The sequence below is a fragment of the Adiantum capillus-veneris genome, chromosome 15, assembly GCF_014529385.1.
Source record: "Adiantum capillus-veneris isolate H3 chromosome 15, ASM1452938v2, whole genome shotgun sequence".
In the NCBI taxonomy this organism is placed as follows: Eukaryota; Viridiplantae; Streptophyta; class Polypodiopsida; order Polypodiales; family Pteridaceae; genus Adiantum; species Adiantum capillus-veneris.
Genome location: NC_140945.1, coordinates 96,748,890 through 96,820,978, shown reverse-complemented (window position 1 = coordinate 96,820,978; position 72,089 = coordinate 96,748,890). Strand labels below are relative to the sequence as shown.

Below are 72,089 nucleotides of genomic sequence, written 5' to 3'. Positions count from 1 at the left end.
CTAGGGCTATCTATCTTTTCTACTGCACACTAAGTAACACACTCTCTATTGTGTGCTTTGAGATTCCTTTGTCTTCTCCAAGCTTTTGGTACCCTGACTCCTTGTATGCTACTTGTAGCATTTACTTGTTGATAGGATGGAGAAGATTGATTACTTTGTGGTTTGCTCTGCTGGTAACTTCCTTTCCATTCCTCCTTGCTTGGTGCAATTGGAACAATGGGTTGTCCACCTTTAGGTGATAGCTTGAGCTGATTGGTATCCCAATCAGGTACTACTTTGTACTTCCGCATCTATGAGATTCCAAGAATCATTGTCTCATTCATGTGTTCATCTGGTAAGCATACAAATTGATGAGGACATGAAAATCCATGTACTATCACATTTAAGTTGACTACTCCCAATGTTGGTGTTGGGTTCTTCTTGCATCCTTTGATAGTCACTATTCCTGCTGTCAATGACTAACTTGTTGCTTTCTTGTATGTGGAATAACTGTCTACATTTACTCAAGCTCCTGTATCGACCAATGCATTTTGTGCTATGGTTGTCGAGCTACACTTTGATGCAAAGGTCCATTCCATCTAACCATTCCTCATCCGTTGACATTGAATCTTTCTGCAATTCCCATTGTCGGTCATCTATTTTTATAGTGTTGATGGGAATTGGTATTTGTTGATTCTTGAGAGAAACTTTCCTTTTGAGTACCCAAAGCCGAGCTTCTTCCTGGGCTTCATCAATAACTTGCTGTCGTTTTATCTTTCTTTGCTTAGCTGCATGCATTCTTTCTAGCAATTTATTGGTTAGTGGTAAATTGTACTTCTTTAAACAACATCCACTAATCCAATTAGCCATTGGTTCACCATCTAGGGTGGACAACTTAACTGCTCCACTTGGAGATACATCTTCAATGATAAACGGTCCGTTTTCCTTTTTCTTAAACTTGGGAATGTGTTGCTTAAGGGAATAGACTAAAACTAAGTCCCCTTTTTTTTGAAGATTTTTGTAATTAAATGGAAATAAAAAATTCTGACAATTCATGTCCAATCCACTCAAGATCTGTAGCTACCCTTAGTGTCGGCAATAGAAACTCTATTGGCAATATGGCATCAAGATCATAAACAAGGTTAAAGGGTGTAGCATTTAAAGTTGTTTTGAATGAAACTCGATAGGCCCATAGAGCTGCATGGAGATTTATTTCCCAGTCTGCCCTTCCTGAACTAACCACTTTTGTCAATAACGAGCTAAGAATTTTATTCGTATGCTCAACTTGTCCGTTTGCTTGTGGGTGATAGGGGCTGATTTGTTATGGATGACCATAAATTCATTAAGCAGATACTCAATTACCTCATTGAGGAAATGAGTTCCCCTATCACTGACTATTTTTATTGGCAGTTCATATTTTGTGAACACATACTCATATAAGAATGCGACAGTGGTTCTGACATCATTCTTTTGAGTTGCTTTAGCCTCAATCCACTTGGTCAAATAATCCGTAGCTACAATGATATATTGAGCTTGGGTTCTATAAGCAGGTGTCTGTATTGGCCCAACAAAATCTATACCCCATTTTGTGAAAGATCAGGTCCCCATCATTGGTCTTAAGGGCATGCTATCTACACGTGTTGGCATTTTTTCTCGTTGACAAGCATCACACCTTCGAACATATTCTTTGACATCTGCAAAAAGTGTTGGCCACCATATGCCTGCCATTAAGATTTCTCTTGTAGTGGTCTCACTAGAAAAGTGACCTCCAGCTAATCCAGCATGTGCTTGTTCTATAATTGGAATATACTGGTTTTCATTTGCACAAAGATGCAAATGTTGGTCTTTACCTCTCCGTTACAATTGGTTTCGTATAAGAGAATAATGTCTTGCTTCAATTTCAATTGCTCTTTGATGGTGTTTACTCATATCCTCGGGAAATGTTTGGCTTGATAAGTAAGTAAATAAATAGTTACTCCACTTAGGAAAATGTGACATTTGGAACAATGTTACATGAGGTATGGGTGTTTGTTTTTTACATTGAAAACAATCCTTTACAAAAGAGAGAACGTCACTCCTCATAGTTGGCAAAAATACTCCAAGTCTCAAAATTCGTCGCATAGTTTAATCTTTCGCAAAGTGAAGTCCTACTATGGTAACGTTTTCTTGACTTAGGTATTGGGTTTTCTCTTTAGGATTAATGCATAAGAGAAATATTTCATCTTGGTTTCTTTTGTATAGTCTCCCAGCTAGCAATTGATACATAGCCGATTGCTCAATTAATCTAATTGTTATAGGAAGTGGTATTTGCGAATTCACTTGAGCTATGGTCATCAATGATACCATATTTTTTGACCATCAAGGTATCATTTCCATGGAGAACATATATGCATCTGGTTAGATCATCGTCTACTCCTTTAGGTGGTTCCCCTGAAACAATCCTAGATAAATGATCTACTCTTTGATGAGTGATGCCCTTTTTCACAACTACAGTAAAATCAAATTCCAAAAGAACGATGAACCATCTTACTATTCTTCCTGTGCTGCATGGCTTGTTGATCAAGTATAAGAAGGCTTGGTGGTCCACAAAGAACACAAATTTGTTTACTAATAGGTAATGTCTATACTTTTTTACAGCATAGATCATTCCTAATCCTTCCCTTTCGGTAGTGGTATAATTCTTTTCGGCCATATTCAACTGTCGGCTAGCATAAGAAATAGGAAAATCAATTTTTTCGTCTCCTAGTTGAGCTAGTATACACCTGATGGAAAAATTGGAAGCATCTACATGTATGTAAAATATCTTATTCCAATATGGTGCTTTCAATATTGGAGCTGAAGTGAGAGCTTGCTTAAGCTTCCTAAAGGATTCTTCACATGCCTCATTCCACTTAAAGTGTGTAATCAAGCTATACATGGGTTTTGCAATTATAAAGGACATGTAAATGAACCATCTGTAATATCCACAATGTCCCATGAAGGCTTGAATCCCCTGGACTGTTGTCGGTCTAGGAAAATCAGCAACAATAACATGAGCTTTATCCATATCAGTAGCTATGCCATTTTTAGACACTATATGTCCAAGAATTTTTCCTTGTCTACCCATGAATGTGCACTTTTTAGGATTTAAGCAAATCCTATAAAGTCTATATTTTTCAAATACATTTTTGAGGTGTTCAAAATGATCAGTCCGGATTGATGAATGTAGGCATAGATCATCCATTTCAACTTCCAAGAAATTCCTAAGATATTATTTAAAAGCATGTCTCATCAATCTTTGAAAGGTGACAGGATCATTAAAAAACCCAAAAGGCATGACCCGATAGGCAAAAATACCCCATTCCGTTGCAAAGGCAGTTTTATGCTAATCTTTTGGGTCAGCCAAAAGTTGATTGTATCCCAAAAAGCCATCTAAAAAACTGCGAATCATTCTAAAACATGTTTAGTGATTGGAAGAGGAAAGTTGTCTCTAATGGTAGCTGCATTCACTTTCTTAAGGTTGACACACACTTGTAATTTTTTATTTTTCTTGGGTACTATCACAATTGGAGATACCCAATCTGTGTGCTCAATTTCATAAATGAATTTGGCCTCCTTTAGCTTTTCAATCTCTTCTTTGATCTTTCTGACAAATGTCTCATTATATGTGTATGGCCTTTGTCTACTTGGTTTTGCATCATCTCTCATACGTATGGTATGTTGACAGATTTCTGGATCAACACCCTTGAGATCCTTGTAAGACCAAGCAAAGATATCTTGGTATTCTTTCAGCAAGCTTAACAAAATCCCTTCTTCTTCTTTCGTAAGGACTTTGCAATGTAGGCTGGTCTAGGCTCTTCTCCTGGTTCAACCAAATCTATCTTTTTTGTGTTTTTAGGTCCTTCGTAGGACTCACCCTATTTTTGTAGTTCTCTAACAGTTGTTCGACTATGATTTTCCGATTTTGGAGAGTATATTTCTTGTAATGGGATGGAACACTCATTACATCTTTACGATCCTCTTCTATGGTTTCCATTTCAGTTGTATATATCTCCTTTAGAGATTTTTTAAACTCTTGATACTTCTTTTTCCGCTCAACTCGTGTCATGGTTGACTCCTTGTCCTGTTTTTTTGGCTTTGCTTGAGTTTCCTTTCTCGTTTTTCTTGACGTTTTTGACACTTCTGGACTTTCATTTGAAGGATATCTGCCAGTGATTTTGTCCTTGACACAATCATGTGCATATATCTGCATCAGGAACTGTGTTCTACTAGAGATTGATGGAACTGTGTTCTACTAGAGATTGATGGCACTGTGTTCTACTAGAGATTGATGGCATAAGTCTAGCCTTCAAATTTCTAGTGTCTATTTTTCGTCTATACCATTTTTGTCTTCTCGGTTTCTGGTTAGGAAAGTCCAAAAACTTTTCATCCCCTCCTTTCATGAGTAGTTTTACTCTCACATGTTCTTTTTCCAACCCTGAATCTGCTGAGGTAGCTGAGTGTTCTTCTAACTCATCTGTTGCATCATAGTAGAGGTTTGAAAAGACTTGTTGAGCTTTCATCAAGTCCTTGGGTTCTTGAATTTTATATTCAATGTGGAGGGTTGAGATCATTTGGATGAGAATTATGTCATAGCCATCCTCATTGCAAAATTGAGTAGACATAGACATAATTATACATACATCCATTGTCGCTAAAATTTGAGTTCACTCAAATGACTCAAGCAAATGCTCTGGAAAGGGCTCAGGTACATAGGCTTCGTCTTTGCAATCCCTTTCTAAGATACATTCTTCTCGTTTTAAGCTCCCGTTTTCTGAAGCTCCGCACATCCAAATAGGAGTATCTTTGTTTAACCAAGATGGAAGCTTAGTTTCAGCCGAAGAGATTGAATCGAACTCTTGTATGGGTGTTCTCATGACATCTCTATATTAACCCTTGTTATTGATCCTACTTACTTCAAGTACAAATAAATGTTTTCCCAATCTTGGATGCGCTGTACGTGTCGCATGAAAGGTCTTCCCAATATGATTTTGTAATTGAGTTTCTTCTCAAAGTCTACTATGGCAAAAGTGTGCTAATATTCAATCCACAGGAATTAACTATCACTTTTTCAAGCAGTTCTAATGGTCTTTCAATGTGTCCATCAACCAATTGCAATTTCAGTCGAGTTTGTCTAATGGCTGGTTGTCCCCAGGATTCCCATAATGTTTTGTGGCTATGGCTATACCTACTTCACTATCCAGTATTGCCATGGTTTCTATGTCATTATGTTTCATTGGAAGGGTTGTGTTTCCTTCTTCCCCTTTGTAGTATTCTCCAATTTTGTTCATTGACACAGATTGAATCTCTTTGTTGTCCATTTTGTGTTTCAATTTTTCCAAATTTTTTGCGATTAGCCCCGTTACCACCTTCTCTACGGTTTTTTGTAGAGCGTTCCATAGGTATGGAATGATTTTCAACAGTTCTCCTAAGGTAAGAGTGCATTGGATGGGTGTATACATGATTGAATGAATGTTGTCTACTTCTAGGGATTGTTCCGCTCTTTTTACTTGAGTGGTCTTACACACTATGGATTCATCTTTATTATCTCCCAAGTAAGAGGGTAATGTTTTCAAGGTCAATGGTTTAGACATTCCTGAAGCTTCAGATTCGCAATCCCCATACAAGGATTGTACATCCATGTCCATATCAGGAGGTAGATTGTCTAACCAAACTTCCTCTAAAGTAGCTGACTTTAGAGTTGGTCTCCCATCATTGATCTCTCTTACTTTTTTCCATAAGTGTCCTGGCCAATCTTCTTCTACGAATGGAATTCCGTCTAAGGCATCTTTGCTGTCTGGCCCTATAAGTTCTGGCTCTTTTGTTTCAAGGTGGGGTTCTACCACCACTTTGGATTTTTCTGTATTGTCTCTTGCCACAAGCTCCTCAGGTTTTGTCATACTTTCGAGCTTGGGTTTTTGTTTTTCCAGCATCTCTTGCGTGGTTCTTACCTAATTTTTATAAGCTTTAAGCTTAGCTGCTTCCATGTCTGGAGAAGGATAGTTTTTCCATTTGTTTCCATGTTTTGGACTGCTTTAAGTTTCGCTTGGTAGGCTTCCAAGGCTGCATTACTAGGCTCAAAAATTTTATCAACCAAAATTGATCCTCCAAATTTCACGGTGGTTTCCTTAATTTTGCTTCCAGTTTCTTTCACCTTTTCCTGGAATAGTTTCTTAGCTTTGTCCTCGATTTTAGCCCGTTGTTTTTGTTTTCTCATCTCATACCTTTTGCTTCTGCTTTTTTCGGTCTTTTGAGAGGTAATTTTTTTATTCTTCGAATCATCAAAGGAGTTATGTTTCTTTTTCTTAGCCTGGGATCTGGTGATTACATTGATTGGAACAATCGGTTCACTTTCAGATGAGCTACTAGGTATCACTTGGACTACGTTCACTACTGTTTTACCCTTGTTTAAAGGATTTTAAGGACAATCTTCTGGGAAATGTCCCTTTTTGCAACATTGTATACAATAAGCTTCAACTGGCTTGAGGTTTTTGTCAGGCTCTTGGCATTCATTTTTTCAATGATCATTTGCACCACAATTATGACAGTTTTTGGTTCTAGGCTTAATCATGGGTCTTACCGTAGGACGTCTAACACCTTGATTAGCTACATAGTACATTGGTGCAAGCTCTAGTGGAGTATAAGTCACAGGTTCTTCCATTGGTGGTGGATGTGAATTATACCAATCTCCCTCTACCATTACTGTAGATGGACTAGGCTCAGCATAGGGTGTAACAGGCACTAGTACTTGTTCATCTATGACTCCCTCTAGATGCATGTACTTTACAGGCACTACATTATGTCCTGGATATGGAGGTTGTTGACCCAACACGGTTTGAGTCTTTCCATACCCATCAGTGGTATTTGAACTGGGGCCATGTTAGGATGATATCTGTACATGGGTTGTCCTTGTGGCCTCATAGGCACGTACTGAACAATCCCATCATACTTTGGTTGGTAATAACACTCATTGGTCTCATGGTTAGTCCATTTATCCTCGATTGCCTACCATTTTTGTGGCCTAATTGGTTCTCCCTATTGAGATATACCTTGTCTTGGTCCTCTCATAGGTGCTTTTTCATCATGTCATTCATCCTTTTGAGCATGTCTTATATGGCTCAAAGTGGTGCTGCATAGCAGCTATCCCCACTTGAGCTGGTTTGGTGGATGTTTTTTCCTCACTTTGGTTATCTTTAGGGACATCTTCTTCGTTGAAAACATCACAATTGTCTCCTAAATCAATCACATCTGACACACACTCTTCCAGGGTTGTATGCTTCGTGCTATACAGTATAGCATGAAGTTCTTTGTTTAACAGTCTCTCTAGAATCAATGATACTAGTCGTTCTTTTGCAGGTATCTCTAGATCTGGGAATTTGACAATATATTGTTTAATTTGAGTTGCACCATCCCTAACAGACTCACCTTGTTTCTATTTAAAGATGTAGATTTGAGCAAGTATTGTGTTTGATTCCCATTTTGGAACAAGCAGCTACAAATCCTTGAGCTAACGTGTTCAAGTCCATTATTGACCCTGGTGGAATGTTTTGGAACCATGTCAATGCTTTTCCTTCTAATGTCATTCCAAACCCCTCGAATTGAGTATGGAAATTGAATATGCGTTCTGCTCTTAGCACTTGCTTAAAGCTTGCTGAGTGATCGTATGAATCTCCAGATCCACTGTATTTTCTAACCCATTTTTGAAATCAGATGGTTTCACGTCTATTTGGTTCAACTCCCGATCTCCTGGCAGTTGGTCTTGTTCCGAGTCCTTCAAATCAGTCTGTTGAAAATAGTGACTCATGTAGCCCTGGATTGGCTTTAGTGTCACCCTGTTTTCTTCATAATGAGGTGGTTTCTAGTTTCTTAACATTAGAATATGTCTCACGGTGTTCATCTCTTGGAATAGTTTCTGGTCCTTGGCCCAATATCCAATCCCTTATGGAATACCCTTGGTATTTGGTTTGTTCCACCTCCTTAGGAGTCATCATAACGAAGTTGTTGTTATAACAATCCCTAAACATGTAGGTTGGTAGATCTGCCGATCCCTTATCTTTGATCTTGAAGATATAGATGATCTTCATGGGTGTTAATTGTCCTGATTTGGCATGCAAAGTCCATAGAAGATCTTTTACATTTCTATCCTCCCACCAATAGACTCCGATCCTAGGGTTGTATTTACTAAGCCGTTTCAAAGGCTTCAAATCAACTTGATAGTATCCCTTGAATTCTAAAGTTCGTGGCCCTTCTTTTGCTGCCATATTTGGAATTATACTGTTTACTTCTAACCCCCATTTGTCTATCATGTAAGGGTTTTTGACTTGTAAATATTGAGTTCTGTTTCTATCCATGTATATTTTTCCTTGTTTGTTTGCCGTGATCTCCTCTTAGAACTCAATACTATGGTCATCAATGCAAATAGCATACTCTTCGTTAGGATCTAGGTAAACCTGAGCTCCATGGCGATTAGTCTTATTAAATGAGAGTATATGATTGTAGTGCACTGTCGTTCCGGTTTTCGAGTGAGTTAAATAGGACGACATTTCAGATGTTGAATCTGAAAAAGTGTCTGAGACTTCTTCAAGAATAGTGTGCAAGGGATTGCCTTGATTCACAGTTTCTTCGCTGGATACTCTACTGGAGGTTTCTCCAAATATGCCTTGATTTCCTAGTACAGACCAGATCTAAGGTTCATAAAGACTCATGAAGCTCTGGATAGAGTACTTGCCTTTGGATTGACTTGTTGTCAATTTCTTCCACTTGACTTGATTGCAACTTCTATCAAGCTACCAATTCCTTGTCTGCAACCTGATTCCTGTATCAATTTTGATCAAGTTAGCTATTCTTTCACAAAGACTATGTAGGTTTTGCTAGCTATTGTGATTGGTCTATGTGGATCACTTCAAATCGAGCCAATTGAGTCAGTAGTTGAAACTTTCAGATTCGACTTTGGCAAAAAAGCAAAGGACTAATATGCAACCTGAAAACTGAGTGAACATGTACCAATTTGGATCCGATTGAGCCCAAAATTTCCCGGTGGCCTTGTATTATGTTGGTCTAACACTGTACAATTTCAAAAGTCAAAATTGGTGCCTCTATGTAGCAGTAGTAAATAATCGCAATTATTTACTTTTGTTAGTTTTTTGCACTTTTTGGCTTGTTTTGCCAGGTATAAAACCTGTTAAGGTCCTTGGACAAGTTTCACTATTTGGACAAAATCTGTTCAAGTTTACTAACTGTTCCCTGTCCGCAGACTTTGATTTCAAGAATCTAGCTTAAGTCTCACTTCTGTACTCCAACTTTCACCAAAATTGATTTGTGTGTTCTACTTGATATGCTTGATCTTGTGGTATACTCAAATGTGCAAGATTTTGTCAATTTTTGAAGCAGATATAAATAATTACGATTATTTACTTCAGCTAAATTTTTGCAAGTTTTTGTTCCAACCTTGACACAGATCTGTTAAGCACTTCAACTTAAGGTCTCTAGCCAAGTTTCATCAAGTTTGGATAATTTTTGGTCAAATGGTCATCAGTTTTTTATCTGCTAAGACTGACTTTGCAAATTTGGTCACAATTTTCAATCCAATGATCCAAATCTTACCAAATTTTGTTTGTGGGCTTATTACAACATGGTAAAACTAGTGGTATGCTAATTTAGTCAAAAAAGCTGAAAAATGGGGTAAATATAAATAATCATGATTATTTACTTTTGACAAACTTTTGCATCTTTTTGGTCAAGTGAGAATGTACACATGTCTATCACATCAATATAAGCCTATGAATCAAATTTCATTGAGTTTGGATGAATTTTTTTCCAATTTACACTCAAGTTTCCGAAAGTTAGTACAAACTTTAATTTTTTTCCAGTTTTTTACAAGTTTGGTGATCCAAATCCTATGGACCTTTACAAAATTTGTTTGTACACATGCAATGAATCACTGGTATCAACCTTGGTCAGTTTTGAGCTGAAAGTAAATAATCACGATTATTTACTTTATGCCCAAAATGAACACTTTTTTGCACTTTTTCAATTGGACAGTCTTTTCATGAGTTATTTTAAGCCTATGAATCAAGTCAAAACTTAATTTGGCCTAAAATGTCAAGAAAAAGTAAATAATTTGAGTTTTTGCAAACTCTTGAAATTTTTACCTCAATGTGTCCTTGAGATTACCCACTGGTTCATACAACTTCTAGGCATAGTCTCCAGTCGGATTGAGTGGTTTGGAGTCTTTTCGTAGTATTTATAGCCGTACACCTAAAATTCTGCAACTTTAAATATAACAAGTCACAATGGTTCCTTCAGAGAGAGAAATGTTTTGAAATCCACCTCGGATCCTACTTACCCTACTCCTAGGTTCTCATGCAATGGGGTTGTGGAAAGTGTCCACAAACACTTATTTTCTTGTTTTTTAATGGTTTTTTGAGCATTGATCTTAAGACTTATCTCGTCTATCAATCATTCTCAAAATCCTAATCTAGTTCTATAATCCTACAATCCTAAAGACACTCAACAAGTACAATTACTTCCAAGCTACCTCTACACGGAAAAGATGACAATCTTAAGCTATGCGGTTCTAAAAAAAAGTCTTGACTCTAGGAGATCCTAGAGGAAGCTAAAGGATAACTTCACAAGACACTCCTATTTTTTCTTAGTTTAGGTCTCTTTGATCCCCGACAACGGCGCCAAATGTGGGACGGATGTCTAACCTCACTCCTATTTTATTGCAGATTTAGCGAGAACCACGATTAAATTGTCAATCCATGGGACGGAGATGACTCAACTAGTGCATAGAGGCTACAAGAGGTTGTCAATCTCTCGGAAAACAACTCGCATCTAACTCAAGCTACACTCAAGTGGTTGAAATCACCAAAGGCCAATCGCTCATCAAATCACATCCGTTACAACATCAAATGACATCCAAACGTAACAAAACTTCTAGGATAAGTTTATAAGACCTAAGCACACATGCTTATGTTCTCAAATCCCACTTTAGGTCTAATGCAAAAATCACGTTAATTAACAGCACTGGATTTTTGACCTTGTCGTTTTCGACCCAGAATGCATCTAAATGCTTAGCAATGATGCTCCAATACCCCGCCTATACTTAGTTTTTGATTTTGAAGTGTAAATTCTTACTTATGATGAAATTAGGCCGCGGGTCAGTGATGCCAAAAGCTACGAAATACTATGAAATGCTTACGTCAATGCCTAGAGCTCTTACCTGCGGTTGTAATGCAACAAACACAACTGCAATGTGACAACCGAGGAGGGAGTAGGAAGCGCGAGAAGGAGAGAAGTGAGCGCCATTAGCACATGCTGTGTATTTCATTATCCAAAACTTGAAAATAACTTACAAAAATTGGCTTTTATATCTTAGCCAAGGTTTTTGGTGGTCAAAACTAATAATCTGGGAGCTCTAACTAAATATGGGTAAAGACAGGTTGATACAATCTAAAAGCTTGTAGCCGTGGTTCATCAATAACAAAGTTTATCCGGAAAACAAGAGTTACAATATTCTCAATTGATCAAAATAATAAGTGTTTTTACAATGAGAGCTACGAAAAATGGTATTCGAGTTAGCTTGCTGCTAACAATGGGTTTACATGTCACGTGACACATCTAATCCTATGTGTACGTGGACAAGCTACTTCATGACATGGGTTCAATTCAGTTAGATTAGGAAGTGTTTTGGCACTTTTGTGAGTCTGTTCACAGACCGTGCATGTCCAGACACTTAGATTAGATGCATATCCTCTGGTTGCACACAACATGATCATCAGATTTCCATCAAAACCCATCAGGAGCATTTTTACAGTGCATAGACCTATTTTTGACATTTTTCACTTATTATTTTTAAGTGACTTTTGTTGAGAACTAGGTAGGGAAAATTTACTAAGTTAATATATATAGAAACCTAGTGCTAGCACTCTCTGGCAGAAGAGGCAGCAGGAGCACTTGCTCAACAGGCACCTTCTCTGCAATACCAACCCCCGCGAAACTGACCTAGCGTTTTGAATCCAACTGAGAAGCTAGCGTTTTTGCAAGACAGATCAGCCCTGGAATTTTGTACAGCAAATCATCCCCAGTAACCCCAAAAGACAACAGATTCCCAACGTTAGTAGATTTCCACCGCAAGAAGCAGAATTCAACCTAGCGTTTTTGGATTGTCGTTCAACCCTTAACGTTTTACATTTCCATTGCAACAAGATCAACAAGTAGACCAATGTTTTCAGTTTTCAGAGCGTCGTTGTCGCATCATCGCCATTGACATAGAATCCAAATTTAGCAGATAAAGATTTGCAAATTTCAGCCCTTAGCATTTTCAAATTTCAGCCTATCCTGTCGTCGTCCTCATCGTCGTCGACATCGTCGGCAAGTCCAAGCATTGTAGAGATTTGTCCAATCAATAGTAGACCGCTCTCGCCATAGAAAGCGGGGCCTTCAAAAGAGGGTTTGACAACATTATGGTGTCGTATTCTTCTCTCTCTATCTCTGAGTCTCATGCACCTTCATTCACAGTGTTCATCACTTTGATTGTGTCCATTGCACTCTCTCACTAAAGGAATGGAAGGCTCTCCCTTCCGTAAGTAAAAGGAACCCTTGAGCACAGTTCGGAGCACTCATCTTGAGCAAAGTTCAACATTCAGTTCCGCTGCACCTTACATTACAAGAAGAAGATTGACAATTACAAAGCTCGTTTAGTGGCCAAAGGTTTCAAGCAAGAATATGGTGCTGATTTCCAAGAAATCTTTCCTCCAGTGGTGAAGATGACCACAGTGAGAATGTTGCTTGCTTTGGTTTCCACTGAATGGATTTCATTACAACTTTCTTACATGGTGATATCGAGGAAGAGATTTATATGCAGCAACCTGAAGGTTTTGTGCTAAAGGGCAAGGAACATTTGGTCTGTAAGCTTCTAAAAAGTCTCTATAGCTTGAAGGAATCATCTAGACAATGGTATCAAAAGTTTGATGCATTATAAGTGCACTAATGAGGACTTGCATCACAAAGCCAAGAGTTATTGGTGTAGGCCTCCCTTCTCACAAGCTTGGAGTAGATGAAGAGTTTTCCATTAAAGATTGAGAAGGAGAGAGAGTCTTCTTTACTTCAAACATGAGCTTGTATGAGTGTGTAAGTGATAATGCCTTGCAAAAATTAGCCCCCTCTCTCTCTTGGTCAACCCCTCTTGCTAATTGCACCTACTGGCATCCCATTGGTCCTTGTAAAGCTTAGCAAATGACAATTAAGAAGCATAAGTGATAGCCTTGTGACATGTGTCCCCTTTCCCCTTTTGTGAGAGCTTTAGGTATGCTTTAGGTATTTAAATAATGCAATTAAACTCTCATTGGACCCCTTAGTCTTCTGGCCAATAGGAATCAGGCAAGACTAATTTCTATTGGTTCTTTTATCAAGTGTTTTTAAATGAATTGAACTAAATTTAATCTAGCCTAATTCTCATTGGTCCACCACTATGGCCATGCAATAGGATTCGAATGCACCTTGGGGGCAATTGGGGCTGGGGAGCTGACATGTGTCCATTATACCCTTTGTGTAAAGGGAGCTTGCAAGAGTGTGTGTGTGTGTGTGTGTGTGTGTGTGTGTGTGTGTTTCTCTTTCATCCCCTACTAAAAGGGATCTCCCCCTCAAGGATAGGGATGTGCGAAGACTTTTGAGTCTTCCCACAAGCATCCAATATTTCCTAGGTTTTGACCATTGGACATAGCCTTTGAATTTTGGAACCTTAGCATTTTGGAAGTCTTAATGGACTGAACCTTAGGGTCTTTGAATCCCATTGGTGCACATTGCTCTTTTGGAGATGGCTCCCCCTTTGGATCCCTATTTTCCCTCCTTTGGATCCTTACTGTGTGACCGGTCTGCCAACTTAACCAATATTCTAGCTTTTTCTCCCCTGGTACATCCCCATATTAAATGATCAATTTAACATGAGAAAATCATTTAGGAGAATTAGATATTAGTTATTATGACATTACCTCTCTCTTGAAATCATAGTTGTCCTCGACTATGGGGTAGAGAAGATAAAGCCAAGTCATTAGTCTTTTTTCTAGCGGGTAGAGGATCCCTATCTTACCCTACACATTTTTCTAGAATGGATGACTAATCCATTTGGTGCTTGAGAGCCTAAGATGCCGCAAGCATGTCTGCACATTAGTCCTATCAATCTTCCATAGTAGAGTGACAAGCTCTACTTGGTGTTTGGAAGACGTTGTGTCCGCAAACTTGATCCTAAGCATGCATACTTCTTAAAATTTGTGCACAATAAAGAAAAAGAGAGTCTTATAAGACAAAAAAAACTTTGATCATTTTAAACATTTTTACATTTGCTTACTCTAGGGAAGTGTTGTAAGCATTGACAAGGTTTAGGTTATCCTTTAGTTGTATGCATTGCATCTATCTAGCATCTTCAAAAGGATAGTTATTAAACTTAATAAAATACCATTGGATAATCTTACCACCTCTCAATACCTTGTCTTCATGTCGCAGGATAGAGTCGATTGTAACACCTCTTCTTGGTCCTCGATCTCTGGTGGGTCTTCAATAGTTGATTCTTGAGGTGGCTCTCCTTTGTAAGGCTTTAGTAGGCTTTGTGTATGAGCCAATGACTGGGAAACTTGAGTTGATAGGCCATCTCATTGATTGGTCTAAGAATCTAGAAGGGACTATAGTACCTTTTTGCTAACTTAGTATAGTACTTTTGGTGTCCCGTAGGATTCTTTCCCGTCGTGTGCCTTAAGCGAGCCTTGGGAAATTTAAGCAAGACCCAATCATTTTCTTTACAGGCTTGGGCTCTTTTATGCTTATCAACAACAACCTTTTGCCTTTGCTGTGAGATATAGATAGCATCCTTAATCTTTTGGAAACATTCATATTGGTCTCGGCTATACTCATCTGCAACAAAGATCTTCCCGTGTACCTTAAGTAGCAGGGGACTTTTGGATCTTCCCTCAATTACTTCGAAAGGTGATTTTCTCCTGGAGGTATGCACAGTGTTATTGTAGTCATACTCCACTAAGGGTAAGTACTTCTCCCATTGGGACCTTTGATCTACTTCCGTTACATAGGCTTTTAGTAGATTGAGAACTGTTAGGTTAACTATTTCACTTTGGCTATCCGTTTGCAGGTGATAGGCCAAAGAGAAGTTTAGCCTTGTCCCTAAATTCTTAAAGAGACCATTCCAAAAATTAATGGTCATTCTAGGATCTCTATCCGACACTATGGACATCGGCAAGCCATGGTACTTGAAGATTTGTGATATGAAGAGGGTTTCCATTTGATGGGCTTTGATAGTCTTTTTGAAAGGTATAAAATGAGCTTGTTTGTTGAAACTGTCTACTATCGTCTATATTCCTGTAATCCCATGGATAGACTTAGGCAATCCAAAGATAAAATCCATGATATGCTCTCCCATGGTGAATTAGGGATTGGCAAAGGTTGAATCAATCCAGGTTGCTTCCCTCTATCAAACTTCGTCTTTTGGCATACCACACATTTAAAAACATACTCTTGTATGTTTGCTTTCATGGCAGGCCAATAGAAATATGTTTCTACCATTTTTAGGGTAGACTGAATCCCTCTATGCCTGGCATAAGGAGGAGCATTAGATTGATGCATTATTTTCTCACGTAGTGAGTTAGTAACGCATAGTCTATTTCCATAGAGAAGATAACCATCTTGTAAGGTAAATGGTTCCTCTTTCTTCCCTAGTGCAAGGGCTAACATCACATCTCTAAAATCGGGATCGCTAGCGCAATCATCTATCATAGAATATAGATCATTGTGAGTTGCTATGGAACCCGCATTCACTCTCGGCCATCTTGAGAGTGCATCCGCTACTTGATTATGCTTGCCAGCAATGTGAGCAATATGAAAATGAAATTGCAAAAGGAGATTTCCCACCTCATTTGTTTGTCAGAGAGCTTGTTTTGCGTCATGGAGTACTTAAGGCTTTGGTGATCCATCTGTAGAATGAAATGAGTCCCCAATAAATAGTGCTTCCACGAGTCTAAGGCATGTAGAACTGCGAGGAGTTCCTTTTTGTATATGCCTAGAGCTTGCTCAACAGGGTCGAGACTTCGACTTTCATAAGCTATGTCATGCCCTTCTTGGAGCAAAACAGCTCCAAGGCAGTCACCACAAGCGTCACATTGGACCTCAAATGGCTTTGAGAGATCCGGCAGTGTAAGAACAGGTTGAGAGATAAGATTTTCTTTAATCTTTTCAAAAGTATTGTTCTCCTTGGCAGACCATTTATACCTAATGTTTTTCTTTGTTAGGTCATGTAATGGTCCTGCAATTTGTGAGAACTTTTCTATGAAGCGTCTATAGTATGCACACATACCTATAAAGCTTCTTAGTTCATGAAGATTCCTTGGTTTAGGCCATCCTTTTATTACCTCTAACTTTGATGGATCCATTTGGATGCCATCTTGAGAGATAATGTGACCTAAATACTGAATCTCTTGTAAGAAAAAACTCACTTTTCTTTCGATTAATATAAAGTTTATTCTCTTGTAAGAATTGAAATATTACCTGGAGATGTTGCTCATGTTCGTGTAGTGAATTAGAGTAGATAATTATAACATCAAAGAACACTCCACTAAAGGTTTGGTGAGGCTTGGATAGCTTCTCCATTAAGCGGTTAAATGTGGTTGTTGCATTGGTCAAGCCAAAAGGCATGACAATGTATTCGTAAAGACCAAACGTAGTGGAAAATGTGGTGTTTACAATGTCTTGATCAACTACCCTTATTTGATGGTAGCCACTTTTTAGGTCAATTTTACTGAAGTAGGTCAACACTTGTAGCTTATCAAATAGGTTTTCTACCCATGCAATGGGAAACCTATTCTTGATAGTGATCCTATTTAGTGCTCTATAGCTGATACACATACGATATGTGCTGTCTTTCTTTTGTACTAATAATACGGGTGAACAAAATGGAGATGAGCCAGGCCTAGCCATGCCCTTCTCAACTAACTCATGCACTTGCCGCATAATCTTCCCTTTTTGAGCTTGAGAAACTCTATAAGGAGGTTTATTAGGCAGTGAAATAATGTAGAGCTTGAAGTGTTGAACAAGATAGTCCAGACGGCTCATCAAACGGAGCCATGGAGTGCAAGATATGGCAGTTTAAAGTTGGAATCCATTGCAAATCTGAGATGAAAACAGGGCAAATAGAGACATGTGGTCAAAGATGGTTTCAACGTATGGATGTAGAGAGCTCATGATGTGGAGCATGTCGATTTTTTCAGATCATCATTTGGAGTTACGGTTGCCAAGTTATTGCCACTCGAAGTTCCATCGGAGACCAGTTCTATGCCGATTTGGTCGCCTCAATCGGCATGCCATCTAGAAGTTTTTGAAGCTCAACCAGCTTTTGGAGGGTAGTGGGTGATAAATGGAGATGAAAAAAAGTGACGGCATGTCAACCGGAGTCCGAACCATGGAGATATTGTGAAGGGTGCAGTTGGCAGGAATGCATTGCCATATGGTTTTCTAGTTTTTGGGGGCATTGGTTGGGCGGTCTGAGAGGATCAAAATGAGGCAAGAATTTTGTGAACAGGAGCTGAGAATTGAGGTTCTCACACAGATTTGGGAGCTTGGCAGTTGGATTACTATGCAGTAAATGATAGCGCTCTAAAACTTAGATAAAAAACTAATGATTTTTTTGGGGTTCATGAGGTTTCTAAAGCTGTACAAAGGGTATATAGGCTGAGCGTGTGCACTCCATTGGGAATCTAAGTGGGAAAAGAGAGTTCTATTGCTCACAAGCTATGGCAACGCGCTATGAGCGCTGCCTTGGTGGTGCAGTTTCCACCAGCAATGTGCGATGTTTTTGGGTGGAGGCAACCGATCGACGACGCTTGAGATGATGATGACATGGCAATTTCTAGTAGCCAGTTCATACGCCCATGTAGACCAATATTTTTGAGAGAGAGGCGGTGAGCACCAACGCTGTCGTTGGTGCCCCACCTAAGGGGTGGATCATGTGGAATCTTGGGTCTCAAGCTAAGGGCCAAATATAGTGGGCCTTTGCGTGTAAGAAAAGAGCCAAAAATAAAAAAAGGGTTTGGCCGAGAATAGAGCGGTGGCTCACACGTCCTAAGGGGGTCCATCTTTTTTTCATTTGGGGGGAGCGGTTTTTTTTGCTGAGGAGAGAGCAAAAAGAGGAGCTCATCTTGTAGAGAGGAGAAGCTCTCGGAGAAGTTCTTGGAGAAGGAGGTCAAAGGTAATGAGAGCACCGACATATAGGGGTTTTTTTCTTGCTGCTCTCAATGAGGGGAGCCACATGGAGGTGAAGCCGGAGATTGCCCAAAATTTTTTGCACTCATCGGGTTGTTGCCAATGGAGCTGATGGTAGTGAGTCACCTGCTATTGTTGTAGATGATGTTTTTATCAAAATTGAAGCAAATCATACCAGATTCATGTGCGGTTTCTTCCCTTCTTTTCCCCTTCTTGTCTGTTCTCTCCAACTGTTTGATGCCGGCATGTGAGATGTATGTACCTCCCCGGGCCTCTCTATGTGTGAGATAGACAGAGAGAGTGGTGTGTGCAATGTGAAGATTGCAAACAGGCAAATCAATGTGGTGAATTTTCAATCAATTGTGCGAAGCGTGCACTACTAGTGGTAGGAACATCACCAGTAGACTGAGTTGGTTTTCCCAAATTTGTGGAGGCTACATGCTCAAATATGATTTTTGATATTTGGCCTCTTTAACAAGTTGTCTATGCATTTTAGACTCATTGAATATCGCTTGTGAGGTGCAAATAACCTTTCTAGATTTTGGATGCCAGAGACGATACCTCATCTCTCCATCTAGACTATAACCAATGAAGATGCACTTGTGTGACTTGGGATCTAACTTCCTGCAAAGTTCTTTGGGAATGTATGAGAATGCTTTGCACCCAAACACATGTAATCTATCATAATGTGGCTTCTTGCCATCCCACATCTCTTGCAGAATCTTAAATTCAATGGAGTACTAGGTGATCTATTGATGTTGTGCACAACTGTCATAATAGCCTCTCCACAAAACTCAGAAGGTAAATTCACCATAGATAACATGGTTGTGACCTCAGGGGGGTCACTTAATAATTATGTGACTTTCACGTGAGTGCAATAGAAGGGGTTATTTATTTTCAGTTTTTTCACATTTTTACATACAGAAGGATGCCAAAAAATGAAATTGGGAAAAAAATTACATATTGACTAGGAAAAGGGTGTATTTTATTTGTTGAAAACTCACAAATAAGGAGTTTTAAAAATAGTCCTTGAACGCACGTGATATACAAAATTTATATATAGTGACACATCTCCCCCCCTAGTTTGTGACTCTTTCTTGAATTGTGCAATTCATACGCTCAACAATGTCATTTTGAACAGGTGTGCATGGTGTAGTAAACTATCATCGAATCACCAAATCCCTCATTTGCTATAGAAATTATTGAACTCTGTGGAGACATACTCTCCACCATTGTTAGTTCAAAAAGCTATTAGCTTTCTACCAGATTGACTCTCAACCATTGCTAAGAATTTCTGGAATGTAGCAAATACTTCGTCTTTCCCCTTCAAGAGGTAGACCCACATCTTCCAAGTAGAGTCTTATATGAATGTTAAGAAATATATATTGCCCCCTCTAGAGATTTTTGTGGAATAAGCCCACATAAATCACCATGAACCAAATCTAGAGGGTTTTCCAACTCTCAATGTAACGGTGAGGAAGTTTTCCTAGTTTGCTTTCCATAGATGCAATGCTCACATAAATTGAAACAGTAGCCAAAACATTGAAGAATTTTCATTCCTTTCTGGATCATATGGCCTAGCTGGCTATGCCACAACTCAGCAGAAGGCTGCTCGATTACATAAATAGAATACTCTTTGGCTAAAGAGACATATAAAGAGTACAATGAAGCAGATTTGACCTTTTATGACAACGAACTTTGCTTTATGTACCATCTACGAACCACTACCCAAAACCATGGTATAGCCTAGAGAATCAAACTGATCAACTGGCACCAAAATCTTAGTCAATTTAGGAACATGACTAACTTCTTGAAGCATAAATTCAGTGCCATTCGTCATGCATAGCTTGACATCTCCCATACTGTATATATCAAGCTGATAGGAATCTCCAAGCTTGATTGAACCATGCATAGCAGTATATGTGGTGAACCATTCCCTATGGGGAGTAACATGGAAACTGGCACCTAAATCAATGATCCAATTTTGCACATAAACCTCATCAAGATTCAATAACACATTTGAACTCAAATTGGCAGTGAAAAAAAGTACATCTTACAACATCAAGAACAACCTCTCAAGGTGGAGAATCAACCACATTGATCTCTTCTATCTTTACACTGCTCTTGGGAGCGTTTGACTTCACAATAGCTTTGCCCTTTCCACGCTAAAAAGCACGACAATCTTTCTTTTAATGGCCTTTCTTATCGCAATGATAGACTCTACATTTCTCAAGTCATGGCCTTGATTCTTGCTACGATTATACGACAATCCTTACGATCCTGTGATTGATTGCGGATGCGACTACATACACCTCTTTGCTTATGGTGATTATGCCCCACTTGACATACATGCATCTCCATGACTATCGCTATCAAGAGACTGATGTTGGTGCAACCAAAGTTGGTCGAAGCTAGAAGGTGGTGCCAAGTAGTGTTATAGAGGTACACAAGGGCATGTTAAAGTGCTAAAGCATGTATAAAGGCCTTGGCCAGGCAAAGGGAAATAGAAATGTATGCCTGATGCAATTTTTAGGCCAAGAAGACTCTAGAAAGGGCCAAGTATGAAGGTAGGTCTAGGTGTTCAAAGCATGGAAATAGTGCTCAAGAATGTAGTAAGTTTGGGATGCTCTAGAAGATGGTTCATAAGGCTCCTCAAATGGAGCCACGGTGTGCAAGATACGATTGTCTAAAGATGGAATGTATTGCAAATCCCTGATGGATAGGGCATGTATGGACATGTGGTAGGAGCTGATGTCAGGGATAGGATTGAAGTTCTCAAGTTGGGGAGCATGCCCGTCTTCCCAGATTGTCAATCGGAGCTCTAGAGTGCAAGTTATGGTCAGTGGAAGATTTGTCGCGGGTCGAGTATGTGCCAAGTTGATTGCACTGGTAGATGTGCCATTTGCTGTTAGTTTGGCTTTGACCAAGTTCAAGAAGGTGGTGGGCACTATGTGGGTTTGACCAAATTTGACGGCTCGATGATCAAGTTCTCTAGTAGTAGGATATTGCCAAATAGAAGTTTGATACAGTGGTGGGTGATGAGAAGATGCTACGTGTTTTTATCTATTTTAGGAAGCATTGGTTTGTGGGCTTGAAAGGTATGGAATGTGGCATGGTTTGTGGAGTTTGAAGTTGCCAATAGAAGCTATTGGCGAGTTTTTCCAGTTTGGGCATTGGATGCATGAGCACCAAACAACACATCTCTGAATTGGGGGGAGGGGGGGGGGGGAGGGGGAGTTTGGGTTTTTTTAAAATAAGTTTTCATGATATCTTATGACCTTGGAGGGCCAATTCCATGGGTGAATGCCACGTGGTAGGGATTTATCCCGTAGGTGGATCTTTTGGGCAAGGAGGCGGTATATGTAGCTTGAGTGCCCATACACTATGGACATCACATGAGGACATGTGCCTCTAACAACGTAGGCTATGAAGAGCTCCTATTGGGCAATGTGTGAATGCAGTAGGGAAGTGCGTGGCAGTGCATAGTAGTGAGCTGACATTGACAGGCTACGGCGAGCACCATTGGTGCTCTCCGATGGTGGTCATTGGTGATGATGTGGTAGCCCCATGATTGGCGAGTTCACACGGCCCTCCGCGCCCCCAAATGTTTGAAGACAAAGTGCCACAAACAACGAGCTGACACAAAAAAAAGTCTCAAAGGCTTCCCTCTTGGTTTTTTTGGACCGCGGACAGTTCAAAACTACAAAGAACCAAATGGGTTAAAAGTGGGGTTTTCTAGAGGGGACCCACCCTTTCTATTACCTTGAGCCTCATTGGACCATTTTGATGCTTTATTTGACACCTTTTGCAAGGCTTGAAATCACTCAGACAATTTCCTTCTCACACTCTCTCATTCTCACACTTAAATTATCGAGGATGAGGAGGCACTACGCTATGCGTGAGTTGAATCTTTTGAAGGTGTTTAAGAGAGGATAGGGGTGTTGTGAATAACCTGGGCTATAGAGAGGCATCTTTTTTGTGTTTTAGATGTGTTCCTCATTCTACCCTCTACATCTTTTGGTGCCCCAACTGAGGAGTACACTGATTTCTCCCAGGTAGATGAGAAGACATAGGTTTTTGTATTGGTGGACATGGCATCTCAAAGTTATGGTCCAAATTTTAGAGGTGAAGAGAGTCCAGACGAATGGATGCATATTTTGAGTTGTATATGCTATCACTGTGTATGCTAAATGAGGATCGCAAGATGCAGACATTTTCGTTGATGATGTGGAGTAAATCGAAAGTGTGGTATCAAGCATTGGAAGGTGAGATGAGGCATGCTTGGCCAACTCTACGGGCGTGTTTTTTGCACGACTTTTGCAAGGAGGTGTCCTCAGCCAAGATGGATTCCAAATTGAAGGTGCTCAAATAGGATGTAAGTGAAGAATTTAGTTTGGGTTTGGATCATTTTGAAGCATGTTGGATAGAATTAGTGGCAACCATGTAGCTAGCTAATGGAAACTACTTTAAGCTGAATAAATTTATGGTGTCCTACATCTTAAAGTGAGGGAAAAGGTGGACTTTGAAATATTGGAGAAATACAATGGTGCAGTGGCGATTGCAAAGGCAAAGTGCAGGAGGATCAAAAAGAAAATTGAGCAGGGCAGGTTGGGCTATGAAGTGGTGGTTCCTGCCTTGCTATTTATGAGGAGAGTCATGGGAATTGAGGTGTAGCAGTGGTTCCATAGATTTGGGTCTGTAGTACTCTACAAGATTTTTTCCAGAAAATGTAGGAATTGAGGCTAAGCATGATGGATAGAGGTGTAAAGAATGAGGATGCAAGAGAGCTACACAAGACAAGCAAAAAGCACACAGAGATGGAAAGCTTCTTCTTCTTCTTCACAGAAAAGAGAGTACAAAATGACTAAGTGCTAAAGCTGAAAAGTAGCACATATGTACATGCGGTCACTAAGTGTGAACTCGCTAGAAGCGTACTAGGCTGGCACTATAAGTGTAGTCCAGCTGTAGAATCACTGGCAGAGATCCTCCGTGTCGGTCACCTAATGCGCCAGTGAGTAAATGCCGTAAGCGGCCAAGACCCGTAGTGGATGCCAGCTCAAGGTGTAGAGCTCGACATCTCAACACTCCCCCTCGAGATCTGCATGTCGCAGAGTCCAAGCATAGTCCGGAAACGTCGAAGCTTCTCAGCTCCGAAGGCCTTGGTAAAGATATCCTCTATCTGCTCCTCTGTGCTGACGTAGACCAAGTCGATGTCGCCCGCCAACACTCGCTCTCGAACGTACTGGTAATGGACCTCTATGTGTTTGGTCCTGGCATGGAACACTGGGTTCCTAGCCAATTGCATGCTGCTGAGGTTGTCACAATGGATGAAAATTTGTTGGTCCACCTGCACTCCCAAGTCCTCAAGTAATGTGCGTAGCCAAGCTACCTCGCACGCCGCAACTGCTGCACCTCTGTACTCGGCCTCTGTGCTCGATAAAGCAACCGTAGGCTGCTTTTTGCTGCTCCAAGTAACAACAGCACTCCCAAAAGAGAACATGAAGCCACTTGTAGATCTCCTATCAACAATGCTACCTGCCCAATCTGCATATGTATACTCATACAATGCTAATGGTGCATCTGCTGCATAGAACAATGCGTAGTCAAGAGTCCCTTGCACATACCTAAGTGTGCGTCGTACTCCATCCAAATGTGGCTTCCTCGGAAGCTGTATGAACTGACTCTCCAAGCCTACTGTGTAGGTCAAGTCTGGCCTCATGATAGTCAAGTAGATTAGACTACCCACAATCTTCCTGTACATGTTGACATCCTCAACAACATCACCCTTCTCTGCACTCAGCTTTGCATTCACATCCAAGGGAATAGAAATCGGCTTACAATCAGCCATACCATACTTTGACAAGATGTCCAAATCATACTGTCTCTGTGATAGCCATACACCCTCTGGAGTCCTGATCACCTCAATGCCAAGAAAGTAGCGCAACTCGCCTAAATCTTTCATTTCAAACTCCTGTTTGAGAAGACCCTTCTCATGGTCAATCTCCATAGCATTGTCACCAACAATAATAAGGTCATCTACATATATGGTAATGACCACAATCCCCACATCACTCTCACGTACATAGAGTGAATGATCAACATGAGCTCTCCTAAAACCAATACTGACAAGATACTTGGCAATCCTGTCATACCATGCTCTAGAGCCCTGCTTCAAACCATACAAAGCTTTGAGAAGTCTGCATACATAATCTGGGTAACCTGGATCGACATAACCAGGTGGCTTATCCATATACACTTCCTCTTGCAACTCACCCTTCAAGAAGGCATTCTTTACATCCATTTGATGCATAATCCATCCTCTAGATGCAGCCACTGCTATGACAGCTCTCACAGTCGTCATCATTGCCACTGGAGCAAAGGTCTCCTCATAGTCTATGCCATACGTTGTGAGCGGGATGAAAACACACACAGCGCCTCTATAACAACCCGACACACACTCTTGGGAAGATACACACACACACACTATGGGGCACCCCTCGGCTTACACAACACACCTGGCCGAGACAGGGAACACACCTCTGGAGTGAGAGGAAAGAGACTATCCACTTGCCCACTCCACACAGACACACACACACACACACACACACACACACACACACACACACACACACACACACACACACACACACACACACCCCCCCAAAAAACTCAGCTCAAAAGAGGAGAATTTCTGATGTTTAGATACAAATGAGCTTGGGCCAACACCAATGGGGCAAATAGCTCACACAATATGGGTAAAATAAGCCAGATACAATCACAAACTGGAGCAGAAACTTCGCTCATAAGAGAAACTTACACAGAAAAACAGCAGGAAAAGAGTGAGGAATTTGACAAAATGGACAGCGCCATCGCGTCCGGAACGGCCCAAAACCCCAGCCTACAATGTCAAAGTGCTCAAATCCGACCTCGGATGAGCAGTTTACGGCCAAAACAGGCTCCAAAAACACCAAAAACACACCTGCGGCTGTTCCTCCTCTCTTCTCCACGTTTTTTCTGGTCTTCTCTCTATTTTTTCAGTTCCCACACTTAGATTTTTGAGTTGGGCACCCTTGGCCTTTTAGATGACCTCAAACGGACCCCGAACAGGCCAAAAACTGACCTCGCAGTGCATAGTTGTCACCTTTTTGCATCATTCGCACACCTGGCACTCAGCTTTTTTCCAATAATGCATCTCGCCACCACGTGAAGTGGCCCCAAAAAAAAATCCTCATGATGACCTTTCTGCATAATTCTCACAAGCAAACACCCACGTTGTGTTCGTCCTCATCCGCGTGCAAATATTGACCTCGTTCGCCCTCCTGACGCCACTAGATGCCATCTGACGCACCTGCTGACCTCACGTCGTCGGCGCGCGGATAGCTTCCTTGAGAAGTTTTACGCGCTACCAACTCCTCCTTATTGTAGAAAAACACAATGGTACTAGTAACGATGAAAATAGATGCACTATGTACATGGTGTCCTACGTGTACACATGTGGGCCCCACATAACCACCTGGCTAAGGAAAATGGGAAATCCTTTATTTGATGCACCATGCATGTATATGTACATATGCGCAATCCCTTGCTCCAAAAAACTCCTGACATAATTTGCCCATCCCCTAGCCTGCTAGATCATTCATGATCAGCAGCAGCAAAGAGAGATATGAGACTCGCCGCATCACAGGTCTCCTCATCCCTCACCAACACTGCTTGATCCACAGACATCTCATCTTGCTCCACCATCATCAATCTAGCATGATACAATTTATGACGCAACCCATTTACCCTTGACTTATGTAGAACACCATCCAGGTTAGCCAGCTGATATGTGCCATTTGGAAAACACTCCACTACCTTGAAAGGGCCTTCCCACTTAATTTGAAACTTCTTTTGGAAGGTGTTGTCCAGCTTACTATTGTAGCGCAAAACCAAGTCATGTTTCTTGATACCCTTACTTTTAACCTTTTCATTTATCTTTGCCAAAGCCTTATCCTGTATCTGCCCATAATGCTCCAATGCGCTCATCCTATCCAACTGGACCTCTTGTAACTGCAAGAGCCTCTCTTTGAATGCATCACTAGGCGACCCAAGCAACTTCTCTAACATCTTGACCGCATGCAACTCTACCTCCACAGGCAATAGTGCTTCCTTTCCATACACCAAATGAAATGGAGTAAATCCTGTCCCTGTCTTCACCGAAGTACGGTAAGCCCATAATGCACTAGGCAATTCCAAATCCCAATTCTTTCCTTGGTGCTCTGTCACCTTAGAAAGAATTTGTACCAACTCACCATTGAATCTTTCATTTAAGCCATTACACTGCGGTTAATAAGGAGTGGTATGCTGGTGCCTAATCTTCATCTTTGTGCATAAGAAGTCTAGCAGTTTAGCTCTAAATCCTGGCCCCTTATCTGAAAGTAGCTCTAATGGCACCCCAAACTTGCAACATAGTTCATCATACACAAATTTTTCCACATCCTTTGCAGTGATCTGTTTTACTGCTATAGCCTCTGCCCATCTAGAAAGATAGTCCATTGCCGTCAAGATATAGCTTTTGCCCCTGCTTGTGATAGGTAACGGGCCTATTGCATCAATCCCCCACTTTTCAAACACATCAAACACCATAATGGTTTTTCGTAGCTCTGGCTTCAACACTCTCTTCCCAAATGCTTGACATCTATTGCAAGACCTACACCAATGGTGAACATCCTTGTGCAAACTAGGCCATACATACCCCTCTTGCAAAATCTTATGCAAGGTGATCTTTAGAGCAAAATGGCCACCACATGCGCCTTCATGATTCTCTTCCAACACTCTGTAAAGCTCCTCCCGCCAAGGTACACGTCTCAACACGAGATCAGCCCCTTTCATGTATAAGACATCACCAATCAATTTGTACCTGTATGCTCTATGCACAAAGCCAGACTTCTTAGACTTCTGAATCTCCTTTGGAATGATTCCTGTTAGCAAAAATTCCTCTTCTTGAGCCAAAGTTTCCCGGCCATGATAAAGAGGTAAATTGGTCCTCAATACGAATAGCTCCCCAATCATGCCTTGAGCTGCTTCATGTGCCTCTCCATTTAGAGCACGTTCAATGTGTCTGATGCTCCATGCTTCGAACTTTTTTAACAGGCCTTTAATTCTGAAGCACATTTCCTTCAATGAGGTGTTCTTGCTCTTCCACACACCCAGCACTTGCTTCACCACTAACAAGGCATCACCTTTTATGCTCAACCTTCGAACCCCATGCTTCAAACAAATGTGTAATCCGGCTTCCAATGTAGCATATTCAGCCTCATTGTTACTATGCGCATCCAATTTGAACCCTCTCTTGCATACTAGCTTCCCCTCTCGATCATAAAGTGCTATACCCCCTGAAGCTGCATCATGGCTCTTTCTGTATGAACCATCAAAGAACAACACATGTGCATTGCTGATCTGTGGCACTTCTTCAACTACCTTTCTCACCACCTCTTCCTTAACAATAAGGGGATTCTCCTTGTAGGTCAACAAATCAGCTAGGGTAGCCCTTGTACTATCTTCCACTAGAAAAGAGAACTCAAACTCTTGCAGCTCAATTACCCATTTCTTCACCACATTTGACATGTTAGTACCATTAATTAACTGTGGCAAAAAGTCATAACTCGTCAAGAAAACAAAAGGCCGTGGTAGCAAGTAATGACGAAATCGTCGACAAGAAAATATTACACTGGCCATCACTAGCTCTACTTTCGATAACTTTCTCTCCGCTACCAACTTCACTCGGCTTGCACAATACACTGGTCTCATATAATGGCTGCCCTTCCCCTTTTGCAATAGCATGGCTCCAATGGCATCATCCCCTACTGATGGATTTACATAAAAAACTTTCTCCCAATCAGGAGCCTGCATGGCTGACAACCCCCCTAACACCTCTTTCACCTTTTGAAACACTTCTTCACACTTGTCATCCCATTGCAATGGATCATGCTTTGCCACTTGCTGTAATGGATAAAGAAGCTGCGAAGACAATGGAATAAACCGTGCCATGTACTTCACTTTGTGTATAAATGTTGCCAATTACTTCGTACTCATAGGTGATGGAAGAAGAATAATAGACTTCACCTTATCTGGATCAGCCTCAATGCCATTTTCTGACACCATATGGCCCAATAACTTCACCCTTGGCTGTGCTAGATGACATTTCTTTGGATTTAGTTGTCCTCCACATTCATCATATCGAGCCAATACCATCTGCAGCTTCTCATGGTGATCAGCCCTACTGCTATAGACACAGAAGTCATCCATAAAAGCTTTAACACAACTACCAATGAATGGTTCCAACACCCAATTTGCTCTCTCTTGATAGAAGGAAGGTCCATTTGACAACCCAAACGGCAACACTGTGTAGCAATAGCAGCCCCATGGCGTAATAAAAGTTGTCTTTGTGCGGTCTTTAAGAGCAATCTTCAATTGAAAATAGCCTGAAAAACCATCACACACACTGTACCTCTCATAACCTGCCACTGAATCCAAGATCTGATCAATGAATGGAAGAGGATATGGGTTCTTCTTAGTGGCTGCGTTTAAGGGTTTAAAATCCACACAAATCCTCCACTTCCCATCCTTCTTTGGACTGACTACTACTGGACTCACCCATTCTGTGGTCTCCACAGGGACTATGAACCCTGCCTTCAATAACTTGTCCACCTCTTCTCGCAAGGCTTCCATTTGCTCTTGACCCATCCTTCTTAGCCTTTGCCGCACTGGCTTAGCACCTTCTTTCAGCTCTATGTGCATCTCTTCACCCTTGAACCCTCTGATCTCTTCATATGAAGTAATGAACAAATCAGGAAAACTAGCCAGCATATGCAAAAATATATCCTTCTCCATAGCTGAGAGGTCTCCACTGATCATTTTTGTCATTAATTCCTGCTTCTTTGACAACTCAACCTTGGTTTGCATCAGCCCTTCAATCACTTCATAAGGCCCTTCACTTTCATCTTCAACTTCATTCGCAAATGCGACTAAACCACACTCCTGGATTTCTTTATCCATCAAAAGAAATGCAACATCAGCATCCTCATCACTGCTAGTAGTGCTATCACTGTCCTCATCTGTCACCGTGGAAGAGTCTTCATCACTAGACTCATCCTCATCTTCATAAAGCTCCTCTAATCGTTTCCTTGTGTCCATATTATAAAGCTTCTTGGTACCTGTCTTTCCATAGAGGCTAATCGTACCATGTCTGCCCAATATAATAGGGTATGCTCCCAACCCTGCTGGCATCACATGAAAATCAACCACTGCCTTTGCATCATATGCCTCCACTTCTAAGCTCTTTACAACACCCAAGCATTTTACTTTTTGATGGTTTGCCAATCTGATCCGAAACCCTGACACCCCAGCCACTGTGAGACCCATCTTCTCAACGCATGAGTGTGTTATGACGCATATTTGGGCTCCGCCATCCACATAACCTTGTCCCAAATTTTTCCTTTTATGCCACACATCTACTATTGGACAAATGTCTGGTAGCTCATCCATTGCCAACACCTTTACTGAACCTCTCTCTGGCTCTTTCTCCATTGGGTTAACCATCCTCTTCCACTGTCGCTTTAGCTTAGGCACCATCTCTATAAGCTGCCCAAAAGTAACATCTGCCTTCCTGCTCGTCAAATCCTCCCTCAAGTCATAGCTTAATTGCCCATCCCCTAGTGGAAAATCTGAAACATGAAACTTTCGACGAGCTCTCCTTTTCCTCTTGGCCTTGACATCCTCGCCTTCATGGTTCTTTCCTTTCTTCTTACTAGGACCTGGGGCACTTCTTCCTTCCTTATCCTCTGTGGTCCTCTTCCCAATAGGCATCACTAATGTATCCTCTAGCTTTGATGCCTTCTCCAAGGTGACTACACTTAGCACTTTTGTCTTTCCTTTTTCCTCCTGGGTCAGTCCACTGGTTCCTTCATCTCCCTTAATTTCGATGCCATAATCATTTGACCTAGTTAGCACCTGTCTTGGCAATGGATACATGTCTCCCCCCATCCTTGGTGGCTTATCACATTGCGGGCTGATGTGACCCAACTCTCCACAATTATAACATGTGGGCGTCTGCCTCCAAAACCTACCATTGCTTTGTCCAACACCATTCCTAGGCCTTTCTTCACCTCCTGGCTGATTTGCAAACCGCCCTAGACCTCGATTATTTCCCACTTGACCTAGCATGTTTAGGCTGAGATTCTTCATCAAATCTACCATTTGCCTCATGTCTTGCCTTAGGCCATCATCTTGCACTGCTGTAGTGACCACTGCTGGCATAACCTGAGTAGTAACAGGAACCACTGGTTCATGATGAACCCTTGACATGCGCCCTTGTAAAGACTCTATAGGCTGAAATTCAGACCTCATTGGCGAAGACTCCACCCCTAACTGGCTCATTTTCCTGAGCTTCCACTCTTTGTTCCTTGCTACCTCTAGTGCATCCTCATATGTCCTAGGCTTCTTTAGCTCCACTCTCCAACGTATATTCTCCCAAAGACCAGCTAAGAACCTGTCCTTCTTTATCATGTCAGGAGGGGGTACCTGTGGTGCTAAAGCCTTGCACATTCGCTCCCAGCCAATGAAAACTTACGTATGTACGCATCTACTGGCTCACCTTCCTTTTGCACCAAAGCCTGTACTTCTTGCCACACTTTGTCAGGATCTTCTATCTTCACAAACTCCACTTCCAAACCATGTCATAGATTGTCCCAACTCAATCTTATAGGTGGATCTGCTGCACGCAACTCCTCTTCAAATGCCTTGGACCAAACTCGTGCATCACTCTTCAAACAAATTTGGAGAAGGCGTAACATTTGCGTAGGGTCATGAATCTGGTTGCTAATGCAGGCAACCTCCATCTTTTCCAAAAAGTCTTCCACATCTTCATCACTTCTTCCATGAAACTCCGGATAAGAGAAAGCCATGGCTAGAGAACCCCTTCAAACACACGTGCAAGAACCCAAGACTTTTGACTACCCAATCCCCAGAAACTTCAATGGAGCTCAACTTTAGATGAGAACAAACACATGCACATCAAATGAGTTTTCATAGTTGATCATCGGAATTACAACAGGCAAAGGACATTCCAGTATCTCCCTTAATCTTCTTGGCCCGAACATGAAGACTATGCGCTGCTGGAAAAAAATCTTCCTGGACACATGAACATTTATCTGGATCCATTAAAGCCAACCAAGAAGCTCCCAAGAAGGCACACCTTACTTAACCTCTGATTTTGCCAAAATTTCAGCAGCATAACAGCATAAATGGCTCAAAAGACCAAAAAACCAGCCATCATAACTTGGAAAAATTTTGGCAGAGTTTCCCCAGAAATAGAGCAGTAGGAACCCAAAATATAGACTGTATATGTATGCATAAACTGTCAACAATAGAACCCGAGCATCAAGTAGGACTCACTAGTACATAGCCTATGGCGAGGTCACGAAAAGGGTGCTCCAGCTACCTGTATCACCGAAAGGATCTCCACATTTGAGAATCCCCCAGCTCAATAAAAACCTCACGCTATCGACCCTCACACGAAGGATAATGCAAATCGCGTATAGTCAAGTCTCAGAAATGACTATCTTCCAGACCAAGTCTCAGAAATGGCTGGGACTGACAAATACAACCAAGTATGGCTCCACAAATGCGTACAATGGCAGTTTCCACAAGTAACGTACAATCCAGCAGACAATGCGCTCAAATAGGCGCCAAGTGATGCATACCCACAACAACTGCAAGTGACATCACTGCTAGTATATCACTGTACTCCAGCTACCTGTACCTGTGTGAATCACCTGTACCTGTACCTGTACCTGTCCCTGTAACTTGTAACCTGTAACCTATAACCTGTAATCTGCAACCTGCAACCTGCAACCTGTAATCCCGAAGCTCGAAGCTCGAAGCTCGAAGTAGAAGGCACTCGAAGAAGATCCTCCGTGGGGGTGCCAAAAGAATGTGAGCGGGATGAAAACACACACAGCACCTCTATAACGACCCGACACACACTCTTGGGAAGATACACACACACACTATGGGGCACCACTCGGCTTACACAACACACCTGGCCGAGACAGGGAACACACCTCTGGAGTGAGAGAAAAGAGACTATCCACTTGCCCACTCCACATAGACACACACACACACACACACACCCCCCCCCCAAAAAAACTCAGCTCAAAAGAGGAGAATTTCTGATGTTTAGATACAAATGAGCTTGGGCCAACACCAATGGGGCAAATAGCTCACACAATATGGGTAAAATAAGCCAGATACAATCACAAACTAGAGCAGAAACTTCGCTCATAGGAGAAACTTACACAGAAAAACAGCAGGAAAAGAGTGAGGAATTTGGCAAAATGGACAGCGCCATTGTGTCCGGAACGGCCCAAAACCCCAGTCTACAATGTCAAAGTGCTCAAATCCGACCTCGGATGAGCAGTTTACGGCCAAAACAGGCTCCAAAAACACCAAAAACACACCTGCGGCTGTTCCTCCTCTCTTCTCCACGTTTTTTCTGGTCTTCTCTCTATTTTTTCAGTTCCCACACTTAGATTTTTTAGTTGGGCACCCTTGGCCTTTTAGATGACCTCAAACGGACCCCGAACAGGCCAAAAACTGACCTCGCAGTGCATAGTTGTCACCTTTTTGCATCATTCGCACACCTGGCACTCAACTTTTTTCCAATAATGCATCTCGCCACCACGTGAAGTGGCCCCAAAAAAAAATCCTCATGATGACCTTTCTGCATAATTCTCACAAGCAAACACCCACGTTGTGTCCGTCCTCATCCACGTGCAAATATTGACCTCGTTCGCCCTCCTGACGCCACTAGATGCCATCTGACGCACCTGCTGACCTCACGTTGTCGGCGCGTGGATAGCTTCCTCGAGAAGTTTTATGCGCTACCAACTCCTCCTTATTGTAGAAAAACACAATGGTACTAGTAACGATGAAAATAGATGCACTATGTACATGGTGTCCTACCTGTACACATGTGGGCCCCACATAACCACCTGGCTAAGGAAAATGGGCAATCCTTTATTTGATGCACCATGCATGTATATGTACATATGCGCAATCCCTTGCTCCAAAAAACTCCTGACAACGTCTGTGCATAACGAGAAACAAGATTCTTTGTAATGTTTGGGACATGAAGTACATCTGCTAAGTACTTTGATTTCCCACTCTTCGTATTTAGAGGTATGTCCCCTATATGAGCAATGGGGTGAGTTGTGTCATCTCCTGTCTGCACATAGTCTGACACATCTGGTTTGCGCATATCTCTAAACCACTCTCCACGAGATGTCATGTGATTAGAGGCACCTGAATCCACATACCAAACATTATCTTGGGTGGAATTTTCTGCAGTCATTGTATTCATTACATGCTGCATAACAAACATGCGCTCGTTTTTTCTGTCATCTGCATCTCTGCTAGTAGATGCATAGTTGCCTTGTTCTCTCTTTCCACTTGCTTTTCCCTTTGGACAGTCACGTGACATGTGACCTCTTTCACCACAAGTCCAACATTCTCTGCTATCTGGAGTATGTTGCTGTCTGCTTGATCCTGCACCACGACCTCTTTGACTCCCCCTGCCTTGAGACTGGTTTCCCCTGCCACCTGTATTGTTTTGATTTGATTGACCTTCCAGAAATTGGCCCCTTCAACCCCTTGGGCCTCGACCACGACCTCTACCTCTACCTCTGTTGGAGTTAGAATAGAAGGCCTGTTCAGAATTATTTCTGCCATGAGAAGAAGATGTGTCAAGGTTCTTCTCCTCAATAATAAGCATAGAAATCAAATCTTGGAACACGGGGATGTTATCTCTTGTATTCATGGAAGACCTAAAATATACATACTCATCTCCTAGACCATCCAAGCATGCACGGACAATGTCATCTTCTTCCACTGAGACTTTAATAGATCCAAGAGCCTCAATGATACTCTTGATCTTCAAGGCATAATCATTGATTGAGAGGTTGTTCCTCTTAACCTGATTTAGCTCCGACTTTATTTGAAGCTTCCTGGCCTTGGTGTTCACCTCGAACACTCTGCCTAAGTTTCTCCATGCAATGGTGGGGGTTTCAGCATCCTGTAGATAGCCCATCATGCCATCTGTGATGCTCATAGAAAGCCAATACATCACTTTGCTCTGGCCTTGTTGCCAGTCCCTCAAAGATTTCCTTTGTTCTGCTGTAGCATTTGCCTCGGGAATCTCTGGTTCCTTTTCATTGTCTCCTTCTACATAGTCCCAATAACCTTTTCCTTTTAGGAAATTTGTTATTCTGAACTTCCATGCAGGGTAGTTATTTTTCTCAAGCTTCTCAGTAACAATCTGACTGAAACCGTCAGACATCTTGAAGCACTAAGACAAAATAGCTGCAATCTGTAAAAACCTGCAAATCTGTTGAACCTGCTATCGTGGTACCTGTAACGCTTTCTACACTCAATGAGTGTCCACAATCAAGCGTACATACAACCACTGTACTTGTACAATAAATCTCTGTATACTACACTTTGGAGACCTGTTCAGAAACTTGTCGTGGATTGCGAACGAAGGGATTGTGATGCTCTTGCTCTCTTAGCCTCTCTTTCTTGCACCATGCTCTGATACCATTGAGGCGGTCTGGGGCGGGCAACAAGAAGAGTGGCCTCTAGACACCCTTCAAGGCTCCCGTGCTGCTCAATGGGGCTGGGGCACAACACAACACAAACCAAAACAACAAACCCACCGCCAAATCCCAACTACACAAGGGGCACCACCTAGTTTAAGAGCGAACTAGGACGCAAAAGAGGAGAATCGTTAGAGCAACCCACAAACAAGCAAGGAATTACACTAACCCTAACATCAATGGAATACTCTCACACACTAAAACACGAGAGAGAGAGATAGAGAGAGAAAGAGATAGAGAGAGAGAGAGAGATAGTGCTCGGGCTGCTTTGAAACGTATCGGCGATGATCAAGCAAACACAACTATATATTTAAGAAAGAGAGAGAAAGGGGGAGGGGGTGCTTGTTGCATTAATACCTTCTTACAAATCTGTCATTACAAATCAAAGTGAGATTAGTACTTGTTCAACATAGCTTGCGTAAATTTCACCACAACACATCACAAGAAAAGCCACCCCAATCACTGTCTTAAGGCCAGGGGAGTCCTCTCCACCCTGTCGCCCTCTTACAGTATGTGGGATTTATGGCTAGATTGATGACAACACCAGAGACAAGCTATCAAGAACTTTAAAAAAAACCAAGACACTTACGCATCATTGTTGTCCATTACTTCACGTTGGAAAGGGAGACAAAATATCCAAGATTAGTCCAAATCCACCCTCCTTGATTTAGCGAATGTTGGGCTTACACTAGTAGGAGAAATGATAGATTTCCTACTCTCAATTGAATGATCACTCTCTCTCTTACAATGGCATAGATTTCCCTTGCTAATCCCCTATTACAACACATGCACATGCATAAGACAATGAGCTTCCACTCAAGAGCTCCTTCTAGAGAGGTTGAGCTTGGCTTCTCAAGCTATAGCATAGTGCTCTTGCTTATGGCTTCCCCCTTTTATGCTAGCTACACCCTCCTTTTATAGCAATTTTGAAGGCTAGGGTTACTCCTCTAACCATGGTTGAGTTAGATTTTCAGCAATTTATCTAATTTCTTTTGCTTGGAATTATCAAGAAGTTGGTGGGGAAAGAGAGAGGAGAGAAATGGAGGTGATAGGACTTTTCATAGTGGGTTAGTGTTAGTAGAGTTAGTATTAATTTACAAATGGAATTGAATATTTACAATGGGAGCATCCATGTAGGATACAAATAAGGAAGAAAAACTCTTAAGAGGTAAGAAAAGGTGGATTTCTTACAAGGTTGATGCTCCAAGTGTCTTGAGTAGGGCCAATTTTGACGCTTGTTGACGGTCCACTAGCTTTGACGGTACATTTTTTCTCCACTCTTGACCTTCCTTGGGAGACAAGGTAATTGAAGTTGAGTAATCAACCACCATGATGCTGTCTTTTAAGAGAAGAGGCTGAATTTTGTGGTTTTTTGATAGATATGGGTAATTTGGAGGAGGAAAAATGAGACTAGGTGGTCAATTTTGGAATGGAATTGTGTGTGGGAGGTATGAGTTCACCATGGTTTCTCTTATTCTTCAAGGTTGAGGAGAAGGTGAGTAGTGTGCAGAGAGGAGTGGTGAGAGAGATGGGGATGATGAGTGGAGAAGTGTGTGTGAAAGAGGAAAATGATAAAGTGGAAGAGAGAGTGTGGCTGCATAGAATGGGAAAACTGGGGTCCACTAAAAAAATCATAGCTCACAGCTGGTAGCTCCAAAAATCATGAAAATATTTGGGGTGATTATTCAGAGCGTGGGCTACATTTTCTCTTTTGACCACTGCTCCAAATTCGGAGTGGAGATAGGTGCCAAAATTCTCACCAAAAAGCCTGTTTTTTATGCCTGCAAAAGTCTTTTAGTGGTCCCCTCCTTTGTTGAATTTGTACAATGCATCCAAGAGTGAGCCTCTCCTTTGTCATATTATAATACAAAGCATTCAAGTTGCCCTTGACCCATGCATGGAGGAGGATTATTGGTGAAATAAGAAATATATACATGGTGGGACTAGTGTATGGACTATTCATGGACTTTAGCTCAATGAGCACATGGTGTTAGAATAATGAGTAAAAATAATAATAAAAATATGGAGGAGTTATGGATATGGAAAGATATTGGAATCATATGATATGGTCCCTCCTTGAATTATTTTGGGTGAAAGAGAAAAATGTATGCAAGTAAATAATATAATAAAAGTAACCAATGAGTAGAAATCAATTTTTTGTTTTCACGAGGGTGAGGGTGAAAATGTGGGAGTGATTTGTATAAAGGAAAAATATGAGGTTAGAGTATGTACATATTGGCAAAAAAATATATAATTATGGTGTAAGAGGATGAAAGAAGGTGTACATAGGTTTAATAAAACACACACCTAAGTAGAAATATTTAAATAAAATACCAAAATAATTATTAAAAATCCCTATATTTAGGCCATATATACAATGAAATATTTACACACAAAGAGGCCATAATATACTTTTATTTTTTTATTTTTTTTATTTTTTTTGGCTCACCTAGCCCAGTGACTAGCTAGCTGAGGGTTTTTAAGAAGATATGGGAAAAGTCCCGTGACTCACGCACGCCTATGTACAGTGAAATGGTAGGGATAGCCACAGTGTTTGGGTGATTTTGGTAGGGTGAGGTAACTCACTGTGGCAATTACAAAGAGCCGAAAAAACGGCTATCACCATGTAAAGAATGAGGATGCAAGAGAGCTGCACAAGACAATCACAAATCACACAGAGATGGAAAGCTTCTTCTTCTTCTTCACAGAAAAGAGAGTACAAAATGACTAAGTGCTAAAGCTGAAAAGTAGCACATATGTACATGCGGTCACTAAGTGTGAACTCGCTAGAAGCGTACTAGGCTGGCACTATAAGTGTAGTCCAGCTGTAGAATCACTGGCAGAGATCCTCCGTGTCGGTCACCTAACGCGCCAGTGAGTAAATGCCGTAAGCGGCCAAGACCCATAGTGGATGCCAGCTCAAGGTGTAGAGCTCGACATCTCAACAAGAGGGACAAGGTAGGGCAAGGCCATTGCTTGTTGGCAGGTGCTACAACTATGGGGAAGAGGGACATTATGCACTAGATAGCCCTCATCCACGGAGAGAAAGAGGTGGTATCTACCAGCTGTTTGGAAGAGGAAGAGGTCAAGCACAGTTTAATGGCCAAAGAGAGCAGGCAGTCAAGAATCTAGGGCAGCTAACTCTGGCAGATGGTGGTTATTGGCAGACATGCCACAAGTAGATGCTAGCATAGCAAGAACCAAACCAACATACCAAAATGTCTGCCAAGGATGTAGCTCAACCCACATGTGCATGGAAGCAAATAGAGGATTGTCAGTCAGCTACTCGACCTTCTAAGACAATCACTAGTTGAGGAAATCAAACCTAGACATCCTATGTGCTTGTGACTGCAAAACAACCTACAACGCTCACCCTACGAAAATCAAGACTGAAAGTCCTTGAATCACCTCAAAACTCACAAAGGTTACTCTACTTACCAAGAAATCACTACCCTATGGACTTTAACCCTATATCCTGCGAGTAACCACTTGTTGCAGCAAACGTGTATGAAGACAGGCAGTCTATTATAGGTCACCAATTATCAACTTGTATGATCCTAATTTGTAGCTCTACTCACCGTGAACCTACTAGAATGAAGAACTCGTAAAATAGACACACGGTTTGCAAGGTAACTCACTCAAAAGCTTGTGGGAGCCAAAATCTCACAAGCTTGGCGTTGGTGCGCAAACCTTTTTTGCTGATGCTAACCTGTTAGTGGTGTCAGCTTCACAATGGCTGCTTTGTAGCATACGTAGAGAAGATATAAGAACTCTCTCTCTCTCTCTCTCTCTCTCTCTCTCTCTCTCTCTCTCTCTCTCACACACACACACACACACACACACACACACACACACACACACACACACACACGGCACACAGTAAACGCAAAGATTGATTAATTCAAAATTCTCCTTAGGGTTACAAAACTTTGTTGTATATATATTTTTCTTAAGTGGTGCATTCCCACCAACCATAATCTCTCAGAATTACATATTACAAAAAATGGGTGATCTTTCTCAGTGTTCCATCAATCAGCACTCCCCCCCTCTAGGTCCATGTCGTCCCTGACATGACTTGTCCATGTCTTTTTATGGTCTTCAATCCGTTCCATTTCTCAATAGAACCCCGGTGGCTTAATCATCTTCATGTATATTTATATATGATGTTGTCGAGGCTCACCGTTGGTCCAAAAATCTTGTTTTCATATGTGGAAAAACTTGTATAGAAAGCCTCTTCAAACGCTTGCATGTGGAAGCTAGGTAAAAACATCAAGGGTTGGTAGAAGTTGGTGTAGCACTTGTGGCAAGGGTTGAGTGGAGACGTTGTAAGCCAATTTGAGAAGAGTGTGTCCCATTGATAATAGACTTGAGTATGTGCGATATGAACACCTCAATGCAGGCTAGCTGTATTTTGCAGATTTTTCCAAAGAATTATGCACGTCAAATCAAGAGAGACAATGAAGAGCTTAATGGCGCATGTTAGGGGTTTCACCATATAAGTCCCACTTATTCTCTCTCCTTCTTTGGATGGTGAAAGCTTAGGGTAATTAAGCCAAGTTGGATGCTTTTCCATAAGCCTTGAGTGGCCCTTCTATGCTCTCATCCTTGGTACGAGCAGTAGGAGACATCATCTTTGACAGATTTTGGAGCATTGACCAAACATACTAGATATTTTGGGTACTTTGTGAGCCAACCTTTTTCTCCACATTGGCTATGAGTCTACTATTCTCTTGGATACTGCTTGATCTATGATGTCTTCCTGAAATAGTGGAGTAATCTCCTCTGCTTGAAATAGTTGCACACTTCATACTTGAGTAAAGGGTAAGGGAGGGATGGCTGCATCCACTCTTCTCTGATTACATTTGTATCTAGCCGTAGCACTCCCATAGAGTGAAACATCCTCTGCTCTCATTCTATTGCTACTCTGGCACCTTCTTTAGTGGATTTCTCTATCAAACTTTGGAGATGGGCCTCGTCCTCTGCTATCCAAACTTCAACCCTTCCTCTTGAATTTATGGAGGTATCTCCACCAATATAGGTTTCTTAGAGCTTTCTGGAATCTCCATTGGCTCTTATTGGGCATTGACTCCTGAGTCACTTGGACCTAGATGTGTATCTTGACCTTTGGTTCCCTCCACTTTTTGTCTTAATTTGGCTAATTGCTGTTGTATTAGCTTGTCTCTTTTGATGGCTTCCTCAACATTGTTAATTAGAAGCTCTTGTAGTGTTTCTAATTGACAGTTCATCTAGCTATTCTCTTCTTGGATCCCTTACTACTCTTTCTTGAGTCTTTCCTCAATTACCAAGGAGCCTTCCACTATCTCAACTCTTTGTCTTTGCTCTAATTTCAGCTCTTTCTGAAGTGTCATGATCTGAACTTCCAGGGCCTATATGGCCTGACTATCCACTCCTGCACTTGCTCTTGTATCCCTTGGGGTTCCTCTTAGTCTTTCTATGGTCAATTCTTGGAGATCTATTTTTTCCTGGTTTGTGTGTTTAATGCAGGTATGGATGATGAGGAGTGTCTTTCTTCTTTGTCACCCCAACAGAGACAGTGGTACGTGGAGCATCATCGCTCTACCACACCATCGCGCGTTCCTACTCCGGCCGCATCTCCCTCTGTTTCGGAGCATTCGATGTCGACGAGACAATCTTCACACTCGTCTAGGCATCGACGCTCTAGTGGTGACGACGGCGGTTGTTGTGGGGATGCCGCCGCTGATGCCTCAACACTGCCTCGTGTTCGAGGAGGCTTTTTACACTCCCCTTCTTTGCTCGCCCCAACACCAGCCACGGCATCGCCATCTACACAAGGTTTTGCATGGTTGATGGCCGTTCCTAGTAGCTACACACCACTAGATACTCCTCTAGGAGTCACTCTAGTCGACACTCCTCGCTTCGGGGCCCAGACTCCAGTGAGACACTTGACGTCCGTATCCCCGTCGACACGTCGCTAGAGACCCCTGCCAGGACACCTAGGTTCATGCGTCACCGGCGAGAGGGCTTGCCTTACTCCGTCGACTTCAGCGACGGGATCATCTTGGATGATGAAGGCAAGAAGGTGATCTTGCGCATGCGTGGTTTTTTCTCTCAAGTGTTTAGACACTACATACTAACTCTAGGAGTCACTCTAGTCGACACTCCTCGCTTCAGGGCCCAGACTCCAGTGGAGACACCTGACGCCGTACCCTCGTCGATACGCCGCTAGAGACCCCTGTCGGGACACCTAGGCTCACGCATTACCGGCGAGAGGGCTTGCCTTACTCTATCGACTTCAGCGGCGGGATCATCTTGGATGATGAAGGCAAGAAGGTGATCTTTGCTCTCAGGTGTTTAGGCACTACATACTAAACACCTGGAGTGAAGTACCAAGTGATTTAAAAGACAGAGTCATCAGCATGCTTCATGACGAGTTTCCCGTTCCAACACGGGATGACCGCTTCAATGAAGACGTGATGAAGGTTCGAATGCGCGAATACTGCAAGCATAAGCATTCCGAAGTGCAAAAAGAAATTAAGCATGGGTAGAACATACCAGATTGGCTAGCCAAAGAAGATTGAAAGAATGTGAAGAAAGCAGCATGTGAGAATCCCGACAAATGGAAGCAAGAAAAGGAGGCATCCAGAGCGCGAGTAGAGGCAGGGAGCTCGCACCACTTGGGGAGCGGCAAGTGGACATCATTTGAGGCCGATTTTGTAAGTGTTTTTGCATTGCTCTTTAGGTTTGATAGTTTAGGGTTTAAGGGTTTTTAAATTCTAACATAATGGATTCTTTGTATGTTTTGACAGTGGTCGAGGACAGTAATTTGCATATTCATGAATATTACCATATTATTCATATTGTTTTCATGATTCAAAATCTTTTATGCAACACAAATCTCCACATCATTGCCTCCTTCTAGTTCCCCTTTGTTTCCTACACTATGTTTACTTTTAGAGCCTTTTCTGCTTTAATAGTTAAACTATCTAGTGGCCTTCTTGTGCCTACTTCTATCTCTATTGGAGTGATGTGTGAGAGGGAGGTGGCCCTCTTAGTCTCCTCCAAGAATTGTAATGCCTCACTGTCTTTTGTGGCTAGCCTTGCGACATCCTCTTCGGTGGTGGTTGGCTCCTTATTTTTAAACATTTCTTGGGCTTTTGTGAGTCCTCTTAGAGTTGGGATATTTTCTTGTGATAACATTCCTCTTTTTGCATGAAACAAGATGACAATTCTAGCTTGAGTTCTAGTTCTAAGTCTTTATCTTCTTTTCCATGGTTGGATAGGCTTCATCTACTAATTGCATAAGGAGAGTAATGCAAGGTTGGTCCTCAAACAACTGAATGAGAATCTGATCTTAACGTTTATTTTTTGTCTCCACAATGACCCACTGGATATTTGAAACCTCAAGATAGATTTTTATCCATTGAGCAATTGGACTTGTGTTGAGAAATGTGGTCATTTCTTTCAGCCGCTATTTGTTCTCCTCTCTTGCTGTGGAGAGGTTCTCCATGATGTTGGCCATATTTAATAGCTTTTTTTTGTTGGCTCTCATTGTTTCTTGCAAGCCATTTGTCACATCAGTTGTTGAATTCATGATTAAATTGAAGGAATTTGCAACATCCAATCAATTTGTAGATCTTGAGCATGATATTGCTTAGCATGTTGATGATGTGGTGGTCAAAATTTTCATAATCCTCAATGCTCTGGATTGGAGCATTGAATTCTTTCTACATCTGTCCATCTTCCCATCTTTCTACATCTTCAATTCTTTGTTCATGTTAGCTTTTTTTAACTTTCTCCTCATTTAATTTTTCTTTATCTTGATTATTTGTGCTCCAAATATCTTTGCTCGTGGTTTCTCTTACTTCTTCCTCTTATCGGTGTGGAAGAGTACTTTTTGGTAAGCTGCCTTCTACAGGGTCTTTGGGAATGGGAGAGAGAACCTTGTGTTGAGTTGCAAGATCAATAGTGGTAGCGCGCAACTGTCCCCAACTCCTATGATTAATTCCCCGAAATGGTATTCTCTGGCTATGGGTCAGGTTTTGAGTATTTAAGTTTCCTCTTTGCTTCATGAGCCCTTTCACTTTCCTCTAGACCATAAAAGGAACTCCAAGTCTCCAACCTTGCTAGTGGATCGGTGGCTCCTTGTTAAAACATTGTATTTTCTATCATGAGATTTCTAGGATCTAGTTGTGAGAACTTTTCAAAAGTATCCTCATAGCCCACTTTCCGTTTCAAACTCTACTTACTTCGCAGTTGTTGCATTTTTTTCCAGAGCGAATGCTATCTTTATATCCCCGCATCATTGCACCACGGCATGCATACACATTTTTGTCATCGCCACGGTGTTGCATTTGTTTGCATCAGCATTATCGCTATCAATATTGTGATTGTTTGAGATGTCGTGCTTAATCCTGGTCGGGAAAGGTTCGTCGTTTTCCAATGCTCGAGAAACAAGAAGGATCGCAAATGATGGTCGCGACACTGATCAACATGAAATACCAAAATGATTCTTGTAGTTTACATTTTGATTTCAAGTGCTCATTCCATTTACAAAGTTATAAGGTTGGATTTTTTAGAGCAGGCATAATAACAAAATAAAATAAAATGAAGGGATGCCTTTGGGGGCTCCTGTCTGCTCGTGAGAGAGAAGAGGGAGATGGGGTTCCATTTGTGCTTTGCCGACTGCTAGGGAAGCAAGCTGTGAGCATTTCCATTTGAGAGCATACACTGTGTTTGTGTGTGTGTGTGTGTGTGTGTGCACGGGCACGTGAGCTTCATTGAGAGAGAGTGAGACCTAGAAAGAGTGAGTATTACCCTGTTGAATCAAGCCAGAGAGAGATTGTCTCTCTGCATGATTGTATTCAAAGAGAGAGAGAGAGAGAGAGAGAGAGAGAGAGAGAGAGAGAGAGAGAGAGAGAGAGAGAGAGATTGAAAGAGGGGAAGTCTCTTCGAGGCTTTGTATTCAAAGATAGAGAGAGAGAGAGATTGAAAGAGGGGAAGTCTCTCCGAGGCTTTGTATTCAAATAGAGAGAAGAGACAGAAGGGATTGGAGCCTGGTTGTGCAAGGAGGGAGAGTGGAACCTCTTTAGGGGCTGCTGGTCAATCAAAGGGAAGAGACCAGTCCAACCTTGTGGGGCTGCAAACAAACCCGGGGAGAGAGAACGAGGGGCTCGGCCCTGCTAAAAACGAAGAGAGAGAGAGAGAGAGAGAGAGAGAGAGAGAGAGAGAGAGAGAGAGAGAGAGAGAGAGAGAGAGAGAGAGAGTCTCTCTGAGTGAAGCGAGCAAGAGAGCTTGTAGGCTCTGTTGCAAGCCACCAGAAAGAGAGATTGGAAGAGAGAGAGGGCTTTGCACTGAGCACAAACGAGCGAGATGAGAGGGAGAGAGAGAGAATTTCTCTCAGTGTTGAGTCCGAGAGGAAGAGAGAGAAGTTGAGAGAGAGCGTTAAAGTGCCAAAGCGTGAGTGAGAGAGAGCGAAGTTGCATCCAAATTAAAGGGGAGAGAGTGGCTCACCGTCGAACGGTGAGAGGTGCTCTCCCACTAGTTTTTGATTTCACTCACAAATTTCAAGCATTATTACAAAGACGGCCATCGAAGCTTGGACTACCGTCAAACTGCACAAGCGACGGCGCAACGATCACCATTAAAGTGAAAACTCCTTGCCTAGCTATTTGCACACTTCACGCACTATTGTTTTCATCTAGCCACTCGTAGAAAACTTTCGTAAAAAATTTGTAATTTAGCAAAAATAGTGAACCTTTGTAAAATTTAATCCTCGAGGGTCGTGAGAATCACTTTGAGCCTCACCATCAAGTTTCGACTTTTGACGCAGCGATTTCAAAGCTAAATTTTCTCTCTCTCGCTCCATTTGATATAAAAACAAAGCAAATATTTGTAAAAGTGATTTCAGCTCAGACATCATAATATAAACACAATTTGTGTATATTCTCATTATGTTGGCTCGCAAGCATTCACTATAACATTTTGTTACAAATCATCACCATATTTGTGCCCGTGTTGTGTTTGTTATTTGCAAGTGTGTCTATACTCCACCACTCCAGCGCTCCCTGGCAGCGGACATTTAGCACATTATTTTATCTCTAAGTTCCCTCCATCTTTCTCAATGGGTTTTGGGGGTTCATATTGCACTTATCATATATCTTTGTTGGGTATCTGGGGGGGTTCTTTGGGTCTTTGTCCTCTTTGCCTTGCCCATCCAGATATTTACCAGACAGTGGCACGCTAGGTAGGGACCTTGACTTAGTCGAGGTTCCGCGACATGAACCTACTTGGAAGGGGACGTATGCATAGTGATAAAGAGTGGGGAGAACATCCTAGGGAGAGTGAGTGAGCTAAGAGATATCATAGAAGGGAAAAGGAAAAGGCATTACAAGGGCATTCTAGCCCTGCAACTCCTTCACAACAACAAACTCCAAAAGTATCAACTCCACCAGGGAAAGGTCCATCGGGTACTTCACTGTCTGTCCATGTTTCCATCATGGCCCAACCCTTTGCAATCCAGTCACCCCTAGTGTTACCAGCTAATCTCGCTCGCCTTGTGCACCACTTATCCCACTCCTGACATTTCATGGGTCACCCTTGGAAGATCCTGCTGCCCATGTAAACAATTTTAAAATTGCTTGTTTGACGTCACATATTGTCGAGGAGAGACATTGAATGACTTATTTTAGCACCACACTAAAAGGGGAAGCTTCGAATTGGTTTTCCAAGCAGCAAGCAAATTCTATTCCTAGTTTTGCCAATTTTGAGCAAAAATTCGTAGCCGCTTTTTGCAAACCTCCAAACTTTTTCTCATTTTTTGAGCAATTACGCTCCTTTAAGCAAAATTTCCGCATGAAAGCATCGAGCAAGCCGCCACCAGGTTTAGGAATTTTATCGACCATTATACTCTCACTTTTAACATTGATCCACTTACCATCATGGAATCATTTCTTAGGGGGTTGCATCCTAGTATTCAAATTTTAGTGAGGCCTCAGGCTCCACAAGATTTAAATACTGCTATCACATTTGCTGTTAATGTGGAGAGTTCCTACACGTGTGCTTATGAACCACAACTAGTTGCGACAACATCTGCATCATATTACCCATGGCTAGCACCACACTCTTTACCCATGTCCACTCCTAGTTTATCTTTACCAGCCCCATCTTATGTACCTCAATTAAAATCGACACCACCTTTGCAATTACCAGCTGTTACGCCACTCCAACTTCAAGCTACACCATCGCCTCTTTCACTCCCAGCACGCACACCTGTTATAGACACTTCCTCTTCATCCACCTCTCCACACCTCCCGGCACCGGTTTCTCATGCTCCCCAACCTTTTGTGACTTATCCTCAATCTACTTCTACCACTGCACCTTCCATGCATCACAGGGGTGGGGATGGTTATGAGAGCACTGCATCTAGTATTGCGGACTTGAAAGACATGATGACTAATTACATGAACCAGTTAAATGAAAATATGAAAGCTGTGACTCTAGATATGAACTTTTTGAAGCGCCAACAAAATTTGTTGTCCGCTCGCCGCCCTGAGCCTAATCCCACTAAGATTGTGTGTCGTGCTTGTGGCGTACCTGACCATCTTTCCAAAGATTGTCCCACAGTCATCCGCACTTATGAGAGCTGTTTGGGAAAGGCCCCATACTGAAGAAAATTGCTATATTGAGATGCTCCACATGATGAATAACAATTCTACAATACCACCGCCAGGCCCCATGAACCATTGTAACGGGAATGAGAGACCTCCAAGCCCTAGTTGGACACTTTTACTAAGAGGGTCTCCTAGTTTTCTAGACATGGCTTCTTCTAGTTTGGCACCCACAACAACCAATAATCCATCACTTCATATGATTGATTCTGTTGGATTGCCTGTGCATGCTATTACACGAAAGGAAAAAGAGAAAATTGTTGAGGAGGAGAGAGACCCTACACCCGATGTTGCTACCCACCCACCCCCCCGCGTTGTTGTTCTCATTCTCGACCCTTTGCCCCAACCTCGTTATGTTCATATTCACCCTACCCCAAATGATGTTGATGAGTCTTCTCTTTGGTCTCTCTACTTTGATGGAGCTTGCCGCGGTGAAGAGAAGGTTGGAAGTTGTGGTATCGTCATATACCCACCCGAGGGGGATGCTATGCACCAACGTCTGATTAGACGACGTCAGTTTATCCATAGCTAGATAGCATTAGTTTCTTTTTGACATAGATTATGTATCATGAGACGACTTTTATACGTCTTTTTGAAAACCATGTATATTTTTTAAATAGTGACAATGGTTTGTAACTATTGCATTTGCAATGATTAACAATCAAGTGATTTTGCTGCTGTGTACAATTGTCATTGATTTACTTTTATCAATTCACGCTTGTCATTTTTGTATCTTTATTTTGTAAACAATACGTACTATGGATGATGGAGTTAATGATTATATTTTCTTGTGGGTGACTATTTTGGGTTTATATTTATCTTTGCACTTTTTTTCAAAAGTACATAGACAAATGAAACATTCAATATGGTTGATGGGTGGTAGGGCATTCAATGCCCTGCCACCAAAAACTTTCATCTCGGGCGTCGCTATGAGCGTCGCTATATTAGGCTCTGTACCGTCGCTATAAGCATTGCCATTGATGGCCCTGCAGCATTGCTATAGGCGTCGCTATATAGCGAAGTCCATAGCGACGTATATAGCGACGTTGTTAGCGATGTCCCCGTATTGACGTGGATAGCGACGCTCTTAGCGACGCCGGGGGTTATAAAAACCCAATGTATTTCCGTCGCTAAAAGCGTCACAAGTGCACACAACCTCTTGTAGTGGAAGCATGCAGCAATCGGCCTGTATACCACTCTCATCGAGAGAGAGAGAGAGAGAGAGAGAGAGAGAGAGAGAGAGAGAGAGAGAGAGAGAGAGAGAGAGAGAGAGAGAGAGAGAGAGAGAACAGAAAACATAAGCCACAGCTTGACCCTCTGACCATGTATGGGGTCGTGGCTTTGGAAAAATGACTTAATATGGCACTTTGCCTATGAAATAAGTCGAAATTGTAGGTTCTTTTAAGTGTTGTTGTGTGTTGATAGCAACCAATAATCATATTAATAATCCATCCTTAGTCTGTCCTTGACAGAGTTGAGAGTGTGATAGCAGAAGCGTAATACATGAAGTGGTAGAATTGAATCCACCTACTAGCATGCCTTGCATGTAGAATTGTAAGCCCTTGCGGAGAGTGATGGCCTCGACCGTGAGAACCAAACCGTAAATGCCTTGCACAGTTTGGTAGGGATTCTGTGAGGTGATATTCCCTATTTTGCCAGTTTTTTTGAACTTATGTGCCACTGCCCGTGATTCCAAATCATTGGGTAGTACCTTGGTACAAGGGAGAAACCTTGCTTCATGTAAAAGTGTCAAAGAACTGGTCATCCTGCTGAAACCAGTTGTCTGGAAATGTCAGAAGGAAAGCTCGCTCAAATGTAGAGCATAACCATCTCTGTTGCGCGAGAGAAATTTGGCCTGAAATATCCTGCAGGCATATGAAGAAATTCCCCAAGGGCGTGTGCTCATAGCAGACCCCAAACGGGAAAAATAGTAATATAAGGCATGAGGAGGAGGTTCAAAGGGAGGAATCTCTTGATTAGATTCTCTCTCTCTGGATCTTATATTTCAAGAAAGGCGAGGTTAAGGTGATAAGGATTGACAAACAACATCAAAAGCTCAAACAGAGGGATGTCTAGCAAGGGTTCAGCTCTATCGAGAGGATATTTGAAGTCGTGGAGTAAGCCATTGCCATGGAGATCAAGCACTACATAAGGGATGTGTTTTGCAAGATAGAGAGCAGGTAATAATTTGATCTAGCAAATGGCGGAAGGGAAATTTTGGAAACTGAAGAGCAGGGAAACAACGCAGGGTGGGGTTTGCTTGGCAATTACGGATTTCTTCCATTGGGTTGGAATTTTTTGAATATGGGTTTGCAAATCAATAGGCCTACTGACGATGGAGTATGCAATCAATTTGTGACAGGATTTCAAATGGCAATTTATTGGAAGCATCTTCTGATTGCCGACATAGATTAAGTGTCGATAATTGGTTTTAATTTATTTTTTACTGTTTTTGTGATCGGAGTCGTGATTTTCTTTCGAGATTTCTCTGTTCTCATCTCTATATCTTCTTATTAACACTAAATTGGTCGTAATCGCACTGGTTTCCCTTGGCTGGAGGCTACACTAACTATCCATCTACACCCAGAAGCCCGACGCTTTCTCGATCGACCTTGGAGAGACATGCACTTTGACGACTGTTTATAGACATTTGCCTAAAATGACTGGTAAACGGGGATCACAATGTCGTACAACATTGCTGAGGAATCAACAATGTCTTGAATAACCATCTTGGTTAACTTAAGAGAGATCCACAAGAAGAGTATGCTCCTACAACTTTCCAACGTTTCATGAACACACTCATTCCTCTCAATCCCTCACTCAAACCTGCATCTTTCATGGTTTCTCTCACCTTCTTCAACATTAACCTCCCCTCTTACTTCCATAGCTCTCATATGAGCTCTACATGTACATACACCATCTCTCTCTGTCCCTCTATTACTTCCAAAGTACAATTCCATCTTACCTCCTCTCTATATACATAAAATTCAGCATGTAAATCATGATTAACCTCTGCAAATCAAGAGATCTCACCAACCGAATTGCCATTTTCATCACGATAATCAACCTTGGCAGCGGTTGCGTAAAGAAGAGAAGACAAAGAAGAAGATCGATAGTCATTTTGAGAACCGACACAAGTAAGTCAAAAACTTCTCCAAGCTTCACCATCACAAGGATTTCCTCACTTCATTCAACCATCCACCCTATTCTACCCACTGTAAATATATCATTAACTTTCTAGTGATTACTAACACTAACTACTAGCATACTAACACAAAATAGCCATTGACATAACCATAAAATACACCTCACCTCAAGACATGTGCATAGTAAGTCTCTCTCTCTCTCTCTCTCTCTCTCTCTCTCTCTCTCTCTCTCTCCTTAAAACTCTACTTTCACCTTACCTACCATAAATAATGCTCTCTTTTGAGCCCACATGCATGACTCAAGCAGACAAAGAAGACCCACAATGTTTTGATATTCAGAAAAAATCATAATCTTGATTTGTTAGCTTGTAGATTAGGATTTCCAATAATCTTAATGAGGGGCCTCCAACCTATAAATAGGCCCCTCTTCTTTTTGTAAAAAAACCTCCAATATCTTACATAGCACCCCAATACTCTATGGGTGAGGAGAGACTTAGGCATAGCAACCACTTTGTGAGCTTCACTTATGGTTTTTGAGAAGCTTTCAAGCTACACATTGCAAGTGAGAGAACGTGAGTTCTAAAATCTCAAAACCACTATTGTATATGCTCCTCCATCATCAATAAATTTGTTTGGTGCATCAAAGGCATGATTCGACGTTCAAATCTTCGTCCTTCCACTTGTGCAATACGGCTTGGTGAACTGAGGGTGACTTGTGTATTTTGAGTTTCTATCAGTTGATCTTGTTTTAGAAAGTGTTTTAGTGTGTTTTCATTGCTAATTTTGTGTCCATTGTAAGAAGGTATTGTGGTGAGAGGTCTCCGACACCCTAAGACAGTGTGTGTGTGTTGGCAATGTCTAGCATTCACTAAGCATTGAGTGAGCTTTCGTACAAGCTCAACGATAGCATCATAACATACCATCTCCATTTGAAAGTCACAAATAGGGTATTACGCAAGATCCCTTTCTCTCTCTCTTCTCTTGCTCTAGCTCTCCTTTGTTCATTTTGTGTGTGTCTTGTTGTGAGGTTGCTTGTGTGTGTTTTCTGGCGCATCTTCTTGGTCGTGACAAAATCTCTCTTGCGTCCTAGTTCGCATACCATAACTAGGTGGTTCCACTATCTTGTTTGGGTTTGACTGTGGGTTTGTTGTTGTGTTGTGCTTGTGGTTGCCCCAGCCCCAAATGAGCAACACGGGAGCCTTGAGGGGTGTTTAGAGGTAGCCTCTCTTGTTGCTCGTCCCGGACCGCCTCAATTTTTGTGAACCCACGGAGGAGGTCTTGTGTATTTTTGTGTAGCATCAACCTTTAGCATAGTCAAGTAGTTTGCATGAATCACGAGAATTTGTATGATCCTTTCATTCCCATTGCAAGGCAAAAGGTACACATAATTGTTAGTACTAAGTTTCAATTTCAACATGTAATTCGTAGAATTTTAAGTCCTCTTAGGTTGGCCGAGATAAACGCTTCAATAATCCTTTTATTTTGCCTCTCATTAGGTACGACCTTATTTTGGACGTCTATATTTTTGTTTTGTGTTAAGCATTAGGTCATGCATAGACAATGGATAATGGGCCAGGAATAGAGGTTTTCCCCTTCCATTTCACTCCACACATTAGAACAAACATTGCAATTAGTAGAAAAATCCATTTTCAACAACGTATGGTGTTCATGTTTGATGCCCAAAGAGTAGGAGAAATTATTGCATCACCAAACCCTGTCATCCTGACTCTTATTGATTATCATAGGTCAATTGATGTGAATATTTTTATTTTGTTGTAGAATAGATTGCAATTTAGAAAAATTATTGTGTAAATATTTTTAAGAAAAAAAAACAAAAACATGTTGTCACTTTGAAACTGATTCGATGGAGGCCCAATGCCAAATGTCCGGATATCCTCTTTTCTTTGGAGAGCCTGGAGAGAATACACAATTATTTTTAGAAAATTTCAAGATGTCCTGCCGTATCAAGAGTATAGTAACTGATCAAGAATGTGTAGAAATGTTTGAGGTGGTCCTTAGGAAAGGTGCTAGCACTTGGTTTGACTCTTTTCCTAAGGAAGTTAAAGGGAATTACACGGAAGTTATGAATCATTTCAAGAGATACTTCCTTCATCCCCAAAACACTCAAAAGCTATGGCAAGGCATTGTTTCTCACAAACAAAAAGACTTAGATGACTACTACATGTATAAACAAGAGTTTCTACGTCTTTGGGCTATATGGGTGAGAAATGTTGCTAACCCTGGTGTTGGTGCACAGTTCCTAAAGAAGGAGAGGTTCATAGCCGGTCTCTTTCCCACACTCAAGATAGAAGTTGAGGTGGGTGCACCTTCTACCTTTGATGCAACTGAAACTAGGGCTGTTGAGAAGTATAGAAAACTCAAGTGCCTAAGGGGAGAGGTTCCAATAGAGGGTCCTAGACCTAAGGAAAAATTGCAACATTGGAGGTAATTGAAAAGTTAAATGAATCCTTAAGTAACTTGACAATTCACCTTGCACAAACTGTAGGTCCCAAGGGACAAGCAAAGAAGTCAGAAGAGCGAGAGCCACCACGACCTAGGAGAGTCTTGCAATGTTGGAATTGCGGAGAGTCTGGACATGGGATGTATAATTGTCCTTGGCTCCGTAAGAAACCAGGGAGACGTAACTTGAATTACCCAGTGATGAATGGAGGTGAAGGAACTAGTCAGCAACCACAACTTCTGCAAAGACCAAATGGGGCAAGACCACCTCCATGAGGAGTGGAAGGAGTTCCACCTTTTCCAGACCCAAATGTGCATGTGGTAGAGGTGATAATTCCAATGAGGTGGACATGGAAGAAAATGGCATTAAGCGTGGCCATGGAAAAGGTAAGGAGAAATAAGGAGTCACATCACAAAGTGATCATAGACGAGGAAAGAAAGCAAAGGAGACCAAAGAAACCAAGAGGACTCGATGTCGTATTAACCTCCAATACTTCCCTCTTAGACATGGTATGGCTCCGTACAACTTGTTGGAAGACATGAGAGGTAAGGGTCCTAATATCTCATGGCCTCAATTTCTTGCATTATGTCCACAAGCTAGGAGGGATTTAACAAGGGCAGTTAGCACTAGGAGAAAGGTAAAAGAGAGTGTGCCTGTTGTAAAAATTACACAAGCTGAAATAAATGAGGATATTACACCTGTGCTAGATTGTTACATCAAAGGGAGATTGGTTAGTAAAGGTCTAGTGGATGGGGCTGCACAAATTTGCATCATGACAGAGAGACTCATGCAAACACTAGGCATGCACATCCATGAGACACCTGAAATCAAAGTCGAGATGGCAAACAATAGCAAGGCTAGGTGTGTAGGCATTTGTCCAAATTGTATTTGTAGAGGATTTTGGCATTAAAAAGGAGGTGGCTTTTTATGTTATGTCGACCAAGGAAAGTGGTTATCCATTTATCCTAGGAAGACCATGGCTAATGAAAATGCGAGATTTGCAGGATTGGGAGAGTGGAAAATTAATTTGCAAGAATGACAATTATAAGAAGGTTGTCTTTGACATGAAGGAGCAACGCCAAGAGGAGATCCATGAAGAATCATCTCAAAGTGAGACGGAAGAAGATTGGACCGATAAAACTTCAGAAGAGAAAGTAGCGGTAGCATTACTGAAGAGGATTCTTCCATCGAAGTCATGGGGGTAAGGTTTAAGCCAACCAGCCAAGAGACCTCTTGTCAAGGTTTGGAGGAGGTAGGTTCCCAAGAGAACCAAAATGTGGAAGATGAAGGAATGTTAGAAGGTATGTTGTCTACAACACTTACAAAGGATGAAAGAGATGAGTTCAAAGATGTGTTAAGGAAATTTCCTAAGCTTTTGGCTAAAGACTACACCGACGTGCGTGGTGTAGATGATGTTCAACACAAGATCGAGCTAAAGCCAGAGGCCAAACCTAAAGCTCGAAACCTACGAAGGCTAGGAGTCATCAAGGAGCATGCTCTACTCAAGGAGGTAAGAAAGATTCTAGCAGCAGGTTTCATTTATCTAGTGGAGAATTCATAGTGGGTCTCTCCCGTTGTTGTCTCTCCCAAGAAAGACGGCAAGTGGAGGGTGTGTGTGCATTACCATCCGCTCAATGAAGCAACAGAAAGAGATCACTTTCCCCTCCCATTTTAGGATGAGATACTAAATGAGGTAGCTGGTCATGAGAAGTACACTGTGTGTGATGGCTACTCGGCTTACTTTCAAATAGGGATTGCATTGGAAGACCAATTGAAAACAACCTTCATCACTCCTTGGGGTTTTTATGCTTTTAGAGTATGCTCCTACAACTTTCCAACGTTTCATGAACACACTCATTCCTCTCAATCCCTCACTCAAACCTGCATCTTTCATGGTTTCTCTCACCTTCTTCAACATTAACCTCCCCTCTTACTTCCATAGCTCTCATATGAGCTCTACATGTACATACACCATCTCTCTCTGTCCCTCTATTACTTCCAAAGTACAATTCCATCTTACCTCTTCTCTATATACATAAAATTCAGCATGTAAATCATGATTAACCTCTGCAAATCAAGAGATCTCGCCAACCGAATTGCCATTTTCATCGCGATAATCAACCTTGGCGGCGGTTGCGTAAAGAAGAGAAGACAAAGAAGAAGATCGATAGTCATTTTGAGAACCGACACAAGTAAGTCAAAAACTTCTCCAAGCTTCACCATCACAAGGATTTCCTCACTTCATTCAACCATCCACCCCATTCTACCCACTGTAAATATATCATTAACTTTCTAGTGATTACTAACACTAACTACTAACATACTAAGACAAAATAGCCATTGACATAACCATAAAATACACCTCACCTCAAGACATGTGCATAGTAAGTCTCTCTCTATCTCTCTCTCTCTCTCTCTCTCTCTCTCTCTCTCTCTCTCTTCCTTAAAACTCTACTTTCACCTTACCTACCATCAATAATGCTCTCTTTTGATCCCACATGCATGACTCAAGCAGACAAAGAAGACCCACAATGTTTTGATATTAAGAAAAAATCATAATCTTGATTTGTTAGCTTGTAGATTAGGATTTCCAATAATCTTAATGAGGGGCCTCCAACATATAAATAGGCCCCTCTCCTTCTTATAAAAAAACCTCCAATATCTTACATAGCACCCCAATACTCTATGGGTGAGGAGAGACTTAGGCGTCGCAACCACTTTGTGAGCTTCACTTATGGTTTTTGAGAAGCTTTCAAGCTACACATTGCAAGTGAGAGAACGTGAGTTCTAAAATCTCAAAACCACTATTGTATATGCTCCTCCATCATCAATAAATTTGTTTGGTGCATCAAAGGCATGATTCGACGTTCAAATCTTCGTCCTTCCACTTGTGCAATACGGCTTGGTGAACTCAGGGTGACTGTGTATTTTGAGTTTCTATCAGTTGATCTTGTTTTAGAAAGTGTTTTAGTGTGTTTTCATTGCTAATTTTGTGTCCATTCTAAAAAGGTATTGTGGTGAGAGGTCTCCCACACCCTAAGATAGTGTGTGTGTGTTGGCAATGTCTAGCATTCACTAAGCATTGAGTGAGTTTTCGTACAAGCTAAACGATAGCATCATAACATACCATCTCCATTTGAAACTCACAAATAGGATATTACGCAAGATCCCTTTCTCTCTCTCTTCCCTTGCTCTAGCTCTCCTTTGTTCATTTTGTGTGTGTCTTGTTGTGAGGTTGCTTGTGTGTGTTTTCTGGCGCATCTTCTTGGTCGTGACAAAATCTCTCTTGCGTCCTAGTTCGCATACCATAACTAGGTGGTTCCCCTATCTTGTTTGGGTTTGACTGTGGGTTTGTTGTTGTGTTGTGCTTGTGGTTGCCCCAGCCCCAAATGAGCAACACGGGAGCCTTGAGGGGTGTTTAGAGGTAGCCTCTCTTGTTGCTCGTCCCGGACCGCCTCAATTTTCGTGAACCCACGGAGGAGGTCTTGTGTATTTTTGTGTAGCATCAACCTTTAGCATAGTCAAGTAGTTTGCATGAATCACGAGAATTTGTATGATCCTTTCATTCCCATTGCAAGGCAAAAGGTACACATAATTGTTAGTACTAAGTTGCAATTTCAACATGTAATTCGTAGAATTTGAAGTCCTCTTAGGTTGGCCGAGATAAACGCTTCAATAATCCTTTTATTTTGCCTCTCATTAGGTACGACCTTATTTTGGACGTCTATATTTTTGTTTTGTGTTAAGCATTAGGTCATGCATAGACATTGGATAATGGGCCAGGAATAGAGTTTTTCCCCTTCCATTTCACTCCACACATTAGAACAAACATTGCAATTAGTAGAAAAATCCATTTTCAACAACGTATGGTGCACATGTTTGATGCCCAAAGAGTAGGAGAAATTATTGCATCACCAAACCCTGTCATCCTGACTCTTATTGATTATCATAGGTCAATTGATGTGAATATTTTTATTTTGTTGTAGAATAGATTGCAATTTAGAAAATATTATTGTGTAAATATTTTTAAGAAAAAAAACAAAAACATGTTGTCACTTTGAAACTGATTCGATGGAGGCCCAACGCCAAATGTCCGGATATCCTCTTTTCTTTGGAGAGCCTGGAGAGAATTACTGAAGAGGAGTCTTCCATCGAAGTCATGGGGGTACGTTTTAAGCCAACCAGCCAAGAGACCTCTTGTCAAGGTTTGGAGGAGGTAGGTTCCCAAGAGAACCAAAATGTGGAAGATGAAGGAATGTTAGAAGGTATGTTATCTACAACACTTACAAAGGATGAAAGAGATGAGTTCAAAGATGTGTTAAGGAAATTTCCTAAGCTTTTTGCTAAAGACTACAATGACGTGCGTGGAGTAGATGATCTTCAACACAAGATCGAGCTAAAACCAGAGGCCAAACCTAAAGCTCAAAACCTACGAAGGCTAGGAGTCATCAAGGAGCATGCTCTACTGAAGGAGGTAAGAAAGCTTCTAGCAGCAGGTTTCATTTATCTAGTGGAGAATTCATAGTGGGTCTCTCCCGTTGTTGTCACTCCCAAGAAAAACGGCCTGAGTGGAGGGTGTGTGTGGATTACAGTCTGCTCAATGAGGCAACAGAAAGAGATCACTTTCCCCTCCCATTTTAGGATGAGATACTAAATGAGGTAGCTGGTCATGAGAAGTACACTGTGTGTGATGGCTACTCGGGTTACTTTCAAATAGGGATTGCATTGGAAGACCAATTGAAAACAACCTTCATCACTCCTTGGGGTTTTTATGCTTTTAGAGTATGCTCCTACAACTTTCCAACGTTTCATGAACACACTCATTCCTCTCAATCCCTCACTCAAACCTGCACCTTTCATGGTTTCTCTCGCCTTTTTCACCATTAACCTCCCCTGTTACTTCCATAGCTCTCATATGAGCTCTACATGTACATACACCATCTCTCTCTGCCTCTCTATTACTTCCAAAGTACAATTCCATCTTACCTCTTCTCTATATACATAAAATTCAGCATGTAAATCATGCTTAACCTCTGCAAATCAAGAGATCTCATCAACCGAATTTCCATTTTCATCGCAATAATCAACCTTGGCGGCGGTTGCGTAAAGAAGAGAAGACAAAGAAGAAGATCGATAGTCATTTTGATAACCTACACAAGTAAGTCAAAAACTTCTTCAAGCTTCACCATCACAAGGATTTCCTCACTTCATTCAACCATCCACCCCATTCTACCCATTGTAAATATATCATTAACTTTATAGTGATTAATAACACTAACTACTAACATACTAACACAAAATAGCTATTGACCTAACCATAAAAGACACCTCACCTCAAGACATGCGCATAGTAAGTCTCTCTCTCTCTCTCTCTCTCTCTCTCTCTCTCTCTCTCTCTCTCTCTCTTCCTTAAAACTCTACTTTCACCTTATCTACCATCAATAATGATATCTTTTGAGCCCACATCCATGACTCAAGCAAACAAAGAAGGCCCGCAATGTTTTGATATTCAGAAAAAATCATAATCCTGATTTGTTAGCTTGTAAATTAGGATTTCCAATAATCTTAATGAGGGGTCTCCAACGTATAAATAGGCCCTTATCCTTCTTGTAAAAAAACCTCCAATATCTCACATAGCACCCCAACGTTCTATGGGTGAGGAGAGACTTAGGCGTAGCAACCACTTTGTGAGCTTCACTTATGGTGTTTGAGAAGCTTTCAAGCTACACATTGCAAGTGAGAGAACGTTAGTTCTAAAATCTCAAAACCACTATTGTATATGCTCCTCCATCATTAATAGATTTCTTTGGTGCATCAAAGGCATGATTCGATGTTCAAATCATCATCCTTCCACTTGTGCAATATGGCTTGGTGAATTCAGGGTGACTTGTGAATTTTGAGTTTCTATCAGTTGATCTTGTTTTAGAAAGTGTTTTATTTGGCAATTTTGCGTCCATTGTAAGAGGGTATTCTGGTGAGAGATATCCCACACCCTAAGATAGTGTGTGTGTGTGTGTGTGTGTGTGTTGGCAATGTCTAGCATTCACTAAGCATTCAGTGAGTTTTCGTACAAGCTCAACGATAGCATCATAGCATACCATCTCCATTTGCAAGTCACAAATAAGGTATTACACAAGATCCGTTCCTCTCTCTCTTCCCTTTCTCTAGCTCTCCTTTGTTCATTTTGTGTGTGTCTTGTTGTGAGGTTGCTTGTGTGTGTTTTGTGGCGCATCTTCTTGGTCGTGACAAAATCTCTCTTGCGTCCTAGTTCGCATACCATAACTAGGTGGTGCCCCTATCTAAGTTTGGGTTTGGTTGTGGGTTTATTGTTGTGTTGTGCTTGTGGTTGCCCCAGTCCCAATTGAGCAGCACGGGAGCCTTGAGGGGTGTTAAGAGGTCGCCTCTCTTGTTGCCCGCCCCAGATGTCTTAATGGGCTGAACCTTAAGGTCTTTTAAGCCCATTGTTGCACATAGCTCTTTTGCAGATGGCGCCCCCTTTGGATCCCTATTTTCCCTCCTTTGGTTCCCTACTATGGGCGGTTTGCTAACTTAACCAATATTCTGTTCGGGAGACGTAGTCTCTGCAAACTTGATCTTCCTTGCATCCATCTAGCCTCTTCAAAAGGATAATTCTTAAACTTAATAAGATATCGTCGGATAGTCTTACCGCCTCTTAGTACCTTGTCTTCATGTCGGAGAATGGACCCGGGCTGGAGCACCTCTTCTTGGTCCTTGATCTCCGGTGGGTCTTCAATAGTTGGTTCTTGAGGTGGTCCTCCTTTGTAAGGCTTTAGTAGGCTCACATGGAAAGCATTGTGTAGAGCCAATGGTTGGGCAACTTGAGTTGATAGGCCATCTCATTGATTGGCCCAAGAATCTGGAAGGGACCATAGTACCTTTTTGCTAACTTAGCATAGTACTTTTGGTGTCCTGTAGGATTCTTGCCCGTCGTGTGCCTTAATCGAGCCTTGGGAAATTTTAGTAAGACGCAATCATTTTCTTTAAAGGCTTGGGATCTTCTGTGCTTGTCAACAGCAGCCTTTTGCCTTTGCTGTGAGATAGAGATAGCATCCTTAATCTTTTGGAAAGATTCTTGGTCAAAGAGAATAAAAGCATCATGTTCTCTTACCTTTCCCCAAGCATGGCATAGAGGAGATCCTTTGTGGTGAGTTTCCTCCTCTTGGATTTCGACCAAGGTAGCTCTAGGAGGATAACGGCGGTTATTCTTTTGGGGACAAGCACGGTACGCATGCCCTTTTTTGCCGCACTTGAACCACCGGTATTCCTTGCGATAATGCTCAAGCTCTTCAGGAGAGAGTTTATTTTTGCCTTTATAAACTCCCTTCTCTTTAGCTTTGTTGGAGTTGACATACTCCGTGGCCTTTGGGCGTTGACATACTCCACCATTTCTTCAGTTAAGCCCACACAAAATTGTTGCTTTTGCTCTCCAAAATCCAACTTTTGAAGACAGTGGCTTTGAGTTGTAGGTCCCAAAACTTGTCTACATATTTGTGGATGGATTCATAGGGAGAGAGCTTCAAGATTTGCCATTCTATGAGTACTTTGTCTTTGGCATCGGTAGCCAAAAACTGCTTCATAATGGAAGCTCTTAAAGCTTTCCATGTTCGTGGAGCTTCACCGTTGGTCTGTAGGCTAGACCACCATTGTCTGGTGGACTTTTGAAAGTGCATAGCTACATGGCATAGCTTAGAGGACTCCATGAAGCCCTCATCTCCGAACGCTGCATCAAATTGTTGGATAAAGGACAAGACTTTGTCTTTAGCACCAAAAGTGCCATCATAGGTAAGGAAAGAGATGCTCTTCCCTCCCTCTTTGGATTTCTTGAGCTTGGACGACCTCTTCCATGTGTCATAGGATTTCCTATGGCCTCTTCTTTTTTATGGTTCAAAGGATGCACCATCACTTTCTTCAGAAGATGAAGAATTTGAAGAAGATGGAAAAGAGGTGACCTCTTTCTCGCCTTTTTCTTTCCTTGATCTTCTTTGTCTTCACCATCACTTTCATAAGAGGAAGAGGATGAAGAAGATGGAGAAGAGGGTTTCCTCTTTATCGCCTTTTTCTTCTTTTTCTTTTTTTGCATCCCTCGTTGAAGTATGGCGTGGATAAGTATGCAATGGTCTTCTCCGTTTTGGAGGTGATGGGGAGCGTTTATCCCGCCATGTTCATGGAGCCATCTCCACCGAGTGGCGGGAGACTCACTTCTTTCTCGTTCCTTCGATGCAGGCTCTTGAATTCTCCTTTGAGAAGGAAGTGCGTCATCAAGGAGAAAATTTTTGAGCCCTTCATTGGGATCCTCTTCTTCTCCCCGAATCGGAGAGAGACATCTTTTGGAAGTCTCACAAGGAGGCTTCCTAGGTGTTCTCTCGTCATGGTGGGGAGCTTGAAGAATCGCATGAGCACAAAGCTACCGTTCCACTTCACTTTGGAGGGATGGATTGCCCATGGCTTGTTGAAGCCTAGAAACAAGATAGTTAACAAGCATTGGGCCATCATTAGTACCTTGCTCATTAGCAAATCAAAGTTATCAACATTAATTTCACTCTCTTTACTATTGTCAGCCATTCTAACAACTTTTAGGTGTAAACGTTTTAGGTGTACTTTGGCACTTCAAGCCCTAGTTGCTACTCCTCTTTACACCTTTAGAAAAAGCACTCAAGCTAGTGTATCTGTGGCTCGAATACCATTAATTGCAAGGAATAGAAGAGAGGGTCGTTCAACACCAAAACAGCACCGGCTCCTGTCAAGCTTCTGATAGCTCAATAGTGGTTAAGCCGTAGGCAAATCCCCGTGGGACTCCACTATTAAGACCATAGCTATAGACGGTGATGCCCCATTAACTGCACAAAGGCAGGCACACTACAAGGCTAAAAAATCCCTATTCTACTTACTCATATGCAATTAATAGTACCAACCATTTATAGCTAGCTTGAGGACCTCCCTTCTTGAGCAAGAAAAGAGAAACCTTGTGCTCTGATACCAATGTAACATTTAATGGCCTAGTAACTTGTGTGTAGCAGAAAATAGCATGAACATAGTGAGCATTTCATTAGAATAGATTCCTAATGATAATAACAAGAGTGCTTGGGTGGAGAAAGCAACAAAAAGAATAACACCTAGTTAGATAGCATGAACAATACTTCAAAGGAGAGAGAAATTAAGCAATTGACAACAGTTGAGGACCGAATTTGCATGGAGCCGGTCCCCCCTCCAAAAGGCTTTGTATTATGGTTTCTCCCATCAAGAGAGACATTTTACAGTACAATTTCTTGTGTTCCTTCAATACTAGCTAGTGCAATGAATATGGAAACTTCATGAACTACGCAAAACACTTATCAAACACAACATCAATTCCCTCACGGTCTCAGACCCAAGACGTCACACACCTTCGAAGATGGTGAGAGCTAGCGGGCTATGAGAGTAGATTGAGAGGAAGAAGGAGTATTCTTACGAGAAAGATGTACATCTCCACACATAATCACTCATATTAGCATAGCTTAGCTTAGAAATTATCATGGTAGAGGAGATGAGCATGCATTGAAGCTTGGCTCTTGGTTGGATTTGCATCACAAAGCCAAGAGTTGTTGGTGTAGGCCAGCTTCCTTCTCACAAGCTTGGAGTAGGTGATAAGATTTCCATTAAAGCTTGAGAAGGAGAGAGAGTCTTGTTTACTTCACACATGAGATAGTGTGAGTGTGTGTGTCAATAATGCCTTGCAAAAATCAGCCCCCTCTCTCTCTTGGTCGACCCCCCTTGCTAATTACTCATGCTAGCATCCTATTGGACCTCCCCAGGCTTAGCCAATGACAATTAAGCAGGATAAGTGATAGCCTTCTGACATGTGTCCCCCTTTCCTCTTTTGTGAGAGCTTTAGGTAATTTAATAATTCAACTAAACTCTCATTGGACCCCTTTGCCTCCTGGCCAATAGGAATCAGGCAAGCCATTGGGTTGTTGAATGCTCATTGGTCCCCTTGGGAGACTGTCCAATAGTCTTCTAGAGAGCTTAATTATTATTGGTTCTTTTATTAAGTGTTTTTAAATTAATCAAACTAGATTTACTCTAGCCTAATTCTCATCGGTCCACCTCCAAGGCCATACAATAGGATTTGAGTACACCTTGTGGGCATCTGGGCTAGGGAGCTGACATGTGTCCCTCTTTCCCCTTGTGTACAAAGGGAGCTTGTATGTGTGTGTGTATGAGTTTCTCTCTCATCCCCTACTTCTTGGGCTCGCCCCCTCCTATGTAGGGCTTGACAAAGACTTTTGGGACAAACACAAAGCATCCAATTTTCCCTAAAGTTGACCTTTGGACACAACCTTTGAAATTTGGAGCCTTAGCATTTTGGAAGTCTTAATGGGCTCAACCTTAAGGTCTTTTAAGCCCAGTGTTGCACATAGCTCTTTTGCAGATGGCCCCCCCTTTGGATCCCTATTTTCCCTCCTTTGGATCCATACTATGGCTGCTCTGCTAACTTAACCAATATTCTAGCTTTTTCTCCCCTGGGACTTCCCCATATTAAATGATCAGTTTAACATGAGAAAATCATTTAGGAGAATTAGATATTGATTATTATGACAAGGTTATTGATTTGAAAATGGGTGAAAAGCTTGGTTATCTCTCTCTACAAAGATTGACTCAAATACATGTTCAAGACATGGAATGAAATGCAAGTAAACTTTGATATTCACTCGAATTTTACTTCGCTCAAGAAATATCGCTCGGGCTATGGTAAGACTCGCTTCACTAAAACCGTCAAAGCACTTTGCTTTGCATGATTGGAAATCCTTGCCAATTTAAAGGCTAAAATATAGAAAAAACAAGAGAGCTTGAAATTGTCTAACATGGTTGCTCAACTGTGGCAAGTTGTCTTGAGTCTCCGAAATAAAAACTCTCTTGAATCTGGCTCATAGCCATAACTATTGCACGACAGAACATCCTCGTATGCACCATATACGCCCTCTTGTGACATAAAAACCTACAGACATCTTGGCAAGTCCCACCCAAGTTTGTATGCTCATAGTATATTCCAAACATGGGAAGTCTTGTCTTTGCATGATATTTTTCAGTAGCCCACTTTGGATGCTACCATTGCTCATAGCTACCAATACTTTTGCTCATAGAGATATGCCTTAGCAAAATAAAGTCGACCTTGTTGATCATTCACAAAAAATTGGCCTTGTTTAATTGTAGATCCTAAGGAGAAGTACAACAATACTTGCAAGTTATGTATCTAGTACCTGCATGGCTTGATGATTGTTGTTCATAGACATCCATTGCATACCATAGCTATCAAGCACATGGTCAATAAACAAAAATCAATTGTGTATCTCATTAAATACGTGTCAACGGGTCTTGCTGTCGTAATAATCAAATGAGTTGCAATCAAGGAGAAAATCAAGAAATTGTATGACCTACATCATTGCTTGGATCAATAGATGCTCTACTTCCTACTATCGAGGGCCTTGCCCGATTTGCAACCAAATTGAAAGTCTTATGAAAACTTCAATGCTCTAGTTGGTTACACAAACGGTGCCCATGCGCGTCTTTGGACGGAGTTGCACCTTTTTCCCAACAGTAAACATTCCACGACCTTGTCGACCAACTAAGGTTATGCGTGATTACATGCTCCATAATCAAGCATAGCCAATGTGTTGTGGCCAATCTTATGGCCCCGATCCGACACCTTTTAGTGCAATTTTTTGTCAGCTACGCTTGCCCGTGGCATCTTGACTTCGACGTTTGGCACCTCGCCCATTCTTGTAATTCGTGGTTGCATGAAGAAAAAGGTATTTGTGCAAGGGCGGCCATGTGAAAGCCCTTGTAAACCCTCGGGGGCTTCACTATGTGTAAAACTACCATATCACGTGCATTCAAGACATGTTTGTAAACCCCTTATCTGTGAATTTTTTCAAGAATATAATGTACCCTTTTCTTTCAAAATCTGTAAGTTTTTTTCAAATATGAAAAAATAATGCCCTTCTGTATATATATTTTTGTAAGTTTCAAGAACTTTAAATACCCTTCTGTTGAACTCACGTGATAGGTTACATTTTTATTAGGTGACCTCCCCGGGTGTAAACCTCATCCATATAACTTTTAGAAGCATCTTAATTGTCCGTAGGAGTTTGGAAATGTTTACATAACGAGCAGTCATCCAGCAACATGGCTTGTTTATTTCAAATCTTGGCCAGACCGGAGTTGCCTTCATTGCTATGGAATCCTTCTTGGCCGCCTCTGCTACCCAAGGCTCTCACGATGCACTACTGCCCCTGTTTTCATCCTTCGATGCCCCTTCTTGGTCCTATGGTTGTGAGCCGCCTGTTGGCTGGCCTTGGTGAGGTGTTCAAGCATGGGCTACTGCCCTTGTTTGGAGAGGGTACCGCTTATGTTCAAAAATGTGAAGACAAGACAAACAACGAAGGCAACTTGGCTTCTAGCTGCACAGAGAAGGAAAATTCGCTCACAGGGGGCGCTCTGGTGCTTGCATGACATGGATGAAGAAGCCCAATTTCCTAAACCTGGCTAGTCTCTCCTATTTGGAGCGATCACGGCCCGAATCCATGCAGGTCACCGAGATTCCAACTCTGTGCAAGTGGTCACTCCCGCGATCATGTGCCTTCGGCCACCCACTTCAAAGATCCGCCCTAAGAACCATGCCCACACCATGTCGTTTTTTCTCCTCCTTGAAGACGCGCGCGCGAGAGAGAGAGAGAGAGAGAGAGAGAGAGAGAGAGAGAGAGAGAGAGAGAGAGAGAGAGACCATGCATGCTGCATGCATCACCATGCAAGAGCTTCAAGACCTCTTTCCCACTCCTCCATAGCTCTCTTCTCCCTTGAGCTCTGATACCAATGTAAGATAGAGGGGACACGAGCATGCAACTCTCCACCCCACCATGCCCTATATAGGCCTTGCGTGCTAATAATAGGCCCCCCTTGACCGCATGTCCACACCATGTCATTTTTTCTCCTGCTTGAAGGAGAGAGAGAGAGAGAGAGAGAGAGAGAGAGAGAGAGAGAGAGAGAGAGAGAGAGAGAGAGAGAGAGGGACCAGCATGCTGCATGCATCACCATGCAAGATCTTCAAGACCTGCTTTCCCACTCCTCCATAGCTCTCTTCTCCCTTGAGCTCTGATACCAATGTAAGACTGAGGGGACTGGAGCATGCAACTCTCCACTCACTTGAAAGAAGAGATCAGTGATGACAGGATTATTGTGAGCGGGATGCAGAGCTAGACAGAGGCAGTAGGGGGGTATGTCCCTACGGAAGACTCAGGGGACTCACGACAGGTTACACTTTATTCAAGTCAATTAAACGAAATCTCGAATTCAAATTAATGAGAAAGTTTGAGATAGAGCAAGGGTGATGCTCAGCACCAAGTCACACTATTATCCTGCCAAAAACTTATCGCAAACATAACAGGAGATCGACTTTTCGTTTCTGATTGGCTACACTTTTCCTATGAAGGAGGAGAGAATTCGCTCAGCTGGAAAATAGTGTATCCCCTCCATTTCTCCCAATGATAACAGTGCTATAATTCTCTTTTTATTTTCAAGGCTGAGGTTTTGGCCTTTCTGAATTTAGGCAAGGCACTCCCCCACTCACCCCACTCTTCTCGGGTGCAACTTTGCTCTAATAATCTCTTTTTTGTTTGTATTATGAGCTTCCCGACTAACAAATTAGAATTCAAAATGAAGGTTACTTTTCTTTCTTTGTAGCTGAAGGTTCGAGTCTTCCATTTAATTTACTAAAAGCCTTTTCCTACCTTTTAGCTCCATGGTCTTTTTAAAAAAAAAAGCTATGACAAGCTTGATTTGAATTAATCACAAAATGCTACTGTTAAAAATACATGATGTTTCACCTCTCCATCTACTCTCTAGTGCGAAGCTTGCAATGCTCATTTCTTCTATTAACGAGCTACCACCACCAAGTTTCCAAAACCGGGTTTAGCTACACGATTTTCTTTTCTTAAATTTAGGATGAGGCTATTAAGCTTTTTTTTCTCTCCCTAATTAGACTTGAGTCGCACCCAAGGAGAGTGGGGTCAAGATACCGCTGCCATTACTTGGTTGCACTCTAGTGGTAAAGTAACTTCCCAACAAACACCAAAAGCTCAACTATTCAATATCACTTGCACATCCAAATACTCAAACATGTCATCTCTAATATTGATAGCCTCACGAGTATTCTCACCCTCAACAACCCCCTCATGAGCTATAGGATTATTGACCATAGGGTCATTCAAATCTATCCCTTGCTCCAACAGGTCTATGGGGTCATAAGGGAGACTAGCATATTATAAAGAATACAACAAGCCACACTGACATTTGACAAATTATGTATATCTAAGGATCTGATGGTTCCCTTTAGAATTTTCCATGTACACTTAAGGTGTGAAAATGCAGGATCAACTACTATTCGTGTAAAAGATTGCATGAAACTTTAGTTTTGATGATGTTGGCTGAACAACTTTGGGCGTTGAAACGATATCATGAACCGTGGAAACGACACATATCCTCCATCATCAATAATATATTTTGGGAAGGACAAGTTCTGAAAGTTAAAGGATCCACCCCTCAAATGGTCTCCTCCTTGGCAAAGCCTATACATCCCTGAACTGCACAAAACCCTCTAATCGTTACATGACCCTGGCCATCCTACATTCATATCTAGAAATTAAAGTGCATGTTTGAGGCTGCAATTCCCTGCAAAATCATGTTATATTTCCCATAGAAATCATGCCAAAGTTAACTTTGCTCGTTCCTAGGCAAATACATATTGATGTGGGTGCAATCTATAACTCCTCAAAGCTCTAAGGCCATCCTTCATGCTTTGTATCTCTAACTATCTAGTTGGCCATTTGATAAGATGTCCACCTTTGTGGAGTAGGAAGCGCACAAACTCATGGATGAATGTGTCGATTGTAAACCTTCCACAACCAAAAGCATTAGCTACTTGGCAATGCGTGTTCCTAGAGGAAAGTACCATTACTCAAATTGCCACCTTCTTCTCTACAATGAATAACATGCTAGACAAGTTACGAAATCGTGGATATGTTGCATTGTTGGACATCTTTGCAAATAAGTCAGTTAAGCTTGTGAAAAGGTTGACAAGAAGCTTAAAAATCTCTCTCTACCGCTCATCTGCACGAGCGTAGAACACAAAATGGTTCCATTGACCTAGCCCATCGTTGAATGAACCTTGACCCGAGCAATCCACAAGGTGGTAGGCCATGCAAGGACTCCCACTAATGAAGAAAGGCACACATCATAGCATTTAAGGATGGAATGGTTGCTCTAAATTGTTGTCGCATATCCATGCCTCCGAGACCTACACAAAGTGAAAAATCAAGACCAAAAATTGACTTAAACTTGAACGATTGAGGATCAAAAAATTACTCCATCAAAGATACAAAATGAAATTTTCAAAAAATTAGATTTCAATTGTAATGAATATAAAATTTGCAATCTATTGAGTATAAATGCCTAGGGCACTGACATCTAGCATTTGGTTCCAGTTGGTTGTTTTAGGAGAAAAAAAAACACCAAAAAATAACTAAAAATGGTGACTAAGGATCAAAAAATGACTCCAGTAAATGATACAAGATGAAAATGTAGGATAAGCACATTTTAATTGTTATGAATGAAAAAATATGCAAATTACTGAGTATAAAATGTGCAAGGTACTCATGAAAGGTTTTTGTTTTTACAAGAAATACGCAAATTATTTCAGCCCTATGCACATTTTTGGAATCAACATGTTCAGGTTTTTGTCTCTTATCTTGTATAGGATATGTGAAGAGGCATTCAAAGGAGTGATTCTAAAGAAGTGACAATGATTTTTGCAATAATAAATTTTTATATGAAAATAGAGTCCTTTCTTTTTGTGAAAACCTCACAATGGTGAGTGGATTATATTGATATTTCTAATTCAAAGATTCCCTCACAACAACAAAAACGATGCACTAGTCTATAGCATGTAGCAACGGGCAATGATGAAGCACGTAGATTTCCAACAATATTAGTTGGGAAGGACAAGATACAACATAGAGAGAGAGAGAGAGAGAGAGAGAGAGAGAGAGCACTTGAAAGATAAGAAAACGCTAAAGGGAAAATAAAGGAGAAGAGAAACACCTCTTTATATGGACACAAAAGGTCTTTTGATTTTCCACCTCGATATATCTTTTGACTTTCAACCTTCATTGGTTTTTTCATTTCCTGAACTCAAACTCAGGCTTCACTTATGCACTTAGTATGTTTTGAAAAAAAATTTGAAAGAATTTTATTTTTTTGAGATGGGGAAGACCTAATTGTGAGTGGATTATATTGATAGATCCAAAAAATTACATATTTCTGTCATACTCATGACGACGAGCCATGACCACTTCACACTATAAGAGGAATTGTCTATAACCGCTAGCATTGCCATGAAAAAACAAAGGAAAAAGGAGAGAAAATTTTTCGAGAACGGCAATAACGGCGGCTATGGACGTGGTAGTGGTTTTTCAGTAATAAGCACGGTAATAGTTGCGGCAATATACTCGTTGCAATTACTGCAACAGTTGCCGCATCTATTACCGCGCTTATTGCCGCTACACATCAATTCAAAAATAAAGGTGCTCAAATTGGGTGGCTCAAATGAGCACCTTTATTTTTGACGTGCATAAAATAATGAAACATCAATTGTTTTTCGGAAGAGTATAAAAAATACCAAAGAATTGAAATTGAATTTACTTTACCTTGACAATTTAATACGCAAAAGATCAACTATTTTAAAAAGTTACAATAAAAAGTGAAGTCGTGGAGCGGAGCTTAGATCGGAGCTTAGATCGACTCACACACACACACACACACACACACAGATACACAGACAAAGAGCTTACACAGTACGCAGAGAATTCTTTGAAGGGTTATCTACCAAAAATCTCTTATTATTCACACAAGTATAAGTGAGTATATACAAAGAGTTAGTGATAAGCGAGTTAGGCGGGCGGGTGGCCATATTCGTATAAGAGGCCACTTGGGCTTTAATCCCAACAACCTCCCACTTAAAGTCCAATGTGGCACATTATGTAACTGTAAATCTGTGAACATAAATGTACGAAGATTTACATGGCTGCCATCTATCCAATGCCCAATAACTCACGAGAATGCACAAAGCCCTCGCGTGGAAGTCCCTTTGTGAGTAGATCAACAGCATTGTCCTTGGTGTGGATCTTCATCAGTTGTATCTGCTTGTCTTCAAGTACTTCCCTAATGAAGTGATATTTCACATCAATATGCTTAGTCTTTGGATGGAACATTGGGTTCTTTGCCAATTGTATAGCACTTTGACTATCACAATATAACTCTAGCATAGCTACTTTGATTCCCAAGTCTGCTACCAATCTACCAAGCCAAATAGCTTCTTTGCATGCCTCATTTGCTGCAACATACTCAGCTTCTATAGTAGACTACATAATACAATCTTGTAATCGAGATCGCCATGATATGGCACCTCTAGCCAATGTAAAGACATAGCCTGATGTAGATCTCCTCTTATCCAAGTCTCTTGCATAATCTGAGTCAGTGTATCCTCTGATACTCAAATCCTAACTACCATAGCATATGCGCATACTCTTTGTATGTTTTAAGTATCTCATGATACCTTTCACTGCCTCCCAATGTTTCTTGCCAAGATTTGACATATATCTTCTAACCACTCCCACTACAAATGCAATATCCGGACGTGTAGCAATCATTGCATACATCAAACTCCCACATGCAGATGCATATGGCACCGTATCCATTTCAACCTTTTCCACCTCAGACTATGGGCAATCTTGGTTGCTTAGTTTCACATATGACAGCAATGGTGTCATCAATGCCTTTCCCTTGTCCATATGGAAATGTTGCAACACCTTGTCAATATACTCTTCATGAGATAAGTAAAGCATCTTCTTTGACCTATCTCGCTGGATATACATACCCGGTATATGACTTGCCTCACCCATGTCTTTCATGTCAAAAACCTTTGCCATTTTTGACTTTAAGAGCTGAAATTTCTGCCATTTGTCTACCAACAAGTAACATGTCATCCACATACAAGATGAGGATTATCAAGCTACCATCCTTAGTCGGTCGAGTATACAGGCAATGATCTGTCTCACTTCTCTTGTATCCTTGAGAAAGCATAAATTGGTGAAACTTCTTGTACCATTCTCTTGGTGCCTGGTTCAAGCCATAGAGACTCTTTCTCAAACAACATACCAATTTCTCTTTTCCTTTCTCAACATACCCTTCTGGCTGCTGCATATAAACCTCCTCATGTAAATCTCCATGAAGAAATGCCGTTTTCACATCCATCTGATGTAAATGCAGATCATGTTTGGCAACCAAAGCAAGTACACTTCTCAATGTTGTCATCTTGACAACTGGTGAAAAGACTTCATCAAAATCTATTCTGTGTTCTTGCTTAAAACCCTTAGCAACCAACGGTGCTTTGTATTTTGGTTGTCCATCATGAGGAGTAAGCTTATACCTGTAAACCCACTTACAAGGTAGAGCTATCTTGCCCACTAGCAATTGAACCAAATCCCACGTTTGATTCTTATGCAGAGCCGTCATCTCTGATTGCATGGCCAACTGCCATTTTTTTGAGTCAACCACTTGTAATGCCTCCTTGTAACAAGATTGTTCTCTGCAATCCGTGAGTATGACATAATTTAGAGGTGGCACATAACGATCAGGTGGTTTGGAGACACGCTCATAACGTCTCACCACAACTGATTTTGCCTCTCTAGCCACTATAGGATGTTCCTGAGACTGACCGTGCTGTCTTGATGTGCTAGCACTATGTCCATCTTCCCTGAAGACAACTCTTCTAATCTTCTCTGCCTTCTTTGGCTTAGTGTGAAACCTGGATTCATTGAAATGCACATCATTGCTTCGAATAACGTTTCTGGACTCAGGATCCCAAAGCCGGTAACCTATCTCGCCCGATTCTCCGTAGCCAAGAAATATACACTTCTTTCTCTTTGGTTCTAACTTATTCCTTAAATCCTTAGAAATATGGCTATAAGCTTCACAACCAAAGACTCTGAGATGCTTATACGAAGGTGCCTTGCATGTCCATAGCATCTCAACCACTTCACTGTTATCCGAACTCTACTAGGAGACCTGTTGATCAAATGGACTCCTATAGCCACTGCTTCCGCCCAAAATCCATCAGGCAACTCAAAATTTGACAACATGCTTCTGACCTTCTCTTGTATGGTCCTATTCATACGTTTTGCAACTCCATTTTGTGAAGGATTGTATGGTGCAGTAAGTTCCCGCTTTATCCCTTTTGCTTCACAAAAGTCTTGAAAAGCTTTGGAAACGTACTCTCCACCATTGTCAGTTCTCAAGCACTTTACCTTCTGACCACTCTGATTCTCCACAAGCTGCAAGAATGTCTTAAAGACCTTGAGCACCTCATCCTTGTGCTTAAAGAAGTAAACCCATACTTTGCGAGAATAGTCATCTATGAATGTACAAAAGTACGTTGCTCCCCCTAGTGACAAACTAGGCATTGGTCCACATAGATCACTGTGCACAAGAGCTAACCGCTCGTCCCTACGATTCCTCTTTGATCTGTGTGGTTCCTATGTTTGATTTCCGTAAACACAATGCTCACAAAACTCGAAATCTTGAAATGAAAATCTAGGCAAATAACCATAACGAGAAAGTATTTCCATTCCTCTTTTTGACATATGTCCCAGCCTACGATGCCACAGTGACACACTTGGCTGCTCAATCACATTAATTACATGGTTTTTAACCTCTGAAACATGTAGAGTGTACAGAGTTTCTGACTTGCTGCCATGTGCTACAGTCATCGAACCTT

General features: G+C 41.5%; 1 pseudogene; it reads left to right on the top strand.

The window, feature by feature from the left end:
* The first annotated feature begins 45,868 nt into the window (after window positions 1-45,868).
* LOC147441119 (uncharacterized) lies at window positions 45,869-46,629 on the top strand (annotated as a pseudogene).
* Window positions 46,630-72,089: the final 25,460 nt, after the last annotated feature.